Raw genomic sequence first — 72,089 nt, 5'->3', positions numbered from 1 at the left:
TATTTTATTTTCAGCAGTGGCACTGTACTGGATTAGATATCCATTGGGTTGGGCTCCCACAGTCGTCCCTAGGTTTAGATAACCTAGTAAACCCTACTAGACTCGGAACTTGCAATCCCGGGTTTAGTTAGGGATGCGCGCACAGCAAGTACAGTTGCCGGGCCCATCAGCAGCATGATTATTATTTTAATCTATTATGTAAATAGTTTTCAAAACTTCACAAATTAGTTATGTGAATACAAGTTAGACTCAGTTTAGCATTAATTAGTTTAGCTTAGGTATCAATTCAGTTTCTTATTGATACACATGATAGTTCTATGATTAGCTTTACATGTTAGTTTTTCAGTTAGTTGATTTCTTTGCTATTTATGAGCATGAGTAGCTTTACATGTTAGTATTCAGTTTTAGCATGTTTTTATTTATATACATGCATATCGAGTTTTGTGAGTAGATAGCGCTCACTAAGCTTTATGCTTATAGACTGCATTTCCTCCTACTGCAGATAAAGGAAAAGCTAAAATATAAGGAAGAAGGCGACAAGGAGATGCTGTGACGGTGTGTGATGTGTGGACTATGGAGATCCTTGAGACTTAGCTAAAGAACTCACTTAGTTTAAGATTTGTTATGTTTCATTTTCTTTTCTCCTTAATGCTATGATGAAGTTGAGATTGTAATTGAGTTTATTTCGCGATTGTAGTTTGATACCTCCTATTGTTGAGTGATATGGTTGTTTGCCATCGCAGAGTAGTTTCATATTTTATCAGGCTATTATACGCGTGGTTGTGAAAATATCTGCTCCACTACCGCTACCGAGTATACATATTATGATCCCATTGGGGTCACCAGACAGGGAGACTCACAAATTTTTCGGGGTTTTCCTAAAGATTTTAATCATACCCAAGTAGAGTTAGTAGTCAATGGCCCACCTTTAGAGAATAGTAGTAGTGTAGAAAGGTGGTCGTTACAGTTAGTATCAGAGCAGTTCTCATTCTCCAGCATCACACACATCAGCATCAATCTTGCCGTCTTCCAAGTAAGAATACCTCTTCTCTTATCTATGTTTTATGCTTTCATGTTTATAGATAACTAAAGCATGTTAATATTTGATAGCATTTGACATGATAATAGTAGTTACCTATAACATGATAGTATTAGTTATGCATGTTCTCTACCCATTTAGAAAATGGTACGAGGACGCCCAGCTAGAAGGGCACCAGCTACTGAGCCCCAGCATGAGGCAGGCAGTTCAGTGCCTCCCCCAGACCTTATAGCATTAGTGGGTCAGTTACAGCAGCAACTAGTAGAACAGCAACAGGAGATAGCCACCTTAAAGGCTAATCAGCAGAATACTCCCACCGTCACCCCGGAACCAAACATAGCAACCCCAGCATTTATAGAGGTTCCACCAGTCCAGCCTACAGCACCAGTAGTACCAGCAGCAGAGGCAAAGAGAGAAGCTTATCTGATCCTGTGGCAGAGAATTAAGCCAGAGAACTTCTCAGGCACCAGCAAACCCTGGGATGCTCAAGCGTGGAAAGGACAATGGAGCTTCTAGACCGGCCAGAACAGGAAAAGGTGAAGTACGCCTCCTTCCGTCTGACAGGAGACGCATGCATACGGTGGGAGAGAATCGAGCGGCGCCCAGTGAGCTAGATGACACGGGCGGACTTCGAGGGAGAATTCTTCGAGGAGTTCTTCCATACGCGAGTCACGAATCGCCACTACGACGAGTTCGCGCACTTCGCCGTGGCAACCTATCACTGGGAAGCCGAAGAAATTCAACAGTCGTCGCCTACGCCGTAACTAGTCGATGACAGAAAGAACGAGTCCGTTGACGCTCAAAATGCCGAGGTCGAAATATCTATGAACGTGGCCGGTGGCATCTATAGCCACAAACCACGGAGGAATTAATGAGTAGTGCTCGATCACCGAGCACTACCGCAATAGCATCAAGCAAATGTATAAGCCTTCTCGAGTCCAAGGACAAGGAGGCTCAGCCCGTAAAATGCAGGCCACCCGCCACGGTTTAACGAAAGGGAACTCAAGAATGGCCGCAAATCGGGAGTTACCCAAAGGACCAGCTAGCAAACAACCCAGCTATCCCAAGTGTGCCACTTGGGAAATTCCATCCGGGAGTTTGTCGCAAGGGTACACGAGGATGCTTGAATGCGGACAGAAGGGCATATGACCAAGCAATGCCCGAACAAGACCGGTTTTCCTCACCACAGCCGATTCAAGACGGAGGTCAGCCAGCACATGCAGGCTGCTTTAGATGGTCCACATATCGGCCAGGGCAGAAGCCCCTCACCTACGACCAACGCGAGGATCTACTCACCGACTGAGAAGATGAAGCAATGCCTCGGACGTTAGCTCGTATTAGTATTTTACAAGAAAGTACAACCGCCTTATTCGATACTCGGGCAACCCATTCTTATATAGCCAGGCATTCACGAAAAGTTAGCAATACCCCGTGAGGTACTCGAGTCGGCTTAACAACATTACCTTCGGAGAAGTTATGGATCCACGCACCGCCTGTAAAGGCTACCACGATAAGAGAGAGAACTCTTTTTGGATCCGATAGTGCTAGACACGATCGACTACGATGTCATATTTGAATGAACTTCCGATCGACACTTGCTCCACAGAGTGCCGTAAATGTAAAGTCATATTCCAACCTCAAGCGTATACGCTCGAGTACATCGGAGAACCCAAGAGAAAAGGCAGTTAAGTCCTCAATACGTAGGACCCTACCCCGATCACAGAGAGAATTGGGAAGGTAGCTTACAAGCTAGACTTATCTCAAGATATGTCAGCAATACACAATGTATTTCATGTCTCCATGCTAAAGAAGTGTATTCACGACCTTAGCCAAGTGATTCAGCCTCAGACAGTGCAGATCCAAGAGGATCTTTGCTATAAGAGCAGACACAGATAGTGGACAGAGCAGACAAGAGACTAGGAAACAGAGAAGTGTCATTAGTAAAAGTCATCTGGTAGAACTAGAAGCACGAGAAAGTTACTAGGGGAGCGTGGAGACAGCATGAGATAGAAATGTCCAGAATTAGTCTAAGTTCGAGGACGAACTTTTTATAAGGGAGGGAGAATTGTAACGACCCAATTTTCCCTATTTCGAGTTCTAAAAGTCCTTATAAAAATCTGGAAATGCTTTTAGAATATTCTAGAGATTTTTAGGAATTTTTAGAGTATTTTTATGCAATTTTTGGAGTTCGTTTGGTATTTTTACCCAGAGGAAGAAGTTTTAAAAATAAAATAAAAAGAAAAGAAAAATAAATTTGTAGAAGCTGGGGTTCGAACCCAACTCCTCGGCCCAAGCAGAAATCGGCCCAACCAGCTGAGCTACATAGTTAGTGAACGAAAGAAATTAGGAAATAAAATGTCCAAGCTGAGATTTGATCCGTGATCCTCGGGTGAAGCAGAGCTTCGCTTAACCAACAGACCAGCCGCGGGTTTGTTAATAAAACCCGAATCAAGTTGTATTTAAGCAATAGTTAGTTAACAGAATATTAAAGTTATAAGAAGAGAACTTAGGTTTTCCTCGTGACAAAAATCTTCTCCTCTCCTCTCGTGACGGCGTTTTTTCCTCTCGGGCAAAAACAGAGACGAAGCTAGGGCTTCGTCTCCGGCAGCCGGCGAGCACCCTTCTCCGCGAGTTCTTCATACCTTTGTGATCCTCTCGTCGAGGAGAGCAAGAAGATACCAAGAGATCGTCGAGGAAGCATATATCCGAAGCCCTAGAAGCCTCCTTCTTCTCGGTTGTAAGTCCAAGAACAGCGAGGTGAGTTGCTACTCACCTGCAGTAGGAGTAGTTCCGGATTCTCGTTCTTCTTGCTTTCGAAGTTTGCTGTGAAGTTTTTGGTTTTGGGCTTGTTGCCGTGTACCTCAAAGAAAGGAAATGGAATTGGTTTGTTTGTTTAGCTTGTGGTTGTTGGTTTCGAATTCTTGTTAGTTTCTTGCTGTTTTTCCGAAGCATGCTGTAAGGAGTGTATTCTTGAGGCTAGCAGCCGTGAGTTTTTAAGAAGATGAGGAGAGATTTGGAATAACATGGATAGCTGGTTAAGGAAGGTTTTGGATTTTGGTTTTTGTTCCATTAGTTGTGTTGTAGTTTCAATTTCAGAAGTTCGTTTGTTAAATCAGAGCATGAGTTTCTTTGCTTTTGGATTATGCTATACAGCATTGGAATAGTTAGATGTTTCTGAGTAGCATGGGTTTCTTGTTTCCTTTGCCTTGGATTATACTGTACAGTATTGAGTTAGCTAGAGGTTTAAGAGTAACATGCCTGTTTTGATTTCTTTCTTTTGATCTCAGTTTTAGCATCTCAGCTGTAGCATCACATTGTCACTGTAATATATATGTAATCAGCATTTCGAATTCTCAGTTTAGACCCCAGCATCTCAGTTTTTGCATCTCAGTTGTAGTATCTCAGTTTTTGATATGCCTCATGAATTTCATATTAGCCTTGAGATCTTGTTGTTGGTTGCTTAGTAAGAATAATTTTTTTTAGCATTGACAGATTTCTTTTCCATTGCTAATAGAAGTGCAGTTTTCCTTTTCTAGCTTTACCTTAGTACGAATTCTCAGTATTTCCTGATGAAGCATGATATTCTGTTAATTCCATGCAGCAACGATTTCTTTATTTCTAGATTCTATTGCATGCCTAGTAGTTGAATTTGTTTTACTATCAAAGCATGCTTAAGTTGTTCTAGTTTCCTATTTGCTATTGGAATAACATGAGCAGTCCTATTTTTTTATAGCATGCAGATTTTAGATAAGCTTAGTATGTAGATTTTTATAGGCTTAATATGCAGATTTTTGTTAAACTTTGCATGCAGATTTATGTTAAGCTTTGTATACAGATTTTCAGTACGTAGAGTGTGTTCTAGTGCACCCCAAGTGCTTGATAAAATGCTTAGCTCAATATAATGCTACAATAGGCATTTTAATAGCTCAGTAAATGCAGTAGAAGCATTTAAAATAACTTATTTAGTCTTGCTTCAGCTTATATGGGACTACGGTCCAATGGGTGGGCTCCCACAGTCGCCTCTAGGTTCAGATAACCTAGTTCTAGGTTCAGATAACCTAGTTAAAACAAGGTAAGAAAATTAGCTATGAAATCAGTATTTTATTTTCAGCAATGACACTGTACTGGATTAGATATCGGTTGGGCTCCCACAGTCTTCCCTAGGTTTAGATAACCTAGTAAACCCTACTAGACTCTAACTCGTAATCCCGGTTTAGTTAGGACGCGCACATAAGTACAATTCCGGGCCCATCGGCAAGATGATTATTATTTTAATCTATTATGTAAATAGTTTTCAAAACTTCACAAATTAGTTATGTGAATACAGTTAGACTCGGTTTAGCATTAATTAGTTTAGCTTAGGTATCAATTCAGTTTCTTATTGATACACATGATAGTTCTATGATTAGATTTACATGTTAGCTTTTCGCTTAGTTGTTTTCTATTTTGGCAATAGAGTAGCTTTATACGTTAGTATTCAGCTTTAGCATGTTTTATTTATATACACGATATCGAGTTTCAGAGTAGATAGCTACCACTAAGCTTTATGCTTATAGACCGCATTTCCTCCTACCGCAGATAAAGGAAAAGCTAAAATATAAGGAAGAAGGCGACAAGGAGACGATGTGTGGACTATGGAGATCCTCGAGACTTAGCTAAAGAACTCACTTAGTTTAAGATTTGTTATGTTTCATTTTCTTTCTCCTTAATGCCATGAATGGTCGAGATCAGAATTGAGTTTATTTCGTGATTCTGATACCTCCTATCATTGGAGTGATATGGTTGTTCGCCATCACAGAGTAGTTTCATTTTTATCAGGCTATTATATCGCGCGTTGTGAAAATATCTGCTCCAAATTAGCACCGAAAGTATACATGTTATGATCCCATCAAGTCACCCAGACAGGGAGACTCACAAATTTTTCTGTAGGGTTTTCCTAAAGATTTTTATCATACCGGTTAGAGTAGTAGTAGTGTAGAAAGGTGGGTCGCTACATACTGCAGTCCCATTCTCCAGATCACACACACATCAAGATCACCCTTGCCGCCTTCCAAGTAAGAATACCTTTCTTATCTATGTTTTGCTTTCATGTTTATAGATAACTAAAGCATGTTAATATTCGATAGCATTCGACATGATAGTAGTAGTTACCTATAACACGATAGTATTAGTTATGATGTTCTCTATCCATTTAGAAACGGTACGAGGACGCCCAAATGGGCACCACATCGAGCCCCAAAGACGAGGCAAAGAAAGGCTCTCCCGCACCTTACAACATTAGTGGCTCGGTTATAGCAAGAACTAGTGAACAGAATACGAGATAGCCACCTTAAAGGCTAATCAGAATACTCCCACTCCACCCTGAACCAAACATAGAACCCCAAGAGTTATAGAGGTTCCACCACCCACCACAAAGACCAGAGTACTAAGTTTCAAGAAAGCAAAACCGTAAGAGAAGTTTATCCGATCCAAAGCAGAGAATCAAGCCCGAGAACTTCCTGCACCAAGGAACCATGGATGCTCAGCGTGGTTCAAAACACTGAGAGGACAACGGGCTTCAGACCGCCGTAACAGAAAAGGTGAAGTACGCCTTCCGTCTCGATACGGTGGAGAGAATAAGCCCAAATGAGCTAGATGACACGGGCGACTTCGAGGAGAATTCTTCGAGGAGTTCTTCCATACGCGAGTCACGAATCGCCACTACGACGAGTTCGCTGAACTTCAGGGCAACCTATCACTGGGAAGCCGTGAAGAAATTCAACAGTTTGGCTCCTACGCCCGAACTAGTCAACACAGAGAAAGAACGAGTCCGGCTGATGCTCAAATGCCGAGGTCGGAAATATCAATGAACGTGGCGGTGGCATTCATAGGCCACAAACCACGGAGGAACTAATGAGTAGTGCCTCGATCACCGAGCACTACCGTAATAGCATCAAGCAATGAAGCCTTCTCGAGTCCAAGGGACAAGGAGGCCTCAGTGCCTGTAAACAAACAGGCCACCGCCACACGGCTCTAACGGAAAGGGAACCCACAAGCGCAAATCGTGGAGTTACCCAAAAGGACCACTTAGCAAACAACCCAATATCCCAAGTGTGCCACCAGGGAAATTCCATCCGTGAGTTCACGCAGGGTACACGAGGATGCTTAACGCGATGTGAAGGGCATACACCTGCAATGCCCGAACAAGACCGCTTTTCCCGCACCACACCGATTCAAGACGGAGGTCACCATACCCATCGACACAGCATAGATGGTCCATATCACCCAGTGCTAGAAGCCCCACCACGACCAACGCGAGGATCTACTCACCGACTGTAGAAGACGAATAGCCTCGACATTGTTACCGATTAGTATTTTACAAGAAAGTACAACTGCCTTATTCGATACTCGGGCAACCCATTCTTATATAGCCTGCATTGAAAAGTTAGCAATACCCCGAGGTACTGTGAGTCGCTTAACAACATTACCTTCGGAGAAGCATGGCATCCACGCACCGCTCGTGGCTACCATGATAGTAGACAGAACTCTTTGTGATCCGATAGTGCTGACATAACCGACTACGATGTCATATTTGGAATGAACTTCCGATCGATACGGTGCCTCCATAGAGTGCCGTAAACATAAACCGAAGCATAAGCACAGTTCGAGTACATCGGAGAACCCAAGAGAAAAGCAGTTAAGTCCTCAATACGTAGGACCCTACCCCGATCACAGAGAGAATTGGGAAGGTAGCTTACAAGCTAGACTTACCTCAAGATATGTCAGCAATACACAATGTATTTCATGTCTCCATGCTAAAGGAGTGTATTCACGACCTTAGCCAAGTGATTCAGCCTCAGACAGTGTAGATCCAAGAGGATCTTAGCTATGAGAGCATACACAGATAGTGGACAGAGCAGACAAGAGACTAGGAAACAGAGAGGTGTCAATAGTAAAAGTCATCTGGTAGAACCAGAAGCACGAGAAAGTTACTAGGGGAGCGTGGAGACAGCATGAGACAGAAATATATCCAGAATTATTCTAAGTTCGAGGACGAACTTTTTATAAGGGAGGGAGAATTGTAACGACACAATTTTCCCTATTTCGAGTTCTAAAAGTCCTTATAAAAATCTAGAAATGCTTTTAAAATATTCTAGAGATTTTTAGGAATTTTTAGAGTATTTTTATGCAATTTTGAGTTCGTTTGGTATTTTACCCGTAGGAAGAAGTTTAAAAATAAAATAAAAGAAAGAAAAATATTAAAGTTGGGTTTTGAACCCAACTCCTCGGACCTGAACCAGGTTTTAACCGGACGCAGCCAACCATCTGAGCTATGCACGTTTTGTTAATCATATATGGAGCGATATATATTTAAGTAATAGTTAGAAACAGTAAAATAATAGGAAATAAAATGGTTGCGGCTGGGATTCGATCCCCGATCAGGGCTTCGCTTAACCAACTGACCAGCCGCGGGTTTGTTAATAAAACCCGAATCAAGTTGTATTTAAGCAATAGTTAGTTAACAGAATATTAAAGTTATAAGAAGAGAACTTAGGTTTTCCTCGTGACAAAAATCTTCTCCTCTCCTCTCGTGACGGCGTTTTTTCCTCTCGGGCAAAAACAGAGACGAAGCTAGGGCTTCGTCTCCGGCAGCCGGCGAGCACCCTTCTCCGCGAGTTCTTCATACCTTTGTGATCCTCTCGTCGAGGAGAGCAAGAAGATACCAAGAGATCGTCGAGGAAGCATATATCCGAAGCCCTAGAAGCCTCCTTCTTCTCGGTTGTAAGTCCAAGAACAGCGAGGTGAGTTGCTACTCACCTGCAGTAGGAGTAGTTCCGGATTCTCGTTCTTCTTGCTTTCGAAGTTTGCTGTGAAGTTTTTGGTTTTGGGCTTGTTGCCGTGTACCTCAAAGAAAGGAAATGGAATTGGTTTGTTTGTTTAGCTTGTGGTTGTTGGTTTCGAATTCTTGTTAGTTTCTTGCTGTTTTTCTGAAGCATGCTGTAAGAAGTGTATTCTTGAGGCTAGCTGCCGTGAGTTTTTAAGAAGATGAGGAGAGATTTGGAATAACATGGATAGCTAGTTCTGGAAGGTTTTGGATTTCGATTTTTGTTCCATTAGTTGTGTTGTAGGTTCAATTTTAGAAGTTCGTTTGTTAAATCAGAGCATGAGTTTCTTTGTTTTTGGATTATGCTGTATAGCATTGGAATAGTTAGATGTTTCTGAGTAGCATGGGTTTCTTGTTTCCTTTGCCTTGGATAATATTGTACAGTATTGAGTTAGCTAGAGGTTTAAGAGTAACATGCCTGTTTTGATTTCTTTCTTTTGATCTCAGTTTTAGCATCTCAGCTGTAGCATCACATTGTCACTGTAATATATATGTAATCAGCATTTCGAATTCTCAGTTTAGACCCCAGCATCTCAGTTTTTGCATCTCAGTTGTAGTATCTCAGTTTTTGATATGCCTCATGAATTTCATATTAGCCTTGAGATCTTGTTGTTGGTTGCTTAGTAAGAATAATTTTTTTTAGCATTGACAGATTTCTTTTCCATTGCTAATAGAAGTGCAGTTTTTCTAGCTTTACCTTAGTACGAATTCTCAGTATTTCCTGATGAAGCATGATATTCTGTTAATTCCATGCAGCAACGATTTCTTTATTTCTAGATTCTATTGCATGCCTAGTAGTTGAATTTGTTTTACTATCAAAGCATGCTTAAGTTGTTCTAGTTTCCTATTTGCTATTGGAATAACATGAGCAGTCCTATTTTTTTATAGCATGCAGATTTTAGATAAGCTTAGTATGTAGATTTTTATAGGCTTAATATGCAGATTTTTGTTAAACTTTGCATGCAGATTTATGTTAAGCTTTGTATACAGATTTTCAGTACGTAGAGTGTGTTCTAGTGCACCCCAAGTGCTTGATAAAATGCTTAGCTCAATATAATGCTACAGTAGGCATTTTAATAGCTCAGTAAATGCAGTAGAAGCATTTAAAATAACTTATTTAGTCTTGCTTCAGCTTATATGGGACTACGGTCCAATGGGTGGGCTCCCACAGTCGCCTCTAGGTTCAGATAACCTAGTTCTAGGTTCAGATAACCTAGTTAAAACAAGGTAAGAAAATTAGCTATGAAATCAGTATTTTATTTCAGTTGGCACTGTATCGGATTAGATATCCATTGGGTTGGGTTCCCACAGTCTCCTAGGTTTAGATAACCTAGTAAACCCTACTAGACTCTTAACTCAATCCCGGGTTTAGTTAGGGACGCGCACAAAGAAGTACAGCCGGCCCATCGAAGATGATTATTATTTTAATCTATTATGTAAATAGTTTCAAAACTTCACAAATTAGTTATGTGAATACAAGTTAGACTCAGTTTAGCATTAATTAGTTTAGCTTAGGTATCAATTCGTTCTTATCGATACACGATAGTTCTATGATTAGATTTATATGTTAGCTTTTCGCTTAGTTGCTTTCGCTATTTATGAGCTAGGAGCTTATACGTTAGTATTCAGTTTTAGCATGTTTTTATTTATATACACGATATCGAGTTTTGTGAGTAGATAGCGCTCACTAAGCTTTATATTTATTTTCCTCCTACCGCAGATAAAGGAAAAGCTAAAATATAAGGAAGAAGGCGACATGGTGTGTGATGTGTGGACTATGGAGATCCTCGAGACTTAGCTAAAGAACTCACTTAGTTTAAGATTTGTTATGTTTCATTTTCTTTTCTCCTTAATGCTATGATGAAGTTGAGATTGTAATTGAGTTTATTTCCGCATTTGTAGTTTGATACCTCCTATTGTTGGAGTGATATGGTTGTTTGCCATTGCTAGAGTAGTTTCATATTTTTATTGTGCTATTATACTGCGTGGTTGTGAAAATATCTGTTCCAGCCGCCTGTGGCTGAGTATACATGTTATGTAGTACAGGGGAGACTCTGCCGAAATTTTTCGGTAGGGTTTTCCTAAAGATTTTTAATCATACCGGTTAAGTAGAGTTAGTAGTCAAGTAGCGTCCACCTTTAGAGAATAGTAGTAGTGTAGAAAGGTGGGTCGCTACACATTCCACTTGGTATATAGGGGAGAAATGTTAGTGTGTGCACTTATGTGCCAAGACACTCCTTATGTATTTTATGGATAATTAATGTATAAAGGTAAGTATTTATTATTAATTATTTATTTTTTTGTACATTCATTAATGATAAATATCCAGAGATTAATGAGTATATTAATCTAAAAATAGTCCTTGATCGGATAGATATATAGAGGGGACATGAATATCTAAATCAACGCTAAGTATGACTAGGTCGAGATAGACCAAGGGATGGATATCCAAGTTGTACTTGGGGGTGCCTTGAGTTTAGAGGTATACTAGACACGACCTACTTAAGAGAAGACCACATATTAAGTATCATTGGTCATTCCTCTTATGAACGAGTGTAACTCATCTTTTAACTTAAGATATTCATTTATTCTATGCGTGGAGTTATATGCATTACCACCATTAAAAGTAGTCTTAAATCGGACTGTGATTAATACGATAGTTGGGTGTATGGAAAAGCGTAAAGAGAATAGTGTTGAGTCAATAGAGGATTCATCTCTCTTGGATTAGGAGTTAACATCCTGGACGCTTAATAGAGATATTAGTGACTCAAAATCGATAGTCATGAGAGGAATGCTTTATCATTCAAGAGAAGTCTATTAAATATTGAAAATCAAGTAAAACAATAAATTTGGTAATGATGCATAATGTACCGAATTAATTGAGAAGTAGGCTTAGATGAAGAGATTGAATTACACAGTAATCGGCTCATGGTGGTTTATAGTTTATGTCTGATATTAATTTTATCACGTTGATGGCTAAAAATCGTTGCTAGATGGTTACCTTAATCTGTGTATGGATTTATGCTACCTTCGTGTATAAAACCTAGAGGGTCGCACGTATAGCACATAGACATGAACATTATTTATAATTGATTATTTTAGTGGATACTAAAATTAATCAATTGATTATTTTAGAATAAGAATTAATTAGATTATTAATTAATTCTGAAATATCGAAAGTTAGTTGAGATCAAGATCAAATATAGATTTATTTGATCCAAAGAAGAGAGAATTCGAATAGCTATAATCATGATAATTAATGGAGAATTCGAAGAGTCATCATAATGATGATTAATGGAGAATTCGAAAAGTCATCATAATAAAGGTCATAAATGAAGAATTGATGGAGGTCATAACTCTTCATCTTTCTAATTATGGGAGACCTTAACTCTTCGTATTCCTTGGAAGCTATAAGTAGCCATCCTTGGAAAGATTCAAGTGAAGAATTTATTCTCTCCATTTCTCCTTCAAAGATTTCTTCATCGCTTTATTCCATCGAAATATATCAGTAGTGCTTCCAAGGCTTTGTCGATCCAAGAGGCTAGCACCTAACAGTTCGTGTCAAGTTTGTGATCTAGTGTGCATAAATACCACTAGAGGAGTCACACGTGAGGCTCTTATTTGTCGGTGATATCATTCACGCCTATTGAGAACTCGAGGTAAGTTTTTATGTTATTTTGTATAAAACTATATATATCATGAAGAGATCCATGAATTAGTATATGTCTTCTGCTGCACTCCAATGCCAATAGTGGTATCAGAGCCTATTCATAGTTCGATCATATAGTACGAAACCTCTTCTTCAAGATTTATTTAAGAAATCCATCTTTCGAGAGATTTCAAAGTAATCTAAATTTCTTTATTTCAAGTTATATGCCTTAATATTTATTGATAGAAATGAATTTTTTCTAAAACCTGTAAAGTAATGCATGTTGGAATTTAGACTTAAATTTCTTATGGCATACATACATTAACATGTTAAAAATCTCTGAGGCCTATTTGTCTTAAAAGACTATAAGGATTAATAGAGATAAATCTCATATTGACATTGTGTAAATGCACAAGAAGTTAATTATAGTGAGACATTTTAATAAAATCCTTTAAATATATTAAAGTCAAGATTTGTTAAAAGCCCTCCACTAATAACTATGATGATAGTTAGAGTTTTTACATAAGTCGGTACAACTCAGCCGTGAGCTTGTGTCAAAACATCTATAATTTATCATAATTATAAGTGGGTCAACTTACCTCAAATTCATTGACTTGTTTAGTTCAGCTAAGGTCATGATTTAAGGGGCAAATGTTGAGAATATAAGGCTCGACAAGAATATATCGAAAGTCATACAGATTTATGATTGACAAGTTAAGGCCTACTTGATGAATGTAGTATGTAGGTACAGCTTAGCTGTGTGCATTCTATATGATTCAGGATTTTGGTCCTATTAGGAATTATTACCAACCAATTCCCAATTCTAATAGAAGGGGCTATTGGACTTGAATAAAATAATAGGAGTTATAAAAGATCTTTATTAAATATATTCCACAAATACTAAAACTCTACTTTAAATTATTATATTTTAGATGGCAAACACAAGTACCTTATCACTGTGAAGTATTCTCAAGAAAGAGAATATCCTCCTCGGTTCCAACTACCTAGATTGGTATAGGAAACTGAAAATGAACTTAAGACACGAGAGAAAAATTTATATACTCGAAGATGAACCACTGAAAGAGCCTGCACCCGATGCTTTAGACTAAGATCAGTCATACTATTCTCAGTATATGGAAGATGCAATAGATGTGTAATGCATCATGTTGTCTTCTATGTCTCCCGAGTTGTAGAGACAATATGAGAACATGAGTGCTAGGGACATTGATCAGCACTAGCGTGAGCTCTTCCAAGAGAGTGCAAGAGTAGAGAGGTATGAAACCTCTTGAGCACTATTTCGTACCATGCTAGAGGAAGGAAACCAAGTTGGGTCTCATGTACTCAAGATGATCGGGTACATAGAGAGGCACGAGAGCTTATGTTCCAAGTTAGACCAGGACTTAGTTGTTGACCTAGTCTTGTCATCACTACCTCCGTCATTTTCCTAGTTCATGTTGAACTTCAACATGAAGAGTATGGACAAGAGTTTGACTGATCTAATGGTAACACTAAAACTGTTGAGAAGGAGATGAAGGTAAATCCTTCACTACATGCGATGATGGTCAAAAAGACCAACAAGCACCTTAGCACTGGGAAGTTTAATCCCAAGGCTAATGTAGTGAAGAATCTTAGATATCTAGCTCAAAAGAAGCTTAAGAAAGGAATGAAGGTACCCTAATCTAATGAGAAGGAGGTCATGTGCTTCCATTGTGGCAAGAAAGGTCACTGGAAGAAAAACTACTTCCATTGTGGCAAGAAAGGTCACTAGAAGAAAAACTGCTATATTTTCATGAAGAAGAATGCTAGTGGAGTGGATGCTTCAGGTATCTTTATGATAGAGTGCAATCTTTCTAATTCTTCATCATGGGTCTTAGATTCTAGAAGTAGTTCTCATATTTGTGTAAACATGTAGGGTCTAAGTGACTGCAGATGATTGTCTAAGGGCGAAATGGACCTACGAGTAGCTAATGGAGCTAGAGTTGCTGCGTTAACTGTAGGAACCTATTCAATAAATTAGTCTAGTGGACTTGTTTTAAATTTAGAAAACTATTATTTAGTTCCTAGTTTCTTAAAGAATATCATTTCGGTGCCAAGTTTGGATGCCAAGGGATTTGTATTTCAATTCAAGGACAAGTTATGTTCCTTTTATTTGAATAATGTATTCTATGGGAATGGTTCATTGAATAATGGTCTTTATGTTCTTAATTTAGATGAACCGATTTATTGTATTGAAAGTAAGAAATAAAAATTACATGACTCAAACTTGACATATCTCTGGCACTATAGACTTGGTCATATAACCCAGAAACACATCACTAGATTATTTAGTAATGGGCATTTAAACTCTTTTAAATTAGAGCCCATAGATACATACGAAGCGTGTTTACAAGGAAAAAATGATCAAAAAGCCTTTTACCAAGATAGGTGAACGGGCAAAAGAATCACTAGAACTCATTCCTAGTGATGTTTGTGGGTCATTGCAAGTTCAGGCTAGAGGAGCATATAACTACTTCGTGCTTTTACTAACACTTTAATTAGATATGGATATATCTACTTAATGAGACATAAGTCTAAAACTTTAAATAAGTTAAAGGAGTTCAAGAATGAGATAGAAAATCAATGTGGCAAGAAGATTAAGGCCCTTCGGAGTGATTGAGGTGGCGAGTATCTAAGTGAAGGGTTCATTGATTACCTAAAAGAGTGTGGGATAATTTCCCAACTTATACCTCCTAGAATGTCAGAGTGAAACAGTGTTTCAGAAAGGAGAAATCACACACTCATGGATATGGTTAGATCAATGATGAGTCATGCAAGTCTTCCAATGTCATTTTAGGGCTATGCCTTAGAAACATCAGCACACACACTTCACCGAGTTCTAACCAAGACAGTAGATAAGACTCCTTATGAATTATGATTTGGAAAGAAACTAAATTCATCTTACCTTAAGATATGGGGTTGTGATGCTTACGTGAATAATGATAATTCTAATAAGCTTGCAACAAGATCCATAAAATGTATGTTTGTAGGTTATCCCAAATCTACAATGGGATATTATTTTTTCTCCCAAGTGAGCACAAAATTATTATTGCTCGATATGCTACTTTCTTGGAAAGAGAGCTTATTTTTAAAGAAAGTAGTGGAAGTAAAGTAAGTCTTGAAGAAATTATAGAATCTACAAATAGGTTGGAAGATGAATAGTTGGACAATGAGACAGTGCCACAAGTACAAGTGTCTCCTTCATTCGAGACTACTTAGGAAACGCAAGATCAATGTAAGTTTATAAGAATACACAGAGAGCTAAATAGATATGGTTGGTTGGTAACCCAAGATGAGGAAGTGCTACTCATTGAAGATGATGAACTGTCGACTTATGAGGAAGTAGTCATTTCAAATGATTCTAAGAAATGGCTAGAAGCCATGAAATCTGAAATGGACTCCATGTACACACACTAAGTTTGGAAGTTGGTTGATGTGCCAGTTGGGGTAAAACCCATAGGGTGCAAATGGATCTTCAAGAAAAAGATTGACATGGATGGGAACATAAGTACCTATAAAGCTAGGCTTGTGGTAAAAGCTTTCAATCAGCGTCAAGAAATTGACTATGATGAAACATTTTCGCCCGTTGCAATGCTTAGGTTCATTAGGATTTTGCTAGGTATATCATCCTACAAGGATTACAAGATTTGACAAATGGATGTTAAAATTATTTTCCTAAATGGAAGGTTAGAGGAGGAAGTATATATCGTACAACCTCCCGATTTTATAAAATTTAAGAATGCCAATAAACTATATAAGCTTAAGAGGTCCATTTATAGACTAAAGCAAGCATCTTGGAGTTAGAATCTATGATTTGACAAAGCCATTAAAGATTTTTCTTTTGTCAAGAATCAGGAGAACCTTGCGTTTACAAGAAGGTTAGTGGGAGCAATATTACGTTCCTAGTGTTATATGTTGATGATATACTTCTTATAGGCAATGACATCGCTAGCCTAGAATCTATCAAGACTTGGTTGGGAGAGTGTTTCTCAATGAAAGATCTTGGGGATGCAACCTATATCTTAGGTATTAGAATATACCGAGATAGACAGAGCAGGTTACTAGGATTGAGTCAAGGTACATATATTGACAAAATGCTTAATAGATTCAGTATGTAAGACTCTAAGAGAGGATATTTACCAGTGTCATATTGTTTACATCTTTCCAAGACTATGTGTCCAAAAACACAAGAGGAAAGAATTAGAATGGAAAGATACCTTATGTTTCAGCTATAGGGTCCATAATGTATGCTATGATATGAACTCGACCAGATGTCTTGCATGCATTAAGCATGATGAATAGATATTAGTCAAATTCTAGAGAGGGTCATTGGATATCGGTAAAACTATCCTCAGTATCTTAGAAGAACAAGGAACATGCTCTCAGTTTTCGAAGGAGACGAGAAATTAGTCGTTAGAGGATATACTAACACAAGTTTTTAGATAGAACAAGATGATCTGAAATCGCATCAAGGATATATGTTTTGTTTGAATAGTACAACTATTTGCTGGAGGAGTTCCAAGCAGGAGACAGTTGCAGATTCAATAGTTGATTCCGAGCACATAGCAGCTTTAGAGGCAACAAAGGAAGCTGTGTTGATCAAGAACTTCATAGTGGAGCTTGAAGTTGTTCCTAGCATTGTTGATCCAGTTGTGTTATACTGTGACAATAATGTGGCCATAGCACAGGCAAAGAAGCCAAGGTCTCACCAATAATCCAAGCATAAACTGAGGAAGTATCACCTCCTCAAAGAGATTATTCAAAGGGGTGATGTGTTGGTTATCAGAGTAGATACTCGTGAGAACATCACAGACCCACGCACAAAGATCTTACCTTTACAGAAACATGAGACTCCTATGAGGAGCCTCGGATTGAGAGTCCATAGTGTTTGGCAATAGTGTAAGTGGGAGATTATTAGTGTGTACACTTATATACCAAGCCACTCCTTATGTATTTTGTGGATAATTATTTCATAAAGGCAAGTATTTATCATTAATTATTTACTTTTTTGTAAGTATATGATTAATGATAAAGTCCTATAGATTAATGGATATATTAATCTGAAAATAGTCCTTGATAAGATAGATATCTAGAGGGGATATGGATATTGATCCTGTCAGAGAAGCTTGATAAAATGGAAAGCTGGGAGAAAACCTCACCGCTGATGAAGGATAATATCTCTGGACTACCGATCCGAGAAACCCAAACCGGATCTAAGAAAATGAATTCACCGAACGCCCTCCTTGTAACAAGATCCACAGACGAAAGGAAGGCACCAGTGAAAAAAATGGTAAGATCTGGAACTCCGATGACTTCTTGCGCACAAGAGAACCGCCAACACTATCGTCAGTGACCTAAGACTGAGGTGGGAATCCCAAGCTAGGCCCTCCAATGCTCAAGTTAGTGATCTTTCTTGGTGTGGAAGGGAAGAGCAAAAATGAAGATGAACAGTGATTAAAATTAAGGTTTCGAAAGTGGGTTGTGAGTGTGATGAGCCTGAGCATACTTGGCCAACGGAGAGGATTCCCCTTTTTATACAACTTCATATAACCTCGATAGTCATGAAGTGGACCCCATTTTATTAGAGTTTGTTATGAGATGACATCAGTCCTGCACTTACAGAAGATATCTTTTTAAGGAATCTTTTTTGTACCCCAGATGTACCTTCTTTGTCGTCTAGCGCTTGTAGAAGAGTCTAGAGATATTTTTCCCGCCAGATTAGTCAACCTGTCATACAAACATATGCAATAGATATTTTCATGAGCTATTTATGCACATTCTAGAAGTACTTGCTACCCCGGGCGGTGTTGACTTGTATTTTCTTAAGCATGTTATCCCGGCCGATATTGGTCTATATTGTGTTATCCCAGTCAATACTGGGCTATACCTCCTTAAGCTTGTTATCCCGACCGACCTTAGTCTTTATCTTCTTAAGCATGTCATCTCGGCCGATATTGGGCTATATTATGTTGTCCCAATCGATATTGGGCTATATTATGTTATCCCAGTCGATATGGGGTTGTACCTCCTTATGTTTATTATCCCGATCGGCCTTGGCCTATATTTCTTTAAGCTTGTTATCCCGTCCGATATTTGCTTATATTTCATTAGGCTTGTTATCCTGGCTGATATTGACCTATATTTCTTTAAACCTGTTATCTCGGACGATATTGGTCTATACCTCCTTATGTTGTTTATTATCCTGACCAGCCTTGGCCTATATTTCTTTAAGTCTGTTATCCCAGCCGATATTGGCTTATGTTTCATTAGGCTTGTTATACCGGCCGATATTGGCCTATATTTCTTTAAGCCTGTTATCTCGACCGATATTGGTCTATACCTCCTTAAGCTTGTTATCCCGACCGACCTTGACCTATATTGCTCTAAGCTTGTTATCCCGACTGGCCTTAGCCTATACTTTCTCACGCACGTTACCCCGGTCGGTATGCATACCTGCTTAATTCTGCTATCCTTTTTCCCCTTTTCATCGGGGACCTACTAAACCTAACCCATATCAGATATCTAGATCAATGCTGAGTATGACTAAGTTGAGATATACCAAGGAATATATATCCAAGTTGTACTTGGGGGTGTCTTGAGTTTAGAGATACACTGGACACGACCCGCTTAAGAGGAGATCACATATTAAGCATCATTAGTCATTCCTCTTATGAACGAGTGTAACTGATCTTTTGACTTGAGACCTTCATTTATTCTATCCATGGAGTTATATACTTTAACACCGTTAAAAGTAGTCTTAAATCGGATTATGATTAATACGGTAGTTGGGTATATAGAAAAGCGTAGAGAGAATAGTGTTGAGTCAATAGAGGATTCATCAATCTCTTGGATTAGGAGTTAATATCCATGGCCATGGGAGGAATGATTTATCATTCAAGAGGAGTCTATTATATATTGAAAATCAAGTAAAATAATTAATTTGGTAATGATGTATAATGTACTGAATTAATTAGGATGTATGCTTAGATGAAGAGATTGAATTACACAATAATCGGCTCATGGTGGTTTATAGTTTATGACTGATATTAATTTTATCATATTGGTTGGCTAAAAACTGTTGCTAGACGGTTACCTTAATCTGTGTATGGGTTTACACTACCTTCGTGTATAAAACCAAGAGGGTCGCATGCATAGCACGTAGACATGAACATTATTTATAATTAATTATTTTAGTGGATACTAAAATTAATCAATTGATTATTTCAGAATAAGAATTAATTAGATTATTAATTAATTCTAAACTATCAAAAGCTACTCAAAATTAAGATTGAATATTGATTTATTTAATCAAAAGAAGAGAGAATTCGAATAGCCATAATCATGATGACTAATAGAGAACATGAAGAGTCATCATAATGATGATTAATGGCGAATTTGAAGAGTCATCGAATCTTTACCGTTAGAGGAGTCACACGTAGAGCTCTTATTTGTCTGTGATATCATTCACTCCTATTAAGAACTCATAGTATGTTTTTATATTATTTTGTATAAAATTATATATACCACGAAGAAATCCATGATTTAGTATATGTCTTTTGTTGCGCTCCGATTCCAACAAGAAGCAGTAGTGTCGGTCGAAATAGGCATGGAGTCCGATCAGAGACAGCTATATGACGAAGAAAATTCTGAGTGGCATCTTATCGAGTTCGACTTAGTAGATGAAATCAGAGATAAAATAACCATTCAGCTAATGGCGTACCGGTAAATAATAAAGCAGAACTACAATAGAGGTGTTATTTCAAGATCATTCCAGGTCAGCAACTTAGTATGGAGAGAATATGTCATGCCCCGGAGGAGTCCCTGTCCGAAGAAATTTTGGCAGCATCTCCCCTGTACGGCGGACAATCTGAAACTTTCTACATATCCATATACCTCAGCCACATGCGGCTGGAATAATAACAGTAAATAAACAATCACCCACGCAGTTTAATAGTAGACAAACAGAGCAGTAATAAGATGACTCAAAAACAACCCTACTCCACTACACCCATAAAGCTCAAATCCGATTTTTCCTACTCCACTACACTCATAAAACAAAAATCTGACAAACTCACCTCTTCTGTCGTCTAGGCAGGTATGTAGTAAAACATATCGAATAAAAAACCATCGACAAATACAATCCATTTATTTTCCAAGTATCAAAATAAACCAATTCTAAACATAGTCAAATAAGAAGAAAAAAACTAAAAGGTCAATAAATCCTCGTGGTCTGCAGGGGACCAGCAACTGGAACTCTCTCCTGACAGCATCAACCAGAAAAATAACAACAATGGAGGCGGGGTAAGTCCAACACTCAGTAGGTACAACTGATATGCAAAGTAGGGAAATAATATCTAGCACTAATCATGCGTACAATCTCCTGATATAAAAGGATGAAATGCAACTGAAGTACACAGGAGAAAAACTGTACTAACCAGGGCCTGGGTATAAGGACAAACAGTCCGAGCGGCATAGAAATCCTGTATGCATGTCAAACATAGGCGTCCAAACAATATACAGCATATAACACAAGCAATAAATGCATCATGCATATGATGCTAATGATGCGTCCTGGTCACCCCTGACGCCAGTTGATCATCTCACACACAATAGTGAGGCCGAGTGGGTAGGGCTGTGACAACCGTGCACTCTGTCGTCACTACTCCTGATGAGTGACCGAGTGGACGGGATGCTGTCGGAGTACACCTATCCTCCTATCCCAAATCATAAATGGGGGAGCGCAATGCTCTCAACTCCCGGTACTCGATGATGGGAAGGAATCCCTGCCGGCTAACACGTTGCATCACGCTACCCATGAGCAGACCAACGAAGCCAAACAAAGTCCCTGCTGCAACACACACTGCCTGAATCGACCACTAACCCATGACTAGTGGTGTGTGCAGATCCATGTAACTGGCGATGTGCTCAATAATAATGGAGCGGACTATCGTACAGCATGCAATCATGCAAATGGTGCATGGCACTAACCACAAAAATATCCTGAGCTAATCCATATATATATAAAAGTGCACCATAGGTCAACGAATCAAATCAAAGGTACACTGAAGGTATAAAACCTAGGTCCTGAACATGGTGAAGCATGGTGTATCACTACCCCTATAAGCATGTATCAACAGGTAAGGTATAAATGAGATGCAAAACAAGCAATCAACCAATCATGTAACAAGTATCGGGTAGTGATTAACCGAAACAAATAAGAGAACATAATTATTGCTACTTGTTAAATTCACTACTATGCATATCAAAGACATAAAGTCAAAAGTACCCGCCTCCAATAAAATGGTCCAATCCGGTAATCGAGATACTCGTCTCGCGTCAAAGTCCTGTAGTACATGGTATCCAAATTTAGCTAATTATATATAAATAAATTAACTAAATCAAATCCTCGAGAAGCTAATATAAACCCAGATCCAAATATAAACCCTAATTGAATCATTTAACTCCTCAATTTGTTCTAATTAATCCATTCGAATTAGGACTTGCAATAAGCATGGTAATTATAGCATCTTACCCGATTTAGCCCTAATTCAATACATGTACCTAGGTTAACATTAGTTATTAACAAATCCATCAATCATCGACAACATGATCAAAATAAAACCCTATACAGTACCTCAATTCACAGCCGCAACATGAATCCACAACCGGAGACAACTTGCAGCCAATAAACCTGACTAAAACGAGGTAAATGGTGTTGCCCTCTAAATCAAATACCCTACATTTTAGTGTCCAGATTAGAATGGAACTCAAAAATCATTACAGTAGTCCAAACAACACAGAATCTACAACAAGGATAAAATTCTCTACTCCTTACCTCACTACCAAGCCACTGTTGGCGCTGGCACAAGACGCTGTAGCATGGGGTTACTGCCGGAAATCAAAAACACCCCACAATACACAAAACCTCACCAATCCGTGACCCAGATTAGCAACAAGGAGAGGATCAAGTTCATGAGTGGAGATTACTGCCCAACCATAACCTAATTCCAAACCAAAACTTACCTCCAAGATCAAATAGGGCACGCGGCTGGAGGCTAGGGCAGCGGCAAGGGATCGGCGGTGTCACTAGCTCAGAGAGGAGGAGGAGTCGGCCGGTGTTAGGGCAAAGGGTGCGGCGGTGCTGCTCGGGTCAAGAGTCGGTGGCCAGTGCTCGGGATCTCCACGGCTAGGGCGACGAGCGTCGGTGGCTAGGGCTCAGCGTCGACTGTGATTGGTGTCGGGGAGACGGTGTCGGCTAGGGCACGCGAGGAAGGGGAAAAGGAGAAGGAAAGGGCGGCTCGGCAAAGATCCGAGAGAGAAGAGGGCTCGGGCAGAAGTCGGCAGTGTTGAGATGCTCCGCGAGTGGTTTGTGCCGGCAGAGGAAGAGGAGAAGAGGAAGGAGAAGAACCGTCGCGTGCGCGGGCTGTTAGGGCTCGGAGGAGAAGATGGTGTCGACGCCGAGTGAGGCTCGGGAGGAAAGGCACGCGGGTGAGGGAATAAAAACGAAGGAAAAGAAGAAAAACAAAAATAAAAGAAATGAAAAGTAAAGGAAAAGAAATTAAACTTTTCCTCGTTTAAATGGGTAGCCTAAACAGGCTTTTTCCCGACCCCATTTTTATCCCCGTTAACTCTTCCGTACGAGCTCCGAAAAATTCCCGAAAAATTTTCAAAAATTCTGAAAAATTCCCTTATTAATATTCATCAATTTTCAATATTTTACATTCTCCCCCACTAATAAAAATTTGGTCCCCAAATTTCGGTATCTATCATCAGCAAGTACTAACAACAAATAGAAAGTATGAATGCTGAACTGTAAATTGAATCACATACCTCACGTAAAAAGATGGGGATATCGAGCTCGTATAGTATCCTCGAGCTCCCAAGTAGCCTCCTCGTCCGAATGATGCTGCCATCTGACTTTAACCAGCCGGATAGTCTTGTTCCGCAACTGACGCTTTTTCCGGTCCAGAATCTGTACCGGAATCTCCTCATAAGTGACGTCAGGCTGAATTGGAACTGAGACATCTGTCAGCACATGCGTCGGGTCATGTGCGTATCTCCTCAGCATCGATACGTGGAATACATCGTGAATGCCTGACAAGGACGGTGGTAGTGCCAGTCGGTAAGCTACCGCTCCGATCCTCTCCAAGATCTCGAAAGAGCCAATGTACCGCGGAGCTAACTTACCTCTGAGGCCAAATCTCTTCACCCCTTTCGTGGGTGAAACTCGTAGAAATACATGGTCACCAACAGAGAACTCTAGTGGTCTGCGTCTCCGATCAGCGTAACTCTTCTGGCGGCCCTGCGCCTCTGACAACCTCCGTCTGATAGTACGGACCAATTCTGTATCCTGCTGAGCTCTATGAGGTCCCAACATCTGGGCCTCTCCAACCTCATCCCAGAGGATGGGTGTCCGACAAGGCCTACCATACAACGCCTCAAACGGTGCCATCTGGATAGCCGAATGAAAGCTATTGTTGTAGGCAAACTCTACCAACGGCAGATGGTCCTCCCAACTGCCTCCGAAATCCATAACACATGACCTCAACAGATCCTCTAAAGTCTGAATGGTCCGCTCTAACTGTCCATCTGTCTGTGGATGGAAAGCTGTACTGAAACGAAGCTGTGTGCCCAAGACCTGCTGCAGACTCTACCAGAAACGAGACGTGAATCGTGGATCTCTATCCGAAATGATACTCAACGGAACACCATGTAGTCTGATGATCTCCCGACAATACAAATTTGCCAATCGATCCAGGGGATCAGTCCTCCGAATCGCTAAAAAGTGCGTGGATTTGGTTAATCGATCAACGATTACCCAAATCACGTCATGACCTCGTCGTGTCCTCGGCAAACCCACCACAAAGTCCATGGTAATGTGATCCCACTTCCACTCAGGAATAGGAATCCGCTGATTAATCCTGCAGGTCTCTAGTGCTCAGCTTTCACCTGCTGACAAACAAGACATCTAGCTACAAAATCCGCGATGTCTTTCTTCATATCGTTCCACCAATAGGAACGCCTCAAGTCTCGATACATACGGGTCCCGCATGGATGGATCGCAAATCGAGAACGATGAGCCTCCTGAAGTAGCTCCTTTAAGACCGGATGAGACTGAGGTACGCATAATCTGTCTCGGAAGTATATAATACCCTCTTCGTCTCGTGTAAACTCGGTCAGCTGCCCAGAAGCTATCTGACTACTAATGAACTGCAAATACTGATCACCAGCCTGGGCCTCTCGGATCCTCGTCCTGATCGACGACTGAGCAACCATGGTAACCATAATAACCTGCTCTGTCGGTCCCTGCTCCTTAAGATCTAACTCAGAGAAACCCTAAACCAAGTCAGTAACTGAAACTCGGTGGCAAGCCAAAGTCCCTCTGGACTTCCTGCTGAGTGCATCGGCAACCACATTAGCTTTCCCCAGGTGGTAGCTAATGGTACAATCGTAGTCCTTCAGGAACTCCATCCATCTCCTCTGTCGGAGATTAAGCTCCTTCTGAGTGAAAATATATTTGAGACTCTTATGATCAGTGAGAATCTCAAATGTAATACCGTATAAATGATGCCGCTAAAGCTTCAGAGCAAAGATAATGGCAGCTAACTCCAAGTCATGAACTAGGTAGTTCTTCTCATGCTCCTTCAGCTGACGAGAAGCATAAGAGACTACTCTGCCGTGCTGCATCAGAACAGCGCCCAAACCCTGAAGAGACGCGTCGGTGTAGAGTACAAATCCATCCTCTCCAGAAGGTAAAACCAAAACTGGAGCCGACACTAATCTCCGCTTCAGCACCTGAAAGCTGGTTTCACAATCCTCGAACCACGTAAACTTCACGCCTATCCTGGTAAGACGTGTCAACGGCATAGCAATATGCGAGAAACCCTCGACGAATCGTCTGTAATATCCTGCTAGTCCCAGAAAACTGTGGATCTCCTGTACTAATTTCGGCTGCTCCCAACTGGTGACAGCCTCGATCTTCTGAGGATCTACTGAAATACCTCTGCTTGAGACCACATGTCCCAGAAAACCGACTGAGGATAACCAGAATGCACACTTGCTGAACTTCGCGTACAGCTGATGTCGTCTAAGCGTCTCCAAGACTATACGAAGATGTTGTGCATGCTCCTCCTCGGAATGCGAGTAGACCAATATGTCATCAATGAAAACGATAACAAACTGATCCAGATACTCCAGAAAAATACGGTTCATCAAGTCCATAAACACTGCTGGAGCATTGGTATGCCCAAATGGCATTACCAAAAACTCATAATGACCGTATCTCGTACGGAAAGCTGTCTTCTGGATATCTGAGTCTCTGACCCTCAACTGATGATATCCGGATCGCAGATCAATCTTAGAATACACTGATGTACCTCTGAGCTGATCAAACAAATCCTCGATCCGTGGTAAAGGATATTTATTTCTGACGGTAACTGCATTCAGCTGTCTATAGTCAATACATAGCCTCATAGTGCCGTCCTTTTTCTTGACAAATAATACCGAAGAACCCCATGGAGAAACACTAGGGCGAATGAATCCCCTGTCTAAAAGCTCCTGGAGTTGAACCTTCAGCTCGTTCAACTCTTTTGGTGTCATACGATAAGGAGCTTTTGATGTCGGCGCGGTTCACCGAATCAGCTCAATAGCGAACTCCACTGGCCTTCTGGGAGGCAAACCAGGTAGCTCCTCAGGAAATACATCCGGGTGCTCACGGACCACAGGAACGTCGGAGAGTTGTGAATTACTGCTGTCTTCAGTACTAATCAGAGATAATAGGAAACCGTGACAGTCGTGAGACAGTAGCTTCTGCGCCTGGATCGCCGAAATAATAGAGATGCCATCGTCTCTGATGCCAGTGAAACTCCACGAGGGCTGGTTCGAACGCCGGAAGGTGACCACCCTCGTCTGGCAATCAACGGTAGCATGATATACTGACAGCCAATCCATGCCAAGAATGATATCAAACTCGACCATCTCCAATACTAGAAGATCTACCGTAAGTATCATGTTGCCAAAGTCTAACGGGCAACCTCTGACCTCCTGGGTGACGTCTAAAGTATTACGGTACGGTAGGGAGACGGTCAGTCGCTGCAGTCTAAAAGTAGGTAATCTACCAATCTCCCGCATAATGGTACGGGATATAAAAGAGTGCGAGCTACCAGTATCAATCAATATATCAGCAGAAAATGCATAAATGGAAATCGTATCGCGGAAAACGGATCTGTCGGCTCGCTGCGCATCTTCTCTGGTAATCGCATGAATACGTCCAGTCTCTGGCAGAGGAGGAGGTGGTAACGCTGCCAGCGGCTGCTGCGGTTGGGCAGAAGCCTGCCACTGAGGCAGTGCTGGATAATGTGCCAGAGAAGACTGAGAGGACGGTGACTGATACTGTGCCGATCACTAACTGGCCTAGAGGCTGAGGCTGCATCTGATACTGCCCCTGCGTCGGATAATAAGGTCCTGGAACAGAACTCTGGGGTGCTATGGAAGCACTGGAGTACTCCTGTCCAAGCATGCCAAATGCCGCTGCTGCAGGTGAAGCTATCCCCTGCTGACGATGTGAAGATTGGGCTTTCTGCCCTCCTCGATATCCCCCCGTCTGACTAGACTGTCCCCTCTGACCAGACCCTCCGGAAGCCGTGTGCTGAGCCTTCAGCTGACAATCTCGGCTCTGGTGCCCAGCCAGTTTGCAATAAAAGCAAACTGGCTATCCCAGAGAGCAAGCTGGGGTGAGGTGATCTCTGGACCCACATCTGAAACAGTGAGTATCACTAGAAGGTGGTTGCCGGTTCTGCCAAGAAAATCGGGAACGTCCTGAAGAAGACCGCCTTGACTTCTGAGGCCCACGAGATACCCTAGAAGTACCCTGACCTGACCGACTACGACTACTCTGCTGCTGTCCTGTCGCCAGTTGTTACTCTCCGCAAGTGTACGGAAATGTCGCAAGTAATATAAAAGATTATCGTATCCACAGGGACTGGAATAAGCACTAGAAATGTCTCAATGCGAATTAGCTAAACAACTATCCAATTGTTTCAAAAGCAAAGTAAAGGTAATCAAATCTAATATTAAAGATCAACAAACAAGAGTTTAGAGTTTTGGGTTATGATAAAGGAAGATTCTAGGAGTTTCGGTTTCTTTGTAAGATTTCTTGAATGTAAATGATTCACCAATTCTTATCCCTCAATTGCCAAACATGTAGAAAGTTGCCGGTTCCCTCTTGCAATAGACAACCGGCTAAGGACTGAGAAATGTATCTAAATAGGATTAATTAGACATGAACATATGTTGTCCTTACACAGAAGTGCACCTATTACTATGCCTTCCTCGGATATCAACGTAGAAGCCCACGACTCATTAATCTATCAAGATACAAGAAGCTAATCATAAAATCCATCCTACTCTCTTGAATATCCCTATTTCCTCTTCAAGATTATCTCTCAAACGTCCTTACACGGGCTTACACCTGTCACGTGGATCCCTCGGATGATCGAGTGAGAGTTTATCTTTACAAAGTCCATAAGAAATCCAAACAATCAATCAAGAATGAGAATTAATCACAAATCACCATCAATCATTCAAGATCTAATTGATACAAGCAAGATAATGTCATTGAAACAAGAAAATGGCAAATCCATAAGAGATTACATCAATCCATCATACAAATACTCCCTTAATCCTAGAATACAAGATCTACTCCATGAATCGAGGAAGAAAATCTGAAGAAATAGAGATTACAAGCTTTCCTTGAATCCCCAATCCAAGAAAACAAGAAGAGGGGAAAAGAAAACTTATCTACGAAGAAGCCTTGTCTTCGGATCCAATCCTCGCCCGAGTCGAAATCGTCGAGATCTCCTTTAGAATCGCCCAATCCTCCCAAGAATGGGAGGAAACCACCAAATCTTGCTTTCTCCCAAAGGGGGAGATCCCTTTCAATTCATGAAGAAGGGTTTAAATAGAGGAGAATCGGCGCATACACGGCCCGTGACAGTAGTGTGAGATTCACGGCCATGTCACCATTCCCTCGCCAAAAGCTGCACGTGTGACTCCACACGGCCGTAACCCTTCGCTCGAAATGCTACACGTGGGTGCATACGGCCACACCGCTGGTCTCTGGAAGTCTCACACGGCTGAGATCCACACGGCCATGTAAGGCTTCGCCCAGTTGGCTTCAAATCTTGACACTGCGAGGTCCACACGGCCATGTCATCTTCCTCTTCTGTTGGTGCCAAACTCCACACGGCCCGAGCTCCATCCCAGTGCATGGCCGTGTGAGGTACACGGCCCGGTGCTTTCTCCTTTCGTTTCCTCCAATGCATGCCCAAAGATGTAGATTCTTCACCAAATCGACTCCTGTGTACAGAAAATGCACCAAAAGCAGATCTCCGAACCAAAAGAGTAAATATGCTAAAAGGAAAGCTGGAAGTATAAAAATGCATAGATCAAGCATGCTCAAAGTATGTAAATGTGCGTAAAAACATGCATAAAAGAGTATATAATTTCACACATCACACCCCCAGACTTAGACCTTTGCTTGTCCTCAAGCAAAATGCTACAGTCTAAATTCATATGTTCTACAACACATTCATAAAACCCAGTGCACTTTCCTAACTCTAACAAAAAGTTTCATTAACAAGCTTGATCATAGAAACAAGTAAAGTATGGTTCAAACATAAGAATCTTGTGCGCAGTGTAAAAGTAACTCAACACCCTTCAAGTTTCAATCCATGTCCTAGTCAAGTCGTTATCAAATTTGAATTCCTAATGTTTCCAGTGAAAGACAAGGAACCAGTGATAGGCACTTACTTACCGTTCACTTGGTTCATATTTCTCAACTAACCCAAGGTCTCAAAGGTGTGCTCAATCTCAAGAGAAACTAAACAGTCATTTCCCCAGTAACCTAACTCGATCTCAAAGGGGTGACTTGCTAGATTCCACTCATGACAACTGTTTTTTATATCCCTTATTGTTTTTTTTTTTTATAAGTGTTTGCATTGTGCAAAACTTATTCACAAATGTACTTTTAGCACACATGTTGGGATATTTTGATTTTTCCAAATAAGCTTTAATGATTTGAGCCTCATCCAGTAACCAAAATGAAAGTTGAGAGATCACCATGGAAACCAAGTACTAAGCAAACAAGATGAATCATGACTATTTCAATGACATCAACTGTTCAAGCATCAAGCACAAGTGTAGTGAAGATAAAATCCTTAAGGTTGAACCAAAACTAAAACTCATCACCATAAGATTCTTAGCTTATTAATGCTTCCCAAGATAGAAAAAAGAACTACACAAAGTTTACTAGTAGCATCATGCGAACATCATGAATCGAGACAATAATCGTGCTAACATTTCACTTGAATCCAAGAAAGCATATAAGTGAAGATTTGATGTTCTCAAAAAAATTTTTGCCATGATTATTTCAAAAACAAGCAAAATAAAGCAACAAGCAATGAAAATAAGAACCAACATGAAAAACTAACAAAAACCAAAAACTGAAAACCAAACTAAACAGTACATGACACCCCCCAGACTTAAACTTTTCATCGTCCCGATGAAATCAATATGGTGGAGGAGGTGGAGGTGGATGAGGAAAAGGGGGCCTACGACGTGGTTGGCCAATAGGAAAACTAGGAAAACCTGGAATCTCACCCAAGGATCTATGATACTCATATAAAGCATCTACTTGTTGGCTAGTAAGTGTCATGCTCTGCATAAAATCTCTCATCCTAGCCTGATCAGTATCATAATCCTGCACAAACTCAGCCACTTGACCTTGAAAATTCCTCGTAAACTGAAAATGATTTTGTACCTCCCTAAACTGATCATCAGATAAAGAGAAGCGACCCTCCAACATTTTTCGTTGGGCATCTTGCTTCTCATGAAGTGATTCTAGAGACGTACGAAAATCTGAAAAATCAAACCTAGAAGATCCCGTGCCATATGCAAAAGAATGCCTAGCAGGCTCCATAAAACTAGAAGGCTGCGTATGTCCAGATGACGAGGGTTCATTATGTGGCTCAGTGTCTCCAGGTATAGAAGGGTTATCCTCAAAATCTAACTCAGAAATTACCCAATTAGCCCGGTTACGAATAGTAGTTCGTTCAGGAAAAGGAAGGGGTAAAGGAGAACCATTCCTCCTAGGAAACGCGAAACCATTCTCATCCCGAACGATCATTTTCATAGCAAGACATGTATCAATGTCAATCATGTCATTACCATGAATTATTTCCAACCCATCAACATCAAGATTTAAATTACAAGCTATTCGGGTAATCAAACCACCAAAAACAATTGATCCCGATGATGCCCTAGCTGATCTCAATAAGGTTTGAACAAAATGAAAACCAGAGTCAAATTCAACCTTATAAAGCATAGCCCATAAAGCATAAAGCTCTATCTTCTTAACCACCCCATCACTCTCTCCCCTACCAAAAATAGTTTTACTCATGACTCTATGTAGATACCTAAAGATGGGGTTTTGCATATGGGAGGCCTTAGCTCTTGAAGGCTCATAAGGTTGATCTAACCCAGTTATTGCATTCCAAAAATGATTCCAATTAAACCTTGGGTCAAACCTACGAGGGCTACCGGTGGTTATTCCAAAACAAGAATTAAAGTCACTAAATGCCCATAGAAATTCTTGATTCATTAATCTAAAAGAGATTTTTCCATAATAATCATCTTCATTAGTAAAATGGACATCCAATGAACTTAAAAATTCCAAAACAAGACGAGGATATGTAGGCAAATGTGTGTACATAATATCACTCCAATCCAAAAACCCAATCATCAAATCTACATCTTCCCTAATTCCAAGCATATCAAGAACAGTTGGGTCCATATATCTAGTACACACTATCTTTCTATTGACAAGAATTGCAAATCTAGTTACTTGATCATCGTTTCTGAACACAATATTGAATTCATTGTCATTACCTTCGTCGCGTGAAGTCCTTTTGCCTTTGCCCTTCACTGGTTGTTTTCCTTTGTCTCTTGATGGCTCCTTCTCTTTGTCTCCACTAGATCCACCACCTCCTTTGCGCAATCTCTTCAAAATATTGGACATCTTGATGAGTTTAGATAGGGGAAGAATTATCTAGAGTGGTGGAACTCAAAGAACGAAACTTCAAAGAACAAAAGATCTTAGGTTAAGAGAACAAAAGTCCAAGTCTTAGAGAGGAGGAGAATCGGATCTAAAAGATCTTGAGAGATTAGAGAGGAGTTTTTAAGAAATTGGGAGAGAAAGATATGTTTTGGAGAGTTGGGGGTGTGCGGAACACGGCCAAGATCTGGCCGTGTGAGGTAGGAGGTAGACTTTAATAGTTCTCCTACACGGGCCGTGTAGATCTACACGGCCCCCCCATCTTTCCTCTCGGGATCCTCTGCACGGGCCGTGTAGATCCACACGGCCTCCACCTCTTCCTTCTCTAGATTCCTCGCACGGCCGTGTCTGGGACACGGCCTCTCCATCTTTCCTCTCGGGATTCTTTGCACGGCCGTGTCTATGACACGGCCTATACCTTTTTCTCCTCGGGAGATCCCACACGGCCGTGTCTGGATGACACGGCCCAAACACTTCCCTTCTCTGCAACCTTTGCCTGGCCGTGTATAGCACACGGCCTGACTCTGTTTTGCACCTAACCTGAAAACAAAATCAAAAGAATGCATCAAACTAAAAGAAATTACAATACAAATCAAAACTAACTAAAAGAACCCTTGGGTTGCCTCCCAAGAAGCGCTTGTTTAAGGTCTTTAGCTCGACCAAACTTAATCATTCGCTCCTTTTCCTCGCCCTTGGAGGACAGATATACTTTTCGTTTCTGTTGGGAGATCTTCTCCCAACATCTTCCACCACATTGTCTCCTTCATTTGGTGGCCTACCATGAGGATGGAAATTCCATTCCTCAAGTTTATAAATGCTTGTCCTGCTACAAGCATTTAAGAGAGATGAGACATGGTTAGAGATATTAGATAAATCATATTCCAACTTTTCCTTACCAATTACCAAAGAAAGCTTATGATTTTTGACATCAATTATAGCTCCAGCTGTAGCAAGGAAAGGTCTTCCTAATATGATAGGAATCCTAGGGTCCTCTTCCATGTCCAACACGACAAAATCTCTGGGAATAACATTCCCATCCACCTCTACCGGCACATCCTCTATAATACCCAAAGGGTACCTGCAGGAATGATCGGCAAGTTGAAGTGCCATAGTAGTAAATTTAATGTTTTTGAGACCTAATTTATTACAAATTGAATAGGGAATGAGGCTAACACTCGCCCCCAAATCACAAAAATCTTTTTCAAAAAATTCTTTTCCTATGTTGCAAGGAATATAAAAGCTCCCTAGGTCCTTCAGTTTTGGAGAAGTGTTCTTCTCAAAAATAGCACTACATTCCTCACTAAGCGCAATGGTCTCGACCTCTCCTCTTCTTCTCTTATTTGACATGAGATCCTTCAGAAATTTGGCAAATCTAGGCATTTGTAGAATAGCATCAATAAGAGGTACCTCTACGCAAATTTCCTTAACCATTTCTAGAAACTTGCCAAATTCTTCATCCTTCTTGAGCATTGTAAGTCTCTGAGGAAAAGGGACAGCCTTGCTCTGATGGTTCAGTGGAAGAGTCTCTTCAACCTCAATAGTACTCTCCTCATTAGCTTGAATCTGATTCGGTATAGGAGGAGGGAGCTCTTCTTCTTTTTGTATCCCTTTTGAAGCAGTTACTTGGGAGTCTCCCAAGGTCTGTCCGCTCCTAAGCTCAATCCTATTGCAATTCTCCATAGGATTCACATCAGGTTTTCCTGGAAGTTGTCCTGGTGCTCTGGATGATGAGGAAGCTAGTTGGGCAATTTGACTATCCTGAATCTTTTGATGCTTTTCAGAATTATCCATTCTCTGAATGAGCTTTGCTATATCTTGCTTCATTTCATTCTGAGTTGAGATAATTTCTTCAAGCATCTTTTCAACATTTGACTTTGGTAAGCCTTGAGAAGATAGATGTTGAAAATTTTGTTGCCCAGCTTGAAAATTTGGTCTTGCCCCCATAGATGGTCCTTGATCTTGATTATTTCTGTAAGAAAAATTTGAATGACTCTTCCATCCAGGGTTATAAGTATTTGAATATGGGTTGTTCTGCCTTTGATTGTAACTCATGATTGCATCACATTGTTCAAGTTGATTGATTTGTGCAGTGATAGCTCCCAATGGACATGAGTCATTTGAATGCTCTGAACTCCCACATACTTCACAAGATGTACTAATAGCATTGACCATATTAGCACTAGTCCCCATATTCTCAAATTTCTTTGTAAGAGCGTCCAATTTTGCAGACAAAAGAGTGACTGCATCTACATCAAACTTCCCTGATGCTTTAATTGTTGGGTTTACAGAGGAATAGCCACCACTTCTTTCATTTGCCCATTGATGATGATTTTGTGCTACACTTTCAATGATTTCTTCGGCTTCATCTAAGCTTTTGTTCATAAGTGCCCCTCCAGCAGCTGAATCAAGGGACACTTTGGTATGATAATTGATACCATTGTAAAAAGTGTGCAACACTAACCATCTTTCCAACCCATGATGTGGGCATTGTCTGAGCATACTATTATATCTATCCCATGCTTCAAAAAGAGATTCTGAGTCGGTTTGCTTGAAGCTTGCAATTAAATTCCTCATATGAGCTGTTTTGCTTGGTGGATAGAACTTATCAAGAAACTGTTGCTCACACTGCTCCCAAGTGGTGATGCTATTAGGGGCCAAAGAATTCAGCCATTGCTTTGCCCTATCTCTTAAAGAAAATCCAAATAATAATAATCTAACTGCATCTGAAGGAACTCCATTCATTTTCATGGTACCACATATTTCATAAAAGACCTCTAAGTGTTGATTAGGGTCCTCATGAGGTCCTCCACCAAATTGGTTCTGCTGCACCATAGATATAATTGTGGGTTTGATCTCAAAGTTATTAGCTTCCACTGAAGGTCTTGAAATACTAGATCGAAAACCTCTCGCATAGGGTGCTGCATAATCCTTAAGTGGTCTATTTGCCATATTCAAATGTTCCTGTTCTTCAATTTGCCTTTGCAGAATTCTTCTTTTATGGAAAGTTCTATCAATCTCAGGGTCAAAAGGAAAGAATTCCCCTGCAAAGTTAGATCTTCGCATACACAAGAACAAGATAGCAGATAGCAATTCGACACAAAAAGAAAATTAGAAGAATCAAAAATGCAGAATTGAATTTGTACAAAAGGAATTAACAAGAAGTGAAAGTTATACAAGAAAGTAAAAAAAAATAGAAATCTAATGATTAGTTACAACTATGCAATATGAAAGGAAAACAAATGTTATGTTTAGTCTAACTCAATTGATAATTCCTAATGTTATAGCGCAGTCCCCGGCAACGGCGCCAAAAACTTGTTACTCTCCGCAAGTGTACGGAAATGTCGCAAGTAATATAAAAGATTATCGTATCCACAGGGACTGGAATAAGCACTAGAAATGTCTCAATGCGAATTAGCTAAACAACTATCCAATTGTTTCAAAAGCAAAGTAAAGGTAATCAAATCTAATATTAAAGATCAACAAACAAGAGTTTAGAGTTTTGGGTTATGATAAAGGAAGATTCTAGGAGTTTCGGTTTCTTTGTAAGATTTCTTGAATGTAAATGATTCACCAATTCTTATCCCTCAATTGCCAAACATGTAGAAAGTTGCCGGTTCCCTCTTGCAATAGACAACCGGCTAAGGACTGAGAAATGTATCTAAATAGGATTAATTAGACATGAACCTATGTTGTCCTTACACAGAAGTGCACCTATTACTATGCCTTCCTCGGATATCAACGTAGAAGCCCACGACTCATTAATCTATCAAGATACAAGAAGCTAATCATAAAATCCATCCTACTCTCTTGAATATCCCTATTTCCTCTTCAAGATTATCTCTCAAACGTCCTTACACGGGCTTGCACCTGTCACGTGGATCCCTCGGATGATCGAGTGAGAGTTTATCTTTACAAAGTCCATAAGAAATCCAAACAATCAATCAAGAATGAGAATTAATCACAAATCACCATCAATCATTCAAGATCTAATTGATACAAGCAAGATAATGTCATTGAAACAAGAAAATGGCAAATCCATAAGAGATTACATCAATCCATCATACAAATACTCCCTTAATCCTAGAATACAAGATCTACTCCATGAATCGAGGAAGAAAATCTGAAGAAATAGAGATTACAAGCTTTCCTTGAATCCCCAATCCAAGAAAACAAGAAGAGGGGGAAAGAGAAAACTTATCTACGAAGAAGCCTTGTCTTCGGATCCAATCCTCGCTCCGGAGTCGAAATCGTCGAGATCTCCCTTAGAATCGCCCAGAAATCCTCCCAAGAATGGGAGGAAACCACCAAATCTTGCTTTCTCCCAAAGGGGGAGAGATCCCCTTTCAATTCATGAAGAAGGGTTTAAATAGAGGAGGGAATCGGGCGCCACACGGCCCCGTGACACGGCCGTGTGAGATTCACACGGCCATGTCCAGTTCCCTCTCTGCCAAAGCTGCACGGCCGTGTGACTCCACATGGCCAGAACCCTTCTACTCTCTAGAAATGCTACACGGCCGTGTGGTGCACACGGCCACAGCTTGCTTGGTCTCTGGAAGTCTCACACGGCCGTGTAGATCCACACGGCCATGTAAGGCTTCTACTCTGGTTGGCTTCAAATCTTGACACGGCCGTGCGAGGTCCACACGGCCATGTCATCTTCCTCTTTTGTTGGTGCCAAACTCCACACGGCCCGAGCTCCATCCCAGTGCATGGCCGTGTGAGGTACACGGCCCGGTGCTTTCTCCTTTCGTTTCCTCCAATGCATGCCCAAAGATGTAGATTCTTCACCAAATCGACTCCTGTGTACAGAAAATGCATAAAAAGCAGATCTCCGAACCAAAAGAGTAAATATGCTAAAAGGAAAGCTGGAAGTATAAAAATGCATAGATCAAGCATGCTCAAAGTATGTAAATGTGCGTAAAAACATGCATAAAAGAGTATATAATCTTCACACATCACACCCCCAGACTTAAACCTTTGCTTGTCCTCAAGCAAAATGCTGCAGTCTAAATTCATATGTTTTACAACACATTCATAAAACCCAGTGCACTTTCCTAACTCTATCAAAAAGTTTCATTAACAAGCTTGATCATGGAAACAAGTAAAGTATGGTTCAAGCATAAGAATCTTGTGCGCAGTGTAAAAGTAACTCAACACCCTTCAAGTTTCAATCCATGTCCTACTCAAGTCGTTATCAAATTTGAATTCCTAATGTTTCCAGTGAAAGACAAGGAACCAGTGATTGGCACTTACTTACCGTTCACTTGGTTCATATTTCTCAACTAACCCAAGGTCTCAAAGGTGTGCTCAATCTCAAGAGAAACTAAACAGTCATTTCCCCAGTAACCTAACTCGGTCTCAAAGGGGTGACTTGCTAGATTCCACTCATGACAACTGTTTTTTATATCCCTTATTGTTTTTTTTTTTTATAAGTGTTTGCATTGTGCAAAACTTATTCACAAATGTACTTTTAGCACACATGTTGGGATATTTTGATTTTTCCAAATGAGCTTTAATGATTTGAGCCTCATCCAGTAACCAAAATGAAAGTTGAGAGATCACCATGGAAACCAAGTACTAAGCAAACAAGATGAATCATGACTATTTCAATGACATCAACTGTTCAAGCATCAAGCACAAGTGTAGTGAAGATAAAATCCTTAAGGTTGAACCAAAACTAAAACTCATCACCATAAGATTCTTAGCTTATTAATGCTTCCCAAGATAGAAAAAAGAACTACACAAAGTTTACTAGTAGCATCATGCGAACATCATGAATCGAGACAATAATCGTGCTAACATTTCACTTGAATCCATGAAAGCATATAAGTGAAGATTTGATGTTCTCAAAATTTTTTTGCCATGATTATTTCAAAAACAAGCAAAATAAAGCAACAAGCAAAGAAAATAAGAACCAACATGAAAAACTAATCAAAAACTAAAAACTGAAAACCAAACTAAACAATACATGACACCCCCCCAGACTTAAACTTTTCATCGTCCCGATGAAATCAGTATGGTGGAGGAGGTGGAGGTGGACGAGGGAAAGGAGGTCTACGACGTGGTTGGCCAATAGGAAAACTAGGAAAACCTGGAATCTCACCCAAGGATCTATGATACTCATATAAAGCATCAACTTGTTGGCTAGTAAGCGTCATACTCTGCATAAAATCTCTCATCCTAGCCTGATCAGTATCATAATCCTGCACAAACTCAGCCACTTGACCTTGAAAATTCCTCGTAAACTGAAAATAATTTTGTACCTCCCTAAACTGATCATCAGATAAAGAGAAGCGCCCCTCCAACATTTTTCGTTGGGAATCTTGCTTCTCATGAAGTGATTCTAGAGACGTACGAAAATCTGAAAAATCAAACCTAGAAGATCCTGTGCCATATGCAAAAGAATGCCTAGCAGGCTCCATAAAACTAGAAGGCTGCGTATGTCCAGATGACGAGGGTTCATTATGTGGCTCAGTGTCTCCAGGTATAGAAGGGTTATCCTCAAAATCTAACTCAGAAATTACCCAATTAGCCCAGTTACGAATAGTAGTTCGTTCAGGAAAAGGAAGGGGTAAAGGAGAACCATTCCTCCTAGGAAACGCGAAACCATTCTCATCCCGAACGATCATTTTCATAGCAAGACATGTATCAATGTCAATCATGTCATTACCATGAATTATTTCCAACCCATCAACATCAAGATTTAAATTACAAGCTATTCGGGTAATCAAACCATCAAAAACAATTGATCCCGATGATGCCCTAGCTGATCTCAATAAGGTTTGAACAAAATGAAAACCAGAGTCAAATTCAACCTTATAAAGCATAGCCCATAAAGCATAAAGCTCTATCTTCTTAACCACCCCATCACTCTCTCCCCTACCAAAAATAGTTTTACTCATGACTCTATGTAGATACCTAAAGATGGGGTTTTGCATATGGGAGGCCTTAGCTCTTGAAGGCTCATAAGGTTGATCTAACCCAGTTATTGCATTTCAAAAATGATTCCAATTAAACCTTGGGTCAAACCTACGAGGGCTACCGGTGGTTATTCCAAAACAAGAATTAAAGTCACTAAATGCCCATAGAAATTCTTGATTCATTAATCTAAAAGAGATTTTTCCATAATAATCATCTTCATTAGTAAAATGGACATCCAATGAACTTAAAAATTCCAAAACAAGACGAGGATATGTAGGCAAATGTGTGTACATAATATCACTCCAGTCCAAAAACCCAATCATCAAATCTACATCTTCCCTAATTCCAAGCATATCAAGAACAGTTGGGTCCATATATCTAGTACACACTATCTTTCTATTGACAAGAATTGCAAATCTAGTTACTTGATCATCGTTTCTGAACACAATATTGAATTCATTGTCATTACCTTCGTCGCGTGAAGTCCTTTTGCCTCTGCCCTTCACTGGTTGTTTTCCTTTGTCTCTTGATGGCTCCTTCTCTTTGTCTCCACTAGATCCACCACCTCCTTTGCACAATCTCTTCAAAATATTGGACATCTTGATGAGTTTAGATAGGGGAAGAATTATCTAGAGTGGTGGAACTCAAAGAACGAAACTTCAAAGAACAAAAGATCTTAGGTTAAGAGAACAAAAGTCCAAGTCTTAGAGAGGAGGAGAATCGGATCTAAAAGATCTTGAGAGATTAGAGAGGAGTTTTAAGAAATTGGGAGAGAAATATATGTTTTGGAGAGTTGGGGGTGTGCGGAACACGGCCAAGATCTGGCCGTGTGAGGTAGGAGGTAGACTTTAGTAGTTCTCCTACATGGGCCGTGTAGATCTACATGGCCCCCCCCATCTTTCCTCTCGGGATCCTCTGCACGGGCCGTGTAGATCCACACGGCCTCCGCCTCTTCCTTCTCTAGATTCCTCGCACGGCCGTGTCTGGGACACGGCCTCTCCATCTTTGTCTATGACACGGCCTATACCTTTTTCTCCTCGGGAGATCCCACACGGCCGTGTCTGGATGACACGGCCCAAACACTTCCCTTCTCTGCAACCTTTGCCTGGCCGTGTATAGCACACGGCCTGACTCTGTTTTGCACCTAACCTGAAAACAAAATCAAAAGAATGCATCAAACTAAAAGAAATTACAATACAAATCAAAACTAACTAAAAGAACCCTTGGGTTGCCTCCCAAGAAGCGCTTGTTTAAGGTCTTTAGCTCGACCAAACTTAATCATTCGGTCCTTTTCCTCGCCCTTGGAGGACAGATATACTTTTCGTTTCCGTTGGGAGATCTTCTCCCAACATCTTCCACCACATTGTCTCCTTCATTTGGTGGCCTACCATGAGGATGGAAATTCCATTCCTCAAGTTTATAAATGCTTGTCCTGCTACAAGCATTTAAGAGAGATGAGACATGGTTAGAGATATTAGATAAATCATATTCCAACTTTTCCTTACCAATTACCAAAGAAAGCTTATGATTTTTGACATCAATTATAGCTCTAGCTGTAGCAAGGAAAGGTCTTCCTAATATGATAGGAATCCTAGGGTCCTCTTCCATGTCCAACACGACAAAATCTCTGGGAATAACATTCCCATCCACCTCTACCGGCACATCCTCTATAATACCCAAAGGGTACCTGCAGGAATGATCGGCAAGTTGAAGTGCCATAGTAGTAAATTTAATGTTTTTGAGACCTAATTTATTATAAATTGAATAGGGAATGAGGCTAACACTCGCCCCCAAATCACAAAAATCTTTTTCAAAAAATTCTTTTCCTATGTTGCAAGGAATATAAAAGCTCCCTAGGTCCTTCAGTTTTGGAGAAGTGTTCTTCTCAAAAATAGCACTACATTCCTCACTAAGCGCAATGGTCTCGACCTCTCCTCTTCTTCTCTTATTTGACATGAGATCCTTCAGAAATTTGGCAAATCTAGGCATTTGTAGAATAGCATCAATAAGAGGTACCTCTACGCAAATTTCCTTAACCTTTTCTAGAAACTTGCCAAATTCTTCATCCTTCTTGAGCATTGTAAGTCTCTGAGGAAAAGGGACAGCCTTGTTCTGATGGTTCAGTGGAAGAGTCTCTTCAACCTCAATAGTACTCTCCTCATTAGCTTGAATCTGATTCGGTATAGGAGGAGGGAGCTCTTCTTCTTTTTGTATCCCTTTTGAAGCAGTTACTTGGGAGTCTCCCAAGGTCTGTCCGCTCCTAAGCTCAATCCTATTGCAATTCTCCATAGGATTCACATCAGGTTTTCCTGGAAGTTGTCCTGGTGCTCTGGATGATGAGGAAGCTAGTTGGGCAATTTGACTATCCTGAATCTTTTGATGCTTTTCAGAATTATCCATTCTCTGAATGAGCTTTGCTATATCTTGCTTCATTTCATTCTGAGTTGAGATAATTTCTTCAAGCATCTTTTCAACATTTGACTTTGGTAAGCCTTGAGAAGATAGATGTTGAAAATTTTGTTGCCCAGCTTGAAAATTTGGTCTTGCCCCCATAGATGGTCCTTGATCTTGATTATTTCTGTAAGAAAAATTTGGATGACTCTTCCATCCAGGGTTATAAGTATTTGAATATGGGTTGTTCTGCCTTTGATTGTAACTCATGATTGCATCACATTGTTCAAGTTGATTGATTTGTGCAGTGATAGCTCCCAATGGACATGAGTCATTTGAATGCTCTGAACTCCCACATACTTCACAAGATGTACTAATAGCATTGACCATATTAGCACTAGTCCCCATATTCTCAAATTTCTTTGTAAGAGCGTCCAATTTTGCAGACAAAAGAGTGACTGCATCTACATCAAACTTCCCTGATGCTTTAATTGTTGGGTTTACAGAGGAATAGCCACCACTTCTTTCATTTGCCCATTGATGATGATTTTGTGCTACACTTTCAATGATTTCTTCGGCTTCATCTAAGCTTTTGTTCATAAGTGCCCCTCCAGCTGAATCAAGGGACACTTTGGTATGATAATTGATACCATTGTAAAAAGTGTGCAACACTAACCATCTTTCCAACCCATGATGTGGGCATTGTCTGAGCATACTATTATATCTATCCCATGCTTCAAAAAGAGATTCTGAGTCAGTTTGCTTGAAGCTTGCAATTAAATTCCTCATATGAGCTGTTTTGCTTGGTGGATAGAACTTATCAAGAAACTGTTGCTCACACTGCTCCCAAGTGGTGATGCTGTTAGGGGCCAAAGAATTCAGCCATTGCTTTGCCCTATCTCTTAAAGAAAACCCAAATAATAATAATCTAACTGCATCTGAAGGAACTCCATTCATTTTCATGGTACCACATATTTCATAAAAGACCTCTAAGTGTTGATTAGGGTCCTCATGAGGTCCTCCACCAAATTGGTTCTGCTGCACCATAGATATGATTGCGGGTTTGATCTCAAAGTTATTAGCTTCCACTGAAGGTCTTGAAATACTAGATCGAAAACCTCTCGCATAGGGTGCTGCATAATCCTTAAGTGGTCTATTTGCCATATTCAAATGTTCCTGTTCTTCAATTTGCCTTTGCAGAATTCTTCTTTTATGGAAAGTTCTATCAATCTCAGGGTCAAAAGGAAAGAATTCCCCTGCAAAGTTAGATCTTCGCATACACAAGAACAAGATAGCAGATAGCAATTCGACACAAAAAGAAAATTAGAAGAATCAAAAATGCAGAATTGAATTTGTACAAAAAGAATTAACAAGAAGTGAAAGTTATACAAGAAACTAAAAAAAATAGAAATCTAATGATTAGTTACAACTATGCAATATGAAAGGAAAACAAATGTTATGTTTAGTCTAACTCAATTGATAATTCCTAATGTTATAGCGCAGTCCCCGGCAACGGCGCCAAAAACTTGTTACTCTCCGCAAGTGTACGGAAATGTCGCAAGTAATATAAAAGATTATCGTATCCACAGGGACTGGAATAAGCACTAGAAATGTCTCAATGCGAATTAGCTAAACAACTATCCAATTGTTTCAAAAGCAAAGTAAAGGTAATCAAATCTAATATTAAAGATCAACAAACAAGAGTTTAGAGTTTTGGGTTATGATAAAGGAAGATTCTAGGAGTTTCGGTTTCTTTGTAAGATTTCTTGAATGTAAATGATTCACCAATTCTTATCCCTCAATTGCCAAACATGTAGAAAGTTGCCGGTTCCCTCTTGCAATAGACAACCGGCTAAGGACTGAGAAATGTATCTAAATAGGATTAATTAGACATGAACCTATGTTGTCCTTACACAGAAATGCACCTATTACTATGCCTTCCTCGGATATCAACGTAGAAGCCCACGACTCATTAATCTATCAAGATACAAGAAGCTAATCATAAAATCCATCCTACTCTCTTGAATATCCCTATTTCCTCTTCAAGATTATCTCTCAAACGTCCTTACACGGGCTTGCACCTGTCACGTGGATCCCTCGGATGATCGAGTGAGAGTTTATCTTTACAAAGTCCATAAGAAATCCAAACAATCAATCAAGAATGAGAATTAATCACAAATCACCATCAATCATTCAAGATCTAATTGATACAAGCAAGATAATGTCATTGAAACAAGAAAATGGCAAATCCATAAGAGATTACATCAATCCATCATACAAATACTCCCTTAATCCTAGAATACAAGATCTACTCCATGAATCGAGGAAGAAAACCCGAAAGAATAGAAATTACAAGCATTCCTTGAATCCCCTATCCAAGAAAACAAGAAGAGGGGAAAAGAGAAAACTTATCTATGAAGAAGCCTTGTCTTCTGATCCAATCCTCGCTCCGAAGCCGGAATCGTCGAGATCTCCCTTAGAATCGCCCAGAAATCCTCCCAAGAATGGGAGGAAACCACCAAATCTTGCTTTCTCCCAAAGGGGGAGAGATCCCCTTTCAATTCATGAAGAAGGGTTTAAATAGAGGAGGGAATCGGGCGCCACACGGCCCCGTGACACGGCCGTGTGAGATTCACACGGCCATGTCCAGTTCCCTCTCTGCCAAAGCTGCACGGCCGTGTGGTGCACACGGCCACAGCCTGCTTGGTCTCTGGAAGTCTCACACGGCCGTGTAGATCCACACGGCCATGTAAGGCTTCTGCTCTGGTTGGCTTCAAATCTTGACACGGCCGTGCGAGGTCCACACGGCCATGTCATCTTCCTCTTCTGTTGGTGCCAAACTCCACACGGCCCGAGCTCCATCCCAGTGCATGGCCGTGTGAGGTACACGGCCCGGTGCTTTCTCCTTTCGTTTCCTCCAATGCATGCCCAAAGATGTAGATTCTTCACCAAATCGACTCCTGTGTACAGAAAATGCACAAAAAGCAGATCTCCGAACCAAAAGAGTAAATATGCTAAAAGGAAAGCTGGAAGTATAAAAATGCATAGATCAAGCATGCTCAAAGTATGTAAATGTGCGTAAAAACATGCATAAAAGAGTATATAATCTTCGCACATCACCAGTGTCTGCTGGATCTATCCGGATGCCTGACCTGTATGCTTCCTCTTCCTGTCCGAAAATGCTCTCTGCTGAGCTAACTCTATCATCAAAGCTCGATCCAGTGCACCAGAGTAAGATACGATCCCTAAACTGGCAAGCCTTACTTGCAGATAACCATCTAGTCCCTGTATAAACTGCATCATGCGAGATCTGTCCTCCGCAACTAACTCTGGACAAAACTTAGCCAACCGGTTGAATTCAGTATTATACTCTGTCACCGTGCGATTATTCTGACGCAGACTCATGAAATCCTGCCGGCGAGCCATCTGATATGATAGTGGAAAAAAACGGCTTTCAAAAGCCTCTCTGAACCTGACCCAAGTAACGTTCCGCTCACCGATGATGGAACGCTGTGTAATCCACCAGGCGTTAGCCTTATCCAGTAAATGGAAAGCAGCCAGCTCTGCTTTCTCCCACTCGGAGCAAGCCATATAGAAGAAGGTCTGCTCCATAGTCTCTATCCATGACAAGGCCATACTCGGATCAAGGTCTGCTCGGAAGAGTGTGAATCGAGTCTTCATCGACTCTGCTAATACTGGAATCCTAGCTTGTGCCGCGGCAATATCAGTGAGCTGTGTCGGGATGGCTGCAGGAAGTGGCGGAACCACTAGAACTGGTGTTACAGGTGGTACCGCGGAATAAACCAACTCCCGGTGCTGCTGTATAAACTGGAGCATAAGCCGTCGGTGGTACTGCCGGGTGAACAAAAGTGGTCGCAGCTGGGGGCACAGGTGCCACTGGTGTTGGGTACACTGTAGGTCCAGGTGGCGGTGGTGCCGGGTACGCCGTATGCTGCGCTGGAGCAGATATCGGGAACGCCAATGGTACCCCTGATGGTACCGGAACTACAGTAGGGATAGGTACACTCGGCATAACCGAGGTAGGTACCTCTATAGGAGCTGTCGGGGTCTGAGAGCCCGACGTGCCCGCAGTATGCTGAGTCTGTCCCTCACTGACAGGCTCATCAATAGTAGGCATCTCTAGCATATCCAGAGATCTCGTGGTCCTCGTACGTGGTCGTCCAGCACCACGTCTCGCCACAATACGCGTAGATCTCCTCATATATGTTAAGTTATATTACAGATATTACTACCAATATAACAATCATAAAATAAACATCATACATATTTGCTGTCTGGAGATGTTCCGTCGCTGTCCAGTCCCCAAACTGACCTCAAAATTCCATACAAGAAAATCACCGAAAATCCATATAAATCCATAACGGAAATCTGAAACATAACCATAACGAAAATCCGAAAATGTCCAGTTTGACTCGCAAACCTGGCTCTGATACCAAATAAATTGTCACGCCCCGGAGGAGTCCCTGTCCGAAGAAATTTCGACAGCATCTCCCCTGTACGGTGGACAATCTGAAACTTTCTACATATCCATATACCTCAGCCACATGCGGCTGGAATAATGACAGTAAATAAACAATCACCCACGCAGTTTAATAGTAGACAAACAGAGCAGTAATAAGATGACTCGAAAAAAACCCTCCTCCACTACACCCATAAAGCTCAAATCCGATTTTTCCTACTCCACTACACTCATAAAACACAAATCCGACAAACTCACCTCTTCTGTCGTCCAGGCAGGTATGTAGTAAAACATATCGAATAAAAATCCATCAACAAATACAATCCATACATTATCCAAGTATCAAAAAAAACCAATTCTAAACATAGTTAAATAAGAAGAAAAAAAACTAAAAGGTCAATAAATCCTCGTGGTCTGCAGGGGACCATCAACTGGAACTCTCTCCTGACAGCATTAACATGAAAAATAACAACAATGGAGGCGGGGTGAGTCCAACACTCAGCAAGTACAACTGATATGCAAAGTAGGGAAATAACATCTAGCACTAATCATGCGTACAGTCTCCTGATATAAAAGGATGAAATGCAACTGAAGTAAACAGGAGAAAAACTGTACTAACCAGGGCCTGGGTATAAGGATAAATAGTCCGAGTGGCATAGAAATCCTATATGCATGTCAAACATAGGCGTCCAAACAATATACAGCATATAAATGCAGCAAGCACAAACATAAGCAATAAATGCATCATGCATATGATGCTAATGATGCGTCCTGGTCACCCCTGATGCCAGTCGATCATATCACATACAATTGTGAGGCCGAGTGGGTAGGGCTGTGACAACCGTACACTCTGTCGTCACTACTCCTGATGAGTGACCGAGTGGACGGGATGCTATCGGAGTACACCTATCCTCCTACCCCAAATCAAAAATGGGGGAGTGCAATGCTCTCAACTCCCGGTACACGATGACGGGGAGGAATCCTTGCCGGCTAACATGTTGCATCACGCTACCCATGAGCGGACCAACGGAGCCAAACAAAGTCCCTGTTGCAACACACACTGCCTGAATCGACCACTAACCCATGAGTGGTGGTGTGTGCAGATCCATGTAACTGGCGATGTGCTCAACAATAATGGAGCGGACTATCGCACAACATGCAATCATGCGAATGGTGCATGGCACTAACCACAAAAATATCCTGAGCTAATCCATATATATATAAAAGTGCACCATAGGTCAACGAATCAAATCAAAGGTACACTGAAGGTATAAAACCTAGGTCCTGAACATGGTGAAGCATGATGTATCACTACCCCTATAAGCATGTATCAACAGGTAAGGAATACATGAGATGCAAAACAAGCAATCAACCAATCATGTAATAGGTATCGGGTAGTGATTAACCGAAACAAATAAGAGAACATAATTATTGCTACTTGTTAAATTCACTACTATGCATATCAAAGACATAAAGTCAAAAGTACCCACCTCCAATAAAATGTTCCAATCCGGTAATCGAGATACTCGTCTCGCGTCAAAGTCCTGTAGTACATGGTATCCAAATTTAGCTAATTATATATAAATAAATTAACTAAATCAAAACCTCGAGAAGCTAATATAAACCCAGATCCAATTATAAACTCTAATTGAATCATTTAACTCCTCAATCGTTTCTAATTAATCCATTCGAATTAGGACTTGCAATAAGCATGGTAATCATAGCATCTTACCCGATTTAGCCCTAATTCAATACATGTACCTAGGTTAACATTAGTTATTAACAAATCCATCAATCATCGACAACATGATCAAAATAAAACCCTATACCGTACCTCAATTCACAGCCGCAACGTGAATCCACAGCCGGAGACAATTTACAGCCAATAAACCTGACTGAAACGAGGTAAATGGTGCTGCCCTCTAAATCAAATACCCTACATTTTAGTGTCCAGATTAGAATGGAACTCAAAAATCATTACAGTAGTCCAAACAACACAGAATCTACAACAAGGATAAAATTCTCTACTCCTTACCTCACTACCTAGCCACTGTTGGAACTGGCACTAGACGCTGCAAGATGGGGTTACTGCCGGAAATCAAAAACACCCCACAATACACAAAACCTCACCAATCCGTGACCTAGATTAACAGCTAGGAGAGGATCAAGTTCATGAGTGGAGATTACTGCCCAACCATAACCTAATTCCAAACCAAAACTTACCTCAAAGATCAAATAGGGCACGCGGCTGGAGGCTAGGGCAGAGGCAAGGGATCGGCAGTGTCGCTAGCTCAGAGAGGAGGAGGAGTCGGCTGGTGTTAGGGAAAAGGGTGCGGCGGTGCTGCTCGGGTCAAGAGTCGGTGGCCAGTGCTCGGGATCTCCACGGCTAGGGCGACGGACGTCGGTGGCTTGGGCTCAACGTTGACTGTGATCGACGTCGGGGAGACGGCGTTGGCTAGGGCACACGAGGAAGGGGAAAAGGAGAAGGAAAGGGCGGCTCGGCAAAGATCCGAGAGAGAAGAGGGCTCGGGCAGAAGTCAGCAGCATTGAGATGCTCCGCGAGTGGTTTATGCCAGCAGAGGAAGAGGAGAAAAAGAAGGAGAAGAACCGTCGCGTGCTCGGGCGGTTAGGGCTCGGAGGAGAAGATGGTGTCGACGTCGAGTGAGGCTCGGGAGGAAAGGAACGCGGGTGAGGGAATAAAAATGAAGGAAAAGAAGAAAAACAAAAATAAAAGAAATGAAAAGTAAAGGAAAAGAAATTAAACTTTTTCTCGTTTAAATGGGTAGCCTAAACAGGTTTTTTCCCAACCCCGTTTTTATCCCCGTTAACTCGTCCGTACGAGCTCCAAAAAATTCTCGAAAAATTTCTAAAAACTCTGAAAAATTCCCTTATTAATATTCATCTATTTTTGGTATTTTACAGAATCAAACTAGTCAGCAACGCCAGCAATCTACAGGCCCCATGGTGTGGATTGTTGGTGCAATTGATATTTGACAATGTACTTATGTCTAATTAGTTTGACCAAGGGTTGATCCAAATAGGACATGATGTTTGGAAGAAAGAAGTCTAGTTAGGACTAGATGACTAGTAAGGAAAAGTTCTAACTTGGTTTGGCAAGGGGAAGTCCTAGTGAGTGAAACGAGGTTTTAGTGAGTGAAGAGAGGTCCTAGTGAGTGAAGCTAAGTAGTGGAAGTCCTGTTGAGTGAAGTCAGGCCCTAGTGAGTAATGCTAGGTAGTGGAAGTTCTGGTGAGTGAAGTCGGGCCCAAGTGAGTGAAGCTAAGTGGTGGAAGTCCTGGTGAGTGAAGTCAGGTTCTAGTGAGTGAACCTAGGTAGTGGAAGTCCTAGTAAGTGAAACTAGACCCTACTTAGTGAAGCTAGGTGATTGAAGTCCTAGTAAGTGAAGCCGGACCCTAGTGAGTGAAGCTAGATGGTGAAAATTCTCGTTAGTGAAGCCATGCAATGGAAGTCCTAGTGAGTGAAGCTGGGCAACCCTAGGGGGAGGTGACCCTAGGCAATGAGAAGTCTTGGAGCAGTAAAATCCAAGCATGTGTGACAGACTGGTTTCTAGTATAGTATGCATGATCAATCGGACCAACGAATTATTAATGATGCTCACTATTTTTCTTTACTATTTTATATTTATTGTGCTAACTTAGTATTGCAAGTAAGTCTTAATAGATCATCTTGGTTAGATACTAAGCAAGACCAGAGAAAGTCCAAATAGGTTTGGAGGACCAGATGTTTGGCAGGTAAATGGTAGTAAGCACTAGAGGAGAGTGTTCCAATGAGAACGAGTCCCAATTAGGAACTTTAGGCGCAGGTCTAATTAAGGTCAATTTCAGAAATCTAAGTTGAAACTCTGACTAGATACTAGTCTCAGGAAGACATAATCTAATTACTAAACTTCTTATTTTTATTATGTTAATTTTGTTTTGTGATGTATTCCCGCAAGCGCATGGGCATCGTCAAGTAATTAAATTTTTATAAGTTGATCCCACAAGTATTAAGGATCAAATGCTAATTAGTTTTACACTTCAAATTTAACAAGACAACATCGATAATTGTTTGATTTAAGATTTTCAACTAAAATGTGAAAATAGAAGAAAGATAATTGAGGACGCCTTTAATTCAAGATATTCTAGGCCTTCGATTTCATTAAAATGGTGAATGTTGTGCTATAAATTTACCCAATCCTAGTTCTCCACTTCTATGTTTGTAGGATAGTTTAAATAACTACCGAATACCACCTCGCGATGGTTTATCAGAGTACTTTCCCAGTCGGTAACTAAGTATGCCATCAAGTGAAGAAGTAACATAGAGAGTTCGAGATTTCAGTAGAGTACCTCCTGTTACAAGGCCTCCCTCGGGTTTACATCTCTAGATTATGTAGGTCACTTACTATAACATATGATTAGGGAAAATCCATTAGGTCAAATGATAGACTCATCCATACATAGAATTGTTCTCTCCTAGGAGGTTATGTTCCATATAGAAGGATAGTTACCTTAGATACTCAACGTTATATAAGCATCCTAAAGCCATGCCAAGCTATATCGGAACATACACTCAAAAAAGGTAACAATCTATGTAATTATTCAATAAAACTTCATATTCATGCTCAGATCTAGATACATAGCAATGTATCAAGTACAGAAATTAGATCTATGTATACAGAAATACAATCTAGATAGATAAAATTCAGATCCATAGAAAAAGCTTTCTTGCAAGCATTTCATCAAACAAAACAAGTGCCATAAAAGCTTCATTAAACAAGAAAATTGTCAAATGCATAGAGTGTTACATCAACTACACATTTCAATTACTCCCTACATCCTAGAATAATGCAGATTTACTCCATAATAGAAATAAATACAATCCAAGGACTCAAAATGATAGAAACTTCAAAAACTCAAAGCATGAGAAGAAGAAGTTTATCCTTTGATGTCGAGTGAAGCCCTTGGATGTAGATCTTGGAGTGTCAACAAGGATGGAGCAGTAAAACAACCTCAGATCATCCAGATTATGACTCATGGTGTAAAGATTCGACCTAGGGGTCTCCTTTGGCCTTGGAACTTCCTCCCTTTTGTAAAGGGGATGAAGTACACCTTTTATAGGGGTGGGGGCATGGGGTAGACATGCCCAGGGGCATGGCCTATGCCATTTGACACTGGCAAGGCCACTCTCTGGCTTCTGGTCGTGCCATTTGGCACGACCAGAGCTATCTTTAGCTTATTAGCCATGTCAATTAGCATGACCAGTGTAGAAACTGCTCTTCTTAGGCCTTTTGGGCCATGCCATTTGGCATAGATAATCCTTCAAAACTAGAGAAAAGCTGGATTTTGGGTCATGGCCATGTCAAATGGCACAACCCAATCTAATTCTGCACTAGGTTGAGCTCTCTGGCACTAGTTCCTTAGTTGTGCCTTTAGGCACAGGCATCCTTCTGGAGCTTCTCCTGGCCATGCCTCAAGGCATGGCTAGGTGTAATTTGACTCTGGAAATTTATTGTCGCTTGTTCCCCAAGACTAGGGCACTCCAATCCTTTGCTTTCAATAACCCGGGGGAGACATGGCTAGGTTATAGTCTTCTTCAAATGATCTTCTTTTACGTCTTTTGAATATTTTTTCTGCTCTGAACTACTCCTAAAAATGAAAATAGACATTGAGAAAATCTCTGGATGTAAAATAGTAATTATGCTAACATGAAAATGATAAAAGGTGCAAAAGCATAGATCATAGGCATTGAATACAGAAAGATGTGCGTTAAACAGTATAAAATAATATATAGAATCTGTGCACATCACACCCTAGACTTAAATTTTTGCTTGTCCTTAAGCAAACTCTGCAATTTAGATTCATGAGCTAATAATGTGTATCCCTAGTGATTTTATTCATTTTTATCAAATTGAAACTATTGAGCATAATCAAGAATGATCTATAAGAAAGCATTTGATTGTTATCAAATAAAAGTTTACAGTCTAGAAACATGTGTAGGAGTAAGTGCATGATCATAAATTTATCTCTTTCAAAAAAATTCAATAATGAGCATGATCATAAATAAATTTAACTTAGCATAAGAATGAGTTCTCCATGCTTAGTGCAAATTATGACCTAAATTTCTCAAGTATCAATTCTTAATCCTAGTCAAGTTATCATTGAACCATCTTTTCTTTTTATTTCCAATAGTAAACACTGCTTGGTTTATCTATCTTAAATCTACCCAAGGTTTAAAGAATGCACTCGATATCAAGAGAAATATAGTGTTCATTTCTCCAGTAACCTAACTCGGTCTAAAAGGGGCAAACAATTAGTTTCCACTCACGATAATAAATTTTTCAATTCCTTATTTCATATACTTTTTTTTAATTGCACATTTGTAAGAATGAAATTGGTGGGATTTTCATTTTTTTCAAATGGGCTTTAATGCTTCGAGTATCAATCTAGTGACCAAGATGTAGTTAAGAAATCACCATGGGAATTTATGTATTCACCAAGTCTATGAATCATGACTATTTTCAGAATCTTCAACTATCAAAATACTACAAAGTGTAAAGAGATCCTTAAGCTAGACTAGAATCAAATCCTTTCAATGAAATACAATGCTTATGTTGTGATATTGAAGATAGAGAAAAGTAAATCATCAAACATATTAGCACTAATAACCTAACAACATTAATCTAAATGATAAACATGTGAAAAATTTTTGTTATCAATTAAATGTTATGCTCATTTTGTTTCGCTAGAGATAGAAAAAATAAATCCCTAAATATACTAGCACTAAAAAGTGTAACACATGATCTCTAGTAATGATAGTGCTAGAAGTTTACTTTTAGACAAGTCAGCAATAATAGTGTGGATAGTGTAACTCAAAATGCCTCAAAACATGAGAGAAAACTAATCTAAGAAAACAAAGTGCAACTAAACTAAGAAAGCAAAATGCAAAAATAAACTACAACTATACATATATACAAGCCCCCCAGACTTGGACATTTCATTGTCCTCAATGAAATTAAAAATATGGGGGTGGGCGAGGGAAAGGGGGAGGGGAACGGGTAGGTCTACCACTCGTTGAAGATTGACCACTCGAAGGAGGTCTGCTCTCCGGTGGAGAGCGTGGCCCAGGAGGAAATCTAGGGACTCTAGGGAGATGGCCAATATTTTCATGGTACTAGTATAACGTGGCCATCTGTTGTCTAATGCTTTCCCTGATGAGTGTAGTAGTCTCGTACAAAATTGGATACCCTATTATAAAAATCATCCCTCTTTTGAAATTGGTCATGTACATATTAGAACTGATCAAGAGTGAAGTCACAATGGTCCTCCAACATCTTATGAGAAATGTCTTGCTTCTCATGAAGAGAGTCCAATGATGTACGAAAAATAGAGAAATCAAAGTTACAAAATCTTGCACTACCATCAGAAAATGAATGTCTAGACGGGTTGGAAAATTTGACCAGCAAAGGACCTCTAGGAGAGGGATACTCATGATGCTCTCTAGGGGATGCGAAGGAACTGTGAATTTTTTATTTAATAATCCAGTTGTTGGGGTTATGAACTATCATGTAGTCATGATTGGGTAAAGGGATAGGGAAACCATATCTTCTAGGAAAACTGAACCCATTTTCATCCAGATATTTCATGTTCATTGCTAGACACGTATCTATATCTATTTTGATATTTTCATGTATAGCCTCTAGACCCGAGAGGTCTAATTCAAGTTTCCTAGCAATGGTCATAATGAACCCACCAAACATGATTATTCTCAAGTTCACTTTCCCCGCCCTCTGCATAGTTTGTAAAAGGTGTAACCCTCCGTCAAATTCAATTTTGTGGATCATGGCCCATATAGAGTAATGCTCTACTTTTCTTACCACCCCATCACTCTAACCCCTACCATAGATAGTCTTTCTCATAACACGGTGGAGTTATCGAAAGATGGGGTTCTATATATGGGAAGCTTTACATCTAGATGGGGCATAGGGCTCACTTAGACTGATGATTAAGCTCCAAAAAGAATTAGCATTGTATCTAAAATCAAACTTGTGAGTTATCCCTGTAGGTAATCTAAAATAATTATTAAATTCATAAAGAGTCCAAAGGTAATCATGATTCATTAATCTAAACTAATTTATCCATCATGATCATCATTGGAAGTGAAATTAGACTCTAACAAACTCAACAATTCTAGGACAAAACGTGGATAGGTCGGTTCACAAGTGTACATCATATCATTTGAGTCTAGATTGTAAATCAACCAATCCACATTATCCTTTTTTTCCCAAGCGCTCCATGGTTGTACTATCAATATAACGTAAACAAACTAATTTATGGCTAAACAAATGATCAAATCTAGATTTCTGATCTTAATTTCTAACTCTGAATTCATAGTTTTACCTTCATCTAGAGTAGGGCACTTTCCTTTTCCTTTCACTAGCGCTTTCTCCTTCATGGATACTTTGCCTTTCCCCTTATCCTTGTTTTGATCTTCCCCTCCGTTAGATCCACCTAACCTGCAAAGTATTTTCATGACGTTAGACATACTGAAATATATCCAAATTGGGAAAGTTTATTTGCAATTAGGGAAACTAGATCTAAATAAGAAAAGAAAAGAAGAAGAGGAAAAGCTCTCTTGAAGAGAGTTATTAGAAGGATAAGAAGGGATCTAGAGAAAAAGACAAAGAGGAAGAGAGAAGAGATCTAGATCTTAAGGAAGAGAAAGTTTCTTGATCTAGATCAAGATCTAGATCTTGAAGGTTATCTAGATCTAGATCTATAGAGACGAGAAGAAGGATTTATTTGAGATCTATGTTTATTTGGGATGGAAGAGAAGAGATTTAAGAGTTGGAGAAGTAGATCTCATATAAGAAGAAGAGGTTTTGAGAAGAGAAGAGAGTTTAGAAGAAGAAGAGAGGTGAATAGTGTTGGCCCAGCGGGGGCCGGCAAGAGTGGGGTGAATTGCCTGCAAAATTAAAAATACTCTCCTCAAGACTTTCGACTCAAAATAAATAGCAATAATAATAAAGTAATAAGGCAAAAAGAATCAGAGAAGATCAGAAGTTGACTTGGTTACAACTAAGATGGTTATTAATCCAAGATGATGAAAAGCGCACTAACGATCTCCTTCTTTGAAGGTGGAGAAGTCTTTTACACACTAAAAGCTCAGAACTATTGTTAGAAATGAATACAGAGTTGATTGCTTGAATTCATGAAAAGATCTGGACCAAGGCTTTATTTATAGCCTTGGTCGGGGCACCCTAAAGGGTTTTGGGCGCCCTGGGGGATAAAATTTTATCCCCCAATGTTCAGATCGAATTTTGATTCCATCTAGTCAAAATCCAACACCAAGCACCCCAGGCTGTTCCGAGTGCCCGGAGGTCCGAACGCCCAGACATGAAAGTCAACTCAAGTTTGACTTTTGGTCCAGGCCTTCTGCTCTGTTTCAGCTCGTCTCGGTCCGGGTCTTTTTCGCTCCGGCTCCATTTTTTTGGGTGATCTCCGCTATCCGGAATAGGGCTCACCTGAACCCATCTTCCGATCTTTTCCTCAAGCAGGCTTCCATCCCAGCTTCTCATCCCTCGAACGCCGCACACGTTCTTCTTATCCACTAGAATACTCTTCCGCAGCTCTCTCGTCCTTCGGACACACCGAGCCCGTCGGCTCCCTTCCCGTGTCATCCTTCTCGCTAGTTACGTCTTTCACTCGACTTCCTACGCTCCTAGGTTCCTTCACACTTAGACACAGGGATCAAATAACAAGCAGGACCTAACCTAAGTTGTTTGATCACATCAAAACAACCACGGGGTTCAACAATCTCCCTCTTTTTGATGTGTATCAACTCATGTTCAAGTTAGGGTATAAAAACAAATAGTAATTTGAAAGAAATTACTAACTAACAGTTTAAGGATAAAAGTTACAAAAAGAAATTTGTAATACCAAAAAAATTTTAATTTTTCAATTTTCCTAACTCCCCCTTAACTTGTATACCTACTTCTCCCCTTTGATCACAGTAAAAATAATGACGTAAAAAAGTATAAGGTAAGGGTTTTTTTTTGAAAAATTTCAAGTAAAGTGTAAAACTAAAAAAAATTAGTTATTTGAAATTTTTTCAGAGATGATTTTGAAAATATAGATATGTTTGAGAAAATTTCAAAAAAATTCTAAGTACAAAATCAGTTATTTTAAAAAAGATTTCTAGGTATTTCCTTAAGATTTCACAAAAATTCTAAGTTAATCCAAGATTTTTTTTAAAAAAAATTCTAACATTTAGAGGTCTTTTTAACTTAGGAAAAAATAGTTTTAAAGATTTTCCAAAAAATTTTAAGTTAAAAAAAATTCACAGGAGAATTTCTCTAAGTATAGATTTTTTTAAAAAAAATAACTTAAACAAAAATATTTTCTCAAAAAATATTTTTGAAGAAAAAAATGTTTGAAGAACTTTTACAAGCATTATGTAATTCTAATTTTAATGCTTTTCAAGAAAGTTAATTAAACATTTCATTTCTATATTTGGCTTCCAGGCAGTGGCGAGACACTAGGCCTTCTTAGTTATTAGAGCAACAACCACTTTCTAGTCAAAGCCTCATAAGGAAATTTACTGTTTAATTTTCTCATTGAAAGCCTTTAACTTTTTAAATTTAATCTAGCAATGGTTTTGGAACCTAGTAAAGGTTCTTTCCTACTGGATTAATCAGAAACATAGGGGGTATATAGTTTCTTGGAACTTTCCTAAGTTTTCCCTGATGTTTTCTAATATACCAATTTAATTTTCCAAAAGTTCTTAGTTTTGATTTTGGAAATTTATTTAAGCATGCATGATTATTTTTCAACTTCTCAATTTCAATTTTTAATCTTTCATTTTCTAATTTTAAATTATCATATATTTCTAGTGGGGCATGATTTTGTTAAGTTCAATTTCAATTTAGCATTTTATTTTTCTAATTTTGCTAGATCTTTCGTAAGCACTTTGATAAATTTAAAGGATTGAGTAGGGGTGAGATCACGTACCTTACTTACCTCTCTTGGTGATGCTCCCCCTTCGTCGCAGCTTTCTTCGTCGCACATATATTTCTAGTGGGGCATGATTTTGTTAAGTTCAATTTCAATTTAGCATTTTATTTTTCTAATTTTGCTAGATCTTTCGTAAGCACTTTGATAAATTTAAAGGATTGAGTAGGGGTGAGATCACGTACCTTACTTACCTCTCTTGGTGATGCTCCCCCTTCGTCGCAGCTTTCTTCTTCTTTTGAGGATCCTCCCCCTTCATCTATGCTTATCTCTGAGTCAAAGTCATCGTCAAAGAGATGGTTGGCTATTAGTGCTATTCCTGAGAAGGCTTCGACTTCTAATTCGGATGATGAAGAATCATCCCATGTGGCCTTCAGATTTTTGCGTTTAGTGGATATCGGTCTCTGAGACTTGTCCTTTTTCTTTAATTTGGGGCAGTCATCCTTGATGTGCCCTTCCTCGTTGTAATTGTAGCATCGAACTATCTTTTTATAGTGTTGATGCTTTTTCGACCGCTATCAAAATTTGTTAGTTTTAATAAATTTATTTAATTTTCTTACCAGAAGAGCCGCTTCAGTTTCGTCGATCGATGCTTCAGAATCGGGATCATCCTTTTTAGCTTGTAGGTCAATATTGAGGTTTGTCTCCTTCGTTTGTTTAAGCTCTGCGATTCGAGACTCATGAAGTTCAAATGTAGAGAATAAATTTTCTAAATTACTTACCTCAAGGTCCTTAGAGATGTAGTAAGCATCTACTAAGGACGCCCACTCTGGAGTTCTTGGGAAGACGTTGAGCGTATACCGGATAGAGTCTCGGTTCGTTACCGGTTCTCTGAGGTTGGTCAGTTGAGTTATCAACTCCTTAATTCTTGCTTAGAGTTGCGCTACCTTCTCGTCATTATTCATCCGGAGGTTTGTTAACTGGGTCTGAAGGATGTCACACCTCGCTAGCTTTGCTTCTGAGGTGCCTTCGTGGAGCTCCGGGAATTTTTCCCAGAGGTCTTTGGCAGAGTCGTAGCTTCCGATCCGACTTACCTCCTGGGCGGCAGAACGCTAAGCAGGTGAAATTCTGCTTTTCCGTTGGCCACGAAATCGGCCTACTCCTTCTTCATCCAGTTGTATTCTTCTTTGTCTTTTGGCGCTATATATTCATATTTCATTATTAAAAGGATATCAAATTTGGTCTTAAAAAATACCTCCATTTTTCGCTTCCAAGTAGCGAAGTCTCCGTCGAATTTCGGGGGATGAATGTTCGCGTCGGCCATCGTCCTGACCTTTGTGCTTCAGTCGGCGGTTAGTCCTTCTAAGGATATTGGGCTCTGATACCACTTGTTGGCGCAGCGGGGGCCGGCAAGAAGGGGGTGAATTTCCTGCAAAATTAAAGATACCCTCCTCAAGACTTTCAACTCAAAATAAATAGGAATAATAATAAAGTAATAAGACAAAAAGAATCAAAGAAGACCAGAAGTTGACTTGATTACAACCAAAATGGTTGTTAATCTAAGACGACGAAAAGTGCACTAAAGATCTCCTTCTCTGAAGGTGGAGAAGCCTTTTATACACTAAAAGCTCAAAACTATTGCTAGAAATCAATATAGAGTTGATTGCTTGAATTCATGAAAAGATATGGACCAAGGCTTTATTTATAGCCTTTGTCGGGGCGCCCTAAAGGGTTTTGGGCGCCCTGGGGGGATAAAATTTTATCCCCCAACATCCAGATTGGGTTTTGACTCGATCTGGTCAAAATCCATCTCCGGGCACCCCGGGCTGTTCTGAGCGCTCGGAGGTCCAGGCTCCCAGGATTGATCCGGGCGCCCGAACATGGAAGTCAACTCAGGTTTGACTTTTGGGCTGAGCCTTCTGCTCCGTTTCAGCTCACCTCGGTCTGGGTCTCTTCCGCTCCGGCTCTATTTGTTTAGGTGATCTCTACTATCTGGAATAGGGCTCACCCGAACCCATCTTCCGGTCTTTTCCTCGAGCAGGCTTCCATCCCGGCTTCTCGTCCCTCGAATGTTGCGCATGTTCTTCTCGTCCACCGGAGTACTCTTTTGCATCTCTCTCATCCTTCGGACACACCGAGCCCGTCGGCTCCCTTCTCGTGTCGTCCTTCTCGCTAGCTGCGTCTGTCGCTCAACTTCTTACGCTCCTAGGTTCCTGAACACTTAGACACAGGGATCAAATAACAAGCAGAACCTAACCTAACTTGGTTGATCACATCAAAACAACCACAGGGTTCACCAAATAGGAGAAGAAGAAGGGAGTTTTAGAGCTTGGGAGGTGGTGTAAGGTGGTTGTCATGCCCTAGGGCATGGCCATGACTGAGTTTATATCCCAACCGTGTTCCATTGGCACGACCTGTGCCAAATGACTCCAACTGTACCAAATTGGCACTGCCAATTTTACTGTCTCTACATGTGCCCATGCCTTTTGGCACGACAAAGCCAAAATGGCTTTCTTTCTCTTCCTATGCACATGCCATATGGCATAGGCAAGGCCAAATCATTACTGTGGCCATGGGGATTCACAGGGTCAGTGTCATGGCCATGCTAAAAGGCATGGCCATGTCCAAAAACCTAAACATGCCCCCTATTTTCCTCCAAATAAGAGGCATGGCCAAGTTCATGGCCATGTCCTAGAGCGTCTGCCTTTCTAATAAGTTCTCGGCCTTCATTGTATATTCATCCATAACCTGAAAAAAAAAATATAAAGATGAAAGTATTAGGCTCCATAAAATTAAAAATAAAGAAACAAAACAAGAAAATAAAACTCTTGGAGTGCCTCCCAAGGAGAGCTAATTTAAGGTCACGAGCTCGAACTTTGACACAGCTCAACTAGGAGCCTTATCCATAAAAGGGAGATGCTCCCCTCCACAGCCAACCTTGTCGGCCCCCTCTATCAACCAAGCTTCTGTCGAGATGGTCCATTCGTAGTGGTGAGCATCGAGGTATATGTCCTTCCTCACCAGACTCTGAAAATCCGGTGGCCTTCTAAAAGAGTTGATTAAATTTTCTATAGGGTGTCCTCCCAACACCCCTCTTCTATTCTTCACTGGATTAATTGTTTTATATGGTGGTCTAGGAGGATGGTGAAGCACAACATTGTGGTTCACCACCAGCACCAAATCTTGCTTCCTCGGACTAACTATTATGTCTGGGGGTTGAGTCGGATGATATAGAAATCTTTCTTGTTTTTCTTCTCCAAACTTGTGATCATCTTCAATATGCATCAACGGACTTGGAGAAGAGTTTGAAACTTTTTCAAAAGAAGGGTACGGTGAAGCTGGGGATAAGTCGAATATAAGCTCTTCCTTGCCAACTTTTAGTAATAGCTTGTGATTCTTCCCATCAATATTAGCTTCAGTTGTGGCAAGGAAGGGCCTTCCAAGAATTATAGTGATCTTTGAGTCATCTTCCATGTCTAGGATCACAAAATCTGTAGGGATGATAAAACTCCCTATCTCTACCTGCACATCTTCAACTAAGCCCAGTGGATATCTACATGTAGAGTTCACAAGTTGAAGTGCGATAGTAGTTAGCTTCAGATCACTTAAACCCAACTTCTTATAAATTGAGTAGGGAATGAGACTAACACTAGCTCCCAAATCATAAAAAGTTTTGTCAATAATAGTATTTTTTTTATTTTGCATGGTATTGAAAAACTTTCTAGATCTTGGAGCTTGGGAGGCAATGCATTCAAAAGTCATGCACTAACCTCCTCAGTTAGGGCCACTATCTCCAACTTATCCTTCTTTCTTTTATTTGAAATTATATCATTCATAAATTTGGTGAATTCATGCATTTGATGCAGAGCATCCAATAATGGTATATCAATACAAATCTCTTTGATTTTTTCTAAAAATTTTCAAACTCTACATCTTTATGTGCTCTGAGCAATCTTTGAGGGAATGGAACTATTTGAATATTGGTTGCAGATGAGAGCTCTCCAACCTCAATGGTAATCTCCTCTTCCTTTTTATCATGCTTTGGATGTGAGGAAGAAGAAGGCGGCTCTTCACTAATGTTAATTCCATCTTCAACTATAGCAGTCACTTGGGGTCTATCCAAGGTCTGTCTGCTTCTTAGCTCAATTGCCTTACAATGCTCCACGAATTAAGTTTAAATTTACCAGGGAAATTTCCTTGTACTCTTGAGAAAGAAGAACTAGCTATTTGAGTAATTTGATTTTCAAGCATTTTGATGTGTTTGCCCTGGTTGTCCATTCTTACATTCATTTGCTTTTCTGAGTTATCTAACCGAATGTTCATTTTCTTGATGTTAGATTTCATTTCATTTTGATTAGCTAGTATCTCCTCAAGTAGCTTTTCAAATTAATTGGTTGACTTGACTATTATCCAGATTATTGCCCAAAGTCTTGATTATTCTTATATGAGAAGTTAGGATGATGTTTCCATCCTAGGCTGTAAGTATTGGAGTACGGATTATTTTGCCTCTGACTGTAGTTACCAATAACATCACATTGTTCCACTTGAGATACTTGCATACTAATAGCTCCAAGAGGACAAGAATCTTTCATGTATTCTGAAGCTCCACATACTTCACAAGATATAGAAATTTCATTTATCGAGCACGTATTCATATTCTCAAATTGCTTTGATAGTGAATCAAGTTTTGCAGTTATTAAGTCAAGGGTGTCCATATTGTATTTTCCCGATATTTTAATTACTACCGCACTTCTTTTTGAGGCCCATTGATGATGGCTCTGAGCCACACACTAAATAATATCTTCCGCCTCATTAAGGCCTTTGTTCATTAATGTGCCTCATTAAGGCCCTTGTTCATTAGTGCGCCTCCGATGGCAGAATCCAAGGAAACCTTTGTTTGATAATTTATACCATAGTAGAAAGTGTGAATCATGAGCTACTTTTTCAATCTATTATGTGGGTAGTCTCTCAGCATTCTCTTAAATCTATTCGAAGCTTCATAGAGAGATTCAGAGTCTGTTTGCTTGAAGCTTGTAATAAGATTATGGAGGTGTGTTGTCTTACATAGTGGAAAGAATTTATCCAGAAAGACTTGCTCACATTGAGCCCAAGAAGTGATACTATTTGGAGGCAAAGAATTTAGCTAGGTTTTTGCTCAGTCTCTCAAAGAAAACCCAAATAGTAATAATCTGATGGCCTCTGGAGGAACTCTATTAATATGCATTATGCTACATAATTCATTGAAGTTATCAAAATGATGATTAGGATCCTCCATCGGACCACCATCATATTGGTGTTGTTGAACTATGGAAATAAAAGTTTGCTTTAATTCAAAATGATTGGCATCAACTATAGGTCTAGAGATACTGCATCTTGGCCCTCTTGAATAAGGTACAACATAATCCTTCAAAGATTTGTTCGCCATGGTTCTTTGTTCTTGCTCTTGTAGGTCTTTTGTAGATTTAGTAATCGATGATATATCTGGTCGATCTCAGGGTCAACGGGCAAAATATCTACAGTATTCATTCGCATATACAAATAAGAGACAAATTAGAATTTGTTGTTTTCAGATTTTCTTTTAAAGAAACCAAATTGTAGAATTGAAATTGTAGAAATAAAAGTGTAGAAATGAAAGATAAAAAATAAAGAATAAAAATGAAAGAATGAAAGAATTATAAAATAAAAGAATTGTCTAAACAAACTCTAATGTAAACTAACTAGATTTAAAGCACTCAACCCCCGGCAACGGTGCCAAAAACTTGATGTGTTCCTGCAAGCACACGAGCATCATCAAGTAATAAAATTTATATAAGTTGATTCCATGAGGACTAAGGATCAAATGCTAATTAGTTCTGCACTTCGAACTTAACTAGACCAAATCGATAATTATTTGATTTGAAATTATCAACTAAAATGTGAAAATAAAAGAAAGATAATTAGGAAGCCCTTAATTCAAGAATATGTTCTAGGCCTTCAATTTCATTGTAATGGTGAATGTTTTGCTATGAATTTGTCCAATCCTAATTCTCCACTTCTATGTTTGCAGATGGTCTAAATTACTATCAAATACCACCCCGCGATGGTGTATCAGAGTACTTTCCTTGCAAGTAACTAAGTATGTCATCAAGTGAAGAAGTAACTTAGAGAGTCTGGGTTTTCAGTAGAATACCTCCTGTCACAAGGTCTCCCTCAGGTTTACGTCTCTATATTACGTAGGGCACTTGCTGTATCATATGCTTAGGAAAAGCCTATTAGGTCAAGTGATAGACTCATCCATACATATAATTGTTCTCCCATAGGAGTTTATGTTTCATATAGAAAGATAGTTACTTTAGATAATCAACGTTAAACAAGGATCCTAAAGCCATGCCGAGCTATATCGGAACATACACTCAAAAGAGGTAACAATCTGTGTAACTATTCAATAAAACTTTATATTCATGCTCAAATCTAGATACACAGTAATGTATCAAGTACAGAAATTAAATCTATATATACAAAAATGCAATTTAGATAGATAAAATTCAGATCTATAGAAAAAACCTTCTTACAAGTATTTCATCAAACTGAACATGTTCCATAAAATCTTTATTAAGCAACAAAATTAGAAAATCCATAGAGTTTTACATCATCCACACATTACAATTATTCCCTATATCTTAGAACAATGCAGATCTACTCCATAATAGAAAGAACTATAATCTAAGGACTCAAAATGATAGAACCTCAAAAACCCAAAGAAGGGGAAGAAGAAGCTTATCCTTTGATGTCAAGTGAATCTCTTGGATGCAGATCTTAGAGTGTCAACGAGGATGGAGCAGTAGAACAACCTCGGATCATTCAGATGATGACTCCTTGTGCAACGATTTGACCTAGGGGGTCTCCACCGACCTTGGAACTTCCTCTTTTTTGTAAAGGGGATGAAGTACCCCTTTTATATGGGTGGCATCATAGGGTACCCATGTTTAGGGGCACGACCCGTGCCATTTGGCATGAGCAAGGCCACTCTCTAGCTTCTGGTCATGCCATTTGGCATGGCTAGAGCTATCTCTGGCTTATTAGTCATGCCAATTGGCACGGTCAAAGCAGACACTGCTTTGTTTAGGCTTTCTGGGTCATGCCATTTGGCACAGCTAGTTCTTCAAAACTAGATGAAAGCTAGATTTTTGGCGATGGTCATGTTAAATGGCACAACCCAAGCTAATTCTGCACTAGATTGAGCTCTCTAGTAGTGCCATTTGGCATGGCAATGTCTTAACTAATTCCTTGGTCATGCCTTTAGGCACAGTTATCCTTCTAGGTCTTTTCCTGGCCATTCCTCAGGGTATGGCTAGGTCTAATTTGACTCTGGAAGTTTGTTGCCGCTTGTGCCCCAAGACTTGGGTGCTCCAATTCTTTGCTTTCTACAACCCGGGGGAGATATGACTAGGTCATAGTTTTCTTTAAATGATCATTTTTGCATCTTTTGAATCTTTTTTTCTACTCCAAAGTACTTCTAAAAATGAAAACAGGTACTAAGTAGATCTCTGGATGTAAAATAGTAATTTTACTAAAATTAACATACAAAAGCATAGATCATAGGCATTGAATATAGAAATATGTACTTTAAACAATACAAAATAACATATATAATCTACACACATCATTTTATAGGTTAGATATTTTGTGTTAGATTAACACATTTTGCAGAGTGAAAGGAGCACAAAATGTGAAGATCTCGACGCATTGGAAGGCGCCTTCAAGAGTTTGGAAGGCTCCTTTGGTCAGATAACGCAGAAGAGCTCGACGATAATAAGACACTAGTTTTTTGGGATAAAACTTTGCACATTGAAGGCACCTTCAATGTTATGGAAGGCGCCTCCAATGCTTAATAAAAAAGTATTTTAGCCAGCCTTCAAGACACAACTCTTTTACAAGCTTTTGCGCATCCGTTCGATGCTCCAATCTCTTCAAACTTTGTGCTACTACTTTGATATGACGTTATTGTACCTAACTATAGCTGAGGAGTCATCCAACACTGAGATTGATTCGATCATCTACTAGTGTTGGGGAACGAAGTTTTCTTTTGTGTACTTAATTATTGCTTAAAAGGAAATTGTAGCTTGTTACACTTATCTTATCTTTTCTATTGTACTTGTTTCCCTCTTCTAGCAATTCCAGAAGAGGATTATAGTGGATCGCCCATTGATATGGTCCACGGGATCCTGGGTCTTGGAGTAGGAGTTACCGAAAGCTCCAAACCAAGTAACCAATCGAGTTCTTGCTTATTTTATTTTCATATTTAGTTTTTCGCTACGTACTTATTTTGTATAATGAAAAAGATAAGTTTTTTAAAACCATATGATTCACCCCTCCCCCCTCTCACGTGTGTAACGATCCAACATGAACTATATAAAGTGATACAGAAGTTCAGTTCAGGATCTTACTATCTGCAAGATGAAAATGGGAGGAATCTGGACAGACTAGGGAGCGCAAACCATCTACTGCACTATCAGGCCGGGTAGTAAATTTGAGATTGAATTTATGTAAATTGTAAAAATATTTGTTCTATGAATACAGGAAGATTTAAATGAAAAATTACTAAGCAATCTAAACTCTCATATCATTTGACCGAGTTATAAGCGAACAAAGCTCTGGCACTAAGTATCCCTAACTCTCAAGCTGATCAGCCAAGTTATAAGTGAGCTTGCTCTCACGATTCCAGACTCTCATGCCATTTGATCGAGTTATAAGTGAGTTGAGTTTTCGTGCTAAGTGTCCAAGACTCTCGAGCTGATTGGTCAAGTTATAAGCGAGGAAAACTCTTGCACCAAATGTCCTAGATTCTCGATCCGATCCATCAAGTTATAAGTAAGCATGCTCTCAGGCTTCCAGACTTTCCTACCATTTAGCCAAGTTTTACGCCAAGTGTCCCAGACTCTTGAGGAAATCAGTCGAGTTATATGTGAGCATGCTCTCATGCTTCCAGACTCTCATGCCATTCAGTCAAGCTATAACTGAACTGAGCTCTCATACCAAGTGTTCTAGACTCTTGAGCTGATTGATTGAGTAAAATGTGAACATGCTCTCATGCTTCTAGATTGTTGTGTCATTCAGTTGAGTTATAAACAAGCAAAGTTCTTGAGCCAAGTATCCCAAACTCTCAAGCCAATCGACCGAGTTATAAGTGAGCTTGCTCTCACGCTTCTAGTCACTCATGAAGTTCGATCGAGTTATAAGCAAGCTAAGCTCTCGCACTCAGTGTTCCAGACTCTCAAGCTGATCGGTCGAGTAATAAGTGAGCATGCTCTCATGCTTCCAAACTCTGATGTCGTTCGACTGAGTTATAAGTGAGCTGAGCTATCGAGCCAAGTGTCCCAGACTCTCGAGCTGATCAGTCAAGTTATACGTGAGCATGCTCTCACACTTCTAGACTCTCGTGCTGTTCGACCAAGTTATAAGCAAGTTGAGCTCTCTCACCAAGTATCCAAGACTTTTGGGTTGAACGGTCGAATTAAAGGTGAGCATGTTCTCACGATTCCAGACTCTCATATCGTTCAACCGAGTTATAAGTGAGAAAAGTTCTCGTATCCCAAACTCTTGAGCCGATCGACAGAATTATAAGTAAGCATGCTCTCATGCTTCCAGACTCACATGTCATTTGACCGAGTTATAAGTGAGTTGAGCTCTTGTACCAAGTGTTCCAGACTCTTGAGTCGATTAGTTAAGTTATAAGTGAGCATGCTTTCACACTTCTAGACTCTTGTGTCATTCAGCCAAGTTAAAAGTGAGATGAACTCTTGCGTTAAGTGTCCCAGACTCTCTAGCTGATCGGTCGAGTTATAAGTAAGTATGCTCTTACACTTCCAAATTCTCGTTCCATTCAGCCGAGTTATAAGTGATCAAAGGTCTCACGCTAAGTCTCCCAGACTCTCGAGCAGATCAGCCGAGTTATAATAAGTGAGCATGCTCTCACACTTCAAGACTCTCATGTCTTTCTACTGAGTTATGAGCGTGCAGAGCTCTCGAACCAAGTGTCCGTTCAGTCACTTGATAGCCCCACCATTAATAGCACATTTGCAATAACAATACAACAACCATAATGATCTAGGCACACTAGATGATTGCACTGCTAATGATTACACACACAACGATTGTAATTGAACCTTCTTTTTAGTACAGTCAATTTTTTCCACTTGATTTTCTAGAAAATGGAAATTTACACTTGTTAGACACTTGTATAGTTAAATTTTAATATATTGTAGCATTTACCTCATGATCTTTAGTTTTCATCAAGTGTCTCAGCCAAGCTACGGATGATCCTATAGCATCGCCGACGCTTTGTCATGTACGGTTTGGAATGGGCAAAGGGGATATTTCATCCGGTGCTTGATCAACGGTGATGCACCAATGGTCTATATGTTTACTTGGATCACCATTAAGATGGTCATCATCTCTCCCAAGGCTAATAATTGTACCAAAAGAAAAATGGATGCCCGATTCCAAGCTTAAAGCAACTAATTGACCCTATAAGACAAACCATAATGTTTCTACCTATAATTCAACCAATTAAAATAAATTTGCCAATGAAATTCTAATTAAAATAAATCTGATGCATAAATATGATGTCACAACATAATTATATAGAGGAACACCCATGTTGCATAAGCCAATAAAACATCAAGTTTCAGGTTTGCACTTGAAAAGCATGCATAAAATAAAAAAAAACTATATTTGTTGAGATCATTAAAAGAGGCATCATACTTTGGAACCATGTCATGAAAGTTTATTAATTTTCTAACCCCATTAATGATGTACTAGCAAATAAAACATAAGTTCATGAAGATATGACATGGAAATAAAACAGATTGACTGAATTTTAGCATGAAATAAAACATAAGTTCCAATAAGAGAATAAACATACCTTTAAAGTCTCGGCCTCGTCAATCATATTGACAGTCATCATCACTATTTACTTTCATCTCCTTTAACTGTGGCTGATCATGTTTTAACACTATTTCATTCAAGGATAGAGGAAACTTGACACTACAACTTCCCATTTCATCATTCTCAACCTTATCTTTTTTGAAAACCTTAGCTTCTAACTTGTTTATCCCTCATCCTGCTCAAATTTTTTTTCCCTCCAGCAGCAAATTTTGTTGATCAATAAATATAGATTTTTGAGAGTCGGACTCCCATTTCGATAGGCCAAAGTATGCACTTAGAGTAACATTAGCTCCAACTGTGCTTACACAGCTAGCATGTTCATTGGAGTTAAGTGCAACTATGAGAATGTCATTTGTTACTTTCCTAGCCACTTGCTTTCCCTCCTTTTGTAAGATTCCTTCATCCTACAATACACAAAAGGCATATATTGAGCACTATTTAAATGGGAATCAATACCATATCAAGCTTAAACATTTTAACATTTTCTTACAATTTTTGGCATTGTAGCCTTCAGTTCATCACCATCAAAATCTCCTCCTTTATTCAATCTCCCTTTCTTCTATAAGATAGCTCGATTGATTTCATTATCATCACACAATTCATTCTTCTAATAGAATTAACAAATAACTCAATTAAATTTAAACCCCTTCTTAGTAAGCTATCAAATTTTTTATAATTGGTAATTAAAGATTACTTACTATTTCTTTAGTTAGTTGTGCATATCTTTTTTGTGAAATTCTATGGGGGTATTTGTTATGAGCTCTTCTTTCTTGTTATTTCTGACTTATGTCCTAAAAAACAAAGAAGAAAACAATGTTATCATGAAATGGTAAGTAAACTAGTCTATTAAGAAAGAAATCATAATTTGAGACAAAAGAATTATTATTTTACTTTAAAATTATCGAACAAATGTGTTATCACGAACTTGCTCCAACTGTCTACTAGAATACCTAATCTAGGGGGTGGCACATGCAACTTTGTTGGATTGTTGTGATTGAAGAAAATGTAATTTTGTGTGAGACTACATTTCCATTGTCTCCACTTTTCATTTGTCGAGCTTAAACAACCCTTTTTCTAGCTAGCATCTACTCGGTACGTCATCTATAATTACATAAAAATTGGATACACAATAACATGTTAACAAATAACATAAAAAAGTAATTGGTTTATATTTGAAAAATCAAAACACTAGCATTTATATTTACATTGACAACTTCCCATACACGTTCCTTGATGTCCATAGGAACTTGCTTCCAAGTTTCATAAGTTATTGGTACTTTCTTGCGAATAATCTTGCCTAGGGAACTTTACATTTTTGTTGCATTTTCACTAATTAGCTACCCGAGATTGTTGAAAGCAACTTCCAATATAATTCTCTTTGTCCTTAACCTTGAAATATTGTCCATATTTGTAGGATCTCTTGGTGTTCTATTTGATTGTGTGGTTTTTGAATCTTCTATTAAATCAGCGTCTATTTTTATCTTTCCCTTGTCAACTTGTTTACCTCCTCCTTTACTTTTTTTTTTGTTTCCATAGAGCTATTTGTTAATTATAAAAATAGGAGGATCAGTAAATAAATCATTCATCAATGCTATCATAGGAGAATGGAAGAAATTGCAATAAAATATATGCTTTACAATAATAAAATTCCAAACACTTGTTGGATTCATGAATAAAATAAAGATTAGCATGAATATAGAATGGTTGGATAAGTCAATAGGAATATGGCTATTAGCTTGGCCTTGCACAGGGTACTATTTAAGAAAAAAATTGCATGATAGGGTCCACTATTCATATAGCAATCAAAAATTATTTCCATGAATTAAGGGAACAATTAAGTTGAATGAATACAAAAATCTCCACTACATGAATCCACTTCATGTTTCATGTTTCTACTTTTTTTAATTCTCCTTTTGAGGCAAACAAATGGGATGCAAAATAAAACATGTCATAATAATTATAATGACATATGCTAGTTCCACTTTTTTTTCATTCTTCTTCTTATGACATATGCATATTTTTGAATCTTTTGTATATTGAATCTTCCATTTCTCAAATATTTTGATTAAAGGAAGCTACTTTACATCTTTGATCTCACATTTGGTAGGAACCTGCTTCAGAGGCTTTATTAGGGACGATGCATAAGACACTTCACTTACTTTAAAGGGGTTTCACTGAAGAATAAATATGAACGATGTTCTTACAAATCAAAACTTATAAACGAAAGTGAGTATTTAGCATCAGCTTCTACCTGGACCTCCAAAAATTATTTTATCTAGTTTCTTGAGAAGTATGAAAATAACTACTTACATTTTGTCTCTCTTAAACTATAGTATGTAGCTCTATCCTTTAACTTCAATTGTAACTTGGGTGTCCGTTCAGTCACTTGTGTCCTTTGCATTAGAGCATCTTTACATCTTTAATTTAAATACGTAGAAACACAATAAAATTTATGGTCATAGTAGAACTAGCATATGTCATAATAATTATAGAATTATTACATAATAAATGATGTAGGATTTAAAATTAAATAAAATTACCACACTAAGATAAAAAAATCATCAATCCAAGTCCCATCATAATCTTCATGAATGCATGGTAGTTCATTGTCATCTACTCTGTCAACATCCATTATTGGAAGCCCTTGAGAAAAATATTGTTGGTGGGTTATCGTTTCTTTCAAATCATCACCTGTAATATTTTCAAAGTAATCTCTACTAGGAGTTTCAAGTGCAATAGACCATGTGAGATCTTCAGGGTCATCAAGATAAAAAATTTGTTTCACTTGACTCCCTAAAATGAATGAATTAGATTTGAATCCTATCCTTATGAGGTTTACAAATGTGAAACTATGTTCATCTACTTTAATACCTCCATTATTATCAAACCCAGTTACATTTAAACATTGAAATTCGATAGAGATAGTAATTGAGCTTCCATATTTCATCAATAACTCCATAGAATAACATATCTGACACAATTGGATTCCTATCCTTTGCACTAGAAACCTGCATAATCTTTGCAACAAAGCTTACTCCAAAATTTTAAACTATCTGCACAACATCACGCTCTTTTGTGTGATATGTAACCCCATCAATTAAATACACAGAATACTTGAAGACTAGCTGGCTAGGTCCATGCGCCATCCACTTTAATTGCTTAGAGATTTTATGTGTGGAATGATTAATTTCATTTGCAACCTATAATTTGCAAAATACAAAAGTTGAATTATATATTAATCAAGTTCATAACTTCATAAATTATGAACTAGTGTGTAGCTTGCATGTAACTTACAGTATCACATGCTATGGAATTAAAGTTCGATTGTTCTCATCTTGTTACCACTTTTTTGACCTTCCTTTCTGATGAAATGTTGCCTTCAAATGAGCCATATGTTTTCTATTGAAATATGATAATGAAACGATTAACTACTAGATTCTAATGTCGCTCTTAAAAGTAGCAATGAGTTGGAAAAATTACTCGATATAAGGTGCCATATTATCATTATTTGTCAGTATGTGAGGATGTGCTTGCTCCCACTCCTCTTAATTCATAGAGTGGACTTGATCTTGTGATAAAGGTCTGGTAAACTCCAATTGATGATTCCTTATTGGGATGCCAACAGTATGCATATTAGATAGGTAGTTTGAGCAAAATTATATAGCCTCCTTAGTAATATAACATTCAGTTATACAACCTTTTGGTCAATTACGGTTTCATACATAATATTTCAATATTTTCATGAATCTTTTAAATAGGTTCATCCATCTATACCAAACTGGTCCACACAATTTAACCTCACACATAAGATGAATAGTCAAATGGACCATGACATCAAAAAATAGAGGAAAATATTTTTCAAATAAGCACAATGTTGTCACAATATCTCTTTGTATATCATCTAACTTCGAGGCATCTATCACTTTGCTACACAACATATTGAAGAAGAAGAACAACCGAGTGATACTATATCTAACATGTTTGGGTAAGACACCATGAATAGCAACCGTAAGTAACTGTTGCATCAAAGTGTGACAATCATGTGATTTCATACCAACAAGTTTCAACTCCTTCATCGATACAAGACTTCTAATATTTGATGAATAACCTATAGGAACTTCATTCTCAATAAGGAGCTACAAAATTTCCTTTTCTCATCTTTGCTTAATGTATAACATACAGCTAGTAAAAAAGTTTTCTTTTTCCCCTCCTTTGGTGCCAATACCAACCTGACATTCCTATCCACAAGGTCTAGTCGTGTTGCTGGTCCATCTTTTGTTTTTCCTAGAATGCCAAGTAATGTGTAAACCAAACTTTCACATATATTTTTATCTATGTGCATCACATCAAGAACATGTCGGGCATGTAGATGCTCCCAATACGCAAGTTCCAAGAATATTGATTTCTTCTTCTAATATGGTCGACTACCATCCTCTAGTGATTGAAGCTTTTCATTTATTTTTCCTTAATGATAATTAATTTTATCAACTATTCTAGAAATATCACGACCACTCAATGGTTTTGGTGCAATGTTAAAGTCTTGCCTATCGTCAAATGCTTCGATAAGGATAGTTCTCAGGAAGAAACCTTCTATGATCAGGAAGAAACCTTCTATGACCTATGAGTGACATTTTACTACTATGTTTCAACCTCCTCGCACATGTGCTTTCACCATAGATAGAAAATGCTTTATATCCTTTCACACAACATCCTGAAAGGTTTCCATAT

The 72,089-nt window shown here is 39.4% G+C and overlaps 2 non-coding genes across 2 annotated transcripts; both read left to right on the top strand.

The window, feature by feature from the left end:
• The first annotated feature begins 34,169 nt into the window (after positions 1–34,169).
• Positions 34,170–34,275, top strand: LOC122030711. Its single transcript, XR_006125565.1, has one exon. It is a non-coding gene; the product is annotated as a small nucleolar RNA R71 (small nucleolar RNA).
• A 7,421-nt stretch (positions 34,276–41,696) lies between these two features.
• Positions 41,697–41,802, top strand: LOC122030700. The gene has a single exon (XR_006125556.1). It is a non-coding gene; the product is annotated as a small nucleolar RNA R71 (small nucleolar RNA).
• The last annotated feature ends 30,287 nt before the right edge of the window (positions 41,803–72,089 follow it).

The sequence above is a fragment of the Zingiber officinale genome, chromosome 10B (assembly GCF_018446385.1).
Source record: "Zingiber officinale cultivar Zhangliang chromosome 10B, Zo_v1.1, whole genome shotgun sequence".
NCBI classification, from domain to species: Eukaryota; Viridiplantae; Streptophyta; class Magnoliopsida; order Zingiberales; family Zingiberaceae; genus Zingiber; species Zingiber officinale.
The sequence above is the reverse complement of the archived record's forward strand: the minus strand, read 5'-3'. Positions and strand labels throughout refer to the sequence as shown.